The sequence below is a fragment of the Chenopodium quinoa genome, unplaced genomic scaffold (assembly GCF_001683475.1).
Source record: "Chenopodium quinoa cultivar QQ74 unplaced genomic scaffold, ASM168347v1, whole genome shotgun sequence".
Lineage (NCBI taxonomy): Eukaryota > Viridiplantae > Streptophyta > Magnoliopsida > Caryophyllales > Amaranthaceae > Chenopodium > Chenopodium quinoa.
The window spans coordinates 265,760-337,848 of NW_018744895.1; the positions used below are offsets into that span (position 1 = coordinate 265,760).

General features: G+C 40.4%; 1 protein-coding gene across 1 annotated transcript; it reads right to left on the bottom strand.

Annotated features, from left to right (window-relative positions):
* Positions 1 to 12,205: 12,205 nt before the first annotated feature.
* Positions 12,206 to 15,972, bottom strand: LOC110705994 (pectinesterase 1-like). Its single transcript, XM_021883913.1, is given in 6 exon segments — positions 12,206 to 12,800; positions 13,385 to 13,626; positions 13,746 to 13,952; positions 15,243 to 15,454; positions 15,457 to 15,590; positions 15,819 to 15,972. Coding segments are annotated over 6 exon segments (1,092 nt in total). The 5' UTR covers positions 15,956 to 15,972; the 3' UTR covers positions 12,206 to 12,640.
* Between the last annotated feature and the right edge of the window lie 56,117 nt (positions 15,973 to 72,089).

Here is a 72,089-nt window from a genome sequence, read left to right on the forward strand (position 1 = left end):
CGGCGACGATAAGGCGATGAAGAACGTCCCCTTCAATCTTCTATTGCTTTGAATTCCATGTTGCTAGCCAAAAATCCTTTCTCGCTGCATTTAATTCTATGTTGTCGCCATTTACATTGCCGTCTTGCCAACCCACAATTTGTAAGTTGAGAAATCCTCCAATCTACAAAATATGCATATATCTTCTCAATTTCATCTCTCCTCGTCGTTTGTTGTTATTGTTCTTTGTTGTTGTTATGTTACTGTTCTGTGGAGGTTTAATTTCTAAGTTTCAGTTTAATTTTCTGGGTTTTTTGTCAGTTTAGTATAAATAATTAGAGTTGCCATAAATGAAAATTGTTAATTTGTGGCTCGTGATGATGATTTTGAGAATTTTTGGCTATTATTGATTTTATTTATTCAGAGATTAGACAATTTGGGGGTTTTGGGAAACCGCTAGAAAAAGAAAAATAGAATGGGTTCATCTTATTTAATTTTATGGATATTAAAATATAATGGGGTTTTTATTTATAATTTTGATTAACTGAGTTTAATTCGTGTTTAGAAAAACATAATCGACTTGGGATTTTTCCCAATTATTGGAACTGCTAAATCTTAGTTTTGTGTTTCACTCTTTGACTAATTTCAACTTAAATTGAGTTAAAATTTCAATTTGTGAGTTTTTCCAAGAAGATTAGGCTTCACTCTGGTAAGTCATTATCTCCTTATTCATTGCATTTACTTGGATCAATGAATGAATGGGAAATATTATGCCTTTGGTTTGTGCTTATGCTTATGGAATTTTTTTTGCTAATTTGGGTTTTGGTTTCTATTAATTTACGCAAAAAAGAACGATAACATATGTTTTGGTTTAGTGTTAGATAAATTATTGAGGTGAATTTGGAGTACTCCAAATACACCTAAGCACAAAGCATTGGTGATTTCATATGTTGTTGCATTAGACCTACTGCAACGCCAGCAGATGCCACGGTACATGGTCGTTGCATTAGGCCTAATGTCACGGATTTTGACACCCAATGCAACGAATTTGGGGGTTGCAATAGGTAAAAAATGTAGTAGTGAGGAAAAGTGTTTGGTCTATTGAAAAAGCTAAAAAGGATTATGATATGATAAAAATGGAATGACTTCTTGGATTTCTAAGTAAGACTCAAATGTTCCTTTGATCCAAAACACAACTCGGACCAAAAAATTTTAATCAAAATTTTTTATTCAATGTGATTTCATATCAACTAACGTTTAAATTATATTTTTGCCATCTCTGTTAAATATCCCTTTAAATTTATGTGATGCCAAAATATGTTAGATACTTACTATTATCATCATGGTAAAAATCTTCATGTTATAAAATAGAAACTGCCATAAAATCATATGAATACAATTTATATTGCATATTATCTCAACTCATTGTCATACACTTTTAAATTAATAAATTTATGATTTATGATGTTATATGTGTCGTTTACTGTACAAAAGTAAAAACCTATATTCAACATGCAAAAATAACAATAACTAGTAAAAGGGTAAGAAAGGGTCGATCCCACAAGGAAACTAATTAACTTCCGAAATTCAAAGTTGGGAAAGTATACTTGGTAACATCCAATTTTCTCTTTTTCTCTTTGGTAAAATGAGAAAAAAGTAATTATTTTTTATAACATTGTGTTATTGGTTACCAATTATTATAACTATTTTACTAAAAATTCTTAACCATGGTTACTTTTTAAATTTTTAAATAATTAAATTATTACAAAAATTAAAAATAAACCTAAAACCCCTTCCCCACCCACCTAGTCACTACACCCCGTCGCCTGCCGGCGCCCAACCACCCCCACCCCTGGCCGGTGGTCGTCCCAGCCTCCCCCACCCCCCCGCCGGCAACCCCTATCCCCACCCCGATTTACATTACCACACTAAGCACAATCTTTCACCATACTACTCTCCTCATCACCTCCCTGCCACCACACACCAATTCCCTTGTAGCCTCCCCTCCAATTTCATGCCAACACCGCCCAGCAAAGAATGCAAACCACAACCCCTCAAGCACTAAACCAGCCTACAACAGTCGCTTCACACATCAAACTATCACCACCAATCGCACCGTCATCATCCCTGTTCCTCTCGCGCACTACCGGCAGCAACTCAATCTCCACCGTCATCATCCCAGCAAAAAAAGCAGCAGCTCACTTGGCAACACCCAACCTCCCAACCGCCGCATACAACAACAATACTCGCCAAGCACCACCACCGAACCGCCGACAACCTCAATTGAAAAAATCGACAGTAATTTATGCTCAAATTCAGAGTAAATTAGGAGCAAGCGCTTCGATTGTATCTGAAGAATAAACTGTCGAATTGATGAAATTTCCCGATGATATTGGCGATTAGATTATAGGAGGTGTCAACAATGGCTGAAGGGTGTGGTGATGGGATTGATGGGTTTATTGTTGAAGATGAAGATAAAGAGATTGAGTAGGAAGAGCAAGAAATGACAGGAAGATGTCGCCGACCAAGGGTGGGGAAGGCTGGGTGTCGCCGGCAGAGGATAGGGCGCCTAGCCGCCGGCAGGGGGAGGGGAGGGGCTGCTGGTGGCTAGGTGGGGTGGGGGAGGGGTTTGGGTTTTTTTTTTAAATAATTTTATTTTATTATTAAAAAATAATTAATTAAATTAACCAAACACTTAAGTTAAAATTTCAATAAAAAATCATTAATATTAGGAAATTGGCTTAAAATAATATCAACTATTAACGGTGTGTGCAACTAATACAACCTCAACTATTTGCTATCAACGGTACAATCTTTTGTACTATATGTGCAAAATAATGGTACGCCAACCACCAAAGAAGTCATTTTAAGGAATATTCCGTTTATATTCATTATTATTATTATTATTATTATTATTATTATTATTATTATTAAGGTATTTGTTTTAAAAAATACATTTTATGTTAATAATTTCATCCTACCCAAATTAATAATGCTCCGCCCCTTTGTTAGTCTAGTAAATTAATTTCTCTAAAGATAAAAATTTCTATTATCAAACAAAAGTAAATAGGGTATTTAAATGCATATTATATTGATATAATTAGTTTCAAAAAATGTATTAAAAAACTGGAATTAACATAATATTTCTTTTGTTTTTTATACTTGCTAAGCTATTTGAAAAAATGATTAGACTATGTAAGAGGACAAATTATGCTACAAGTTTTAATCGTAGCAACTTAACACTTTTTTCTTCATTTTTTAAACATAAAACTTTCTTCTTATTGATGGTAAAATTTTGTTGATTAATTTGTCCAAATATCTAGTCTAATATCTCTCTTAAAGTGTGTGTCATGTCAAAATAGTGTGTTATTGTAAATAAAAATATAGAAATTATGTATTTTGGAAAAAAATTTAATAATTAATAGTATAAAAATAATATAATAATAAATATGGATGAAATATTCCTCGAGATACATTTTCCAATAGCTGGCGTACTATTTTGTACATATATTACAAAAGGTGGTACCGTTGAAAGCAAATAATTGAGGTCTTATTATTTTTCACCCACCGCTAATAGTTGAGATTATTTTAAGCCAATTTTTCTTAATAGTATAAGCAATAAAAATTAATTATACAAGATTACCTAAGAGAATTGAAATTTTTGCAATTTACCAAAGAGAAAAAGAGAAATTTGGGTGCTACCAAAGAAAATTTTCCTATAAAGTTTAACTAATAACAGATAAAATACAACTATATACCTATTTACATAGGATGGGGGGGGGATTGTTTAAGGATCATAAACAATAAACCAAACGAACTAAACTATAACTAGTATTTACAAGCGACAAACAAGTAACCAACATAGTTGAAGTTCGATCATTGATAAATTAGACACAACTTAACCTCTTATTGCCACTCCTTTAGTCTCATTCAATACTCGATTTAGCAATTAGATTGTCGAATTTTCGTCGCAGGTTATCCGTTATTTTGCTCACTAAAACTAATGGAATCTTGCTAAAATATTACCAACCCAATAAGCAACTTTAATCTGTCAAATCATACACTTAATAGAATTAATATGAGCCGCTTACACTATAAAAATTAAGTTGTTCCCTCAAAATTACCATCAAACGCCGTGTCTAACAATAATCTAGCTTAGTTTAATTACTGTATAGATGTAATCGTGCACTGTCACAAATACAAAGATTAAACCTTCAAATTAAACACATGATCATATGAATTGAATAAACACGCCAAACTCAATATTAAAATACGAATAAACTCAGCGTTCAATCGTTGAGACCAAAACCAGAAAAAGTAAATAAAGACAAAATTACATCCAATCAAACAAGTATAATAGCATAAGTTTAATCTAACAAAGATAATTAAGAATTAAAGTAGCGAGAAACTTATGAATTAGAAGTACACCAAGGTAGCCGCTACACTCGATCCTCAACCGATTTCAAACACCCGCCTCTAATAATCCTCAATACCGTAGCTCTTCGATTACCCTTATACCATACACTCGATCTCATAACCCTCAATTTTGCTGCTATGCTTGTGTGTCTAATTGGGTAGAAGGAGTTCCAATTTATACAATTGGTACTATAATACTGTGGGAATTTCCTTCCCAAAAATGATCTGATTTCTTTTCCTTAATTGATGCATCTATCTTGCTCGGCACGAATCAAATATTGCAATTGTTAGATAATATGAAACTCCTTCGGTTGGAGCGTATTTCATTGATTCATATATATAGGGTTACAACTTTGAGTTCTAATCACATTATGAAATCTCAAAAGATATTTACAGAATATTCACAAAACTATATCCTTCTATACAAAATAATATCTAGAATATTTATCATATTCTATCACACCCCCGCAGTCATAGCGGGAGGAGGACGTATGCTGAGATTGGATTTGAATTCCAAAAATAGTTTTCGAGGTAGGCCTTTCGTGAAAATGTCCGCAAATTGATAACGTGATGGAACGTTCAAGACCCGTATATGCCCCAACGCCACCTATTCTCGAACGAAATGAATATGCATTTCGAAGTGCTTGGTGCGTTGGTGTTGTACGGGATTATGAGATATATAGATTGCACTGGCATTATCACAATAAACAATAGTGGCTTGTCGAGGAGGACAATGTAACTCCAAAAGTAGATTAAGAGGCCAACATGCCTCGGCAACAACATTTGCGACGCCCTTGTATTCTGCCTCTACACTTGATTTTGAAAGAGTAGGCTGACGCTTAGAAGACCAGGAAATGAGATTGTCCCCTAGAAAGCAACAATAACCCGAGATTCACCAACGAGTTCCGGGCACCTGCCCTAATCTGCATCAGTATAAGTAATCAAGTTTGTAGGAGATGAAGGATATAAATGTAACCCGTGATCAATAGTGCCCTGAATATATCGCAGGATGCGTTTCAATGCATCATAATGAGTCTCTCTGGGATCCTGCATGAATAAACAGACCTGCTGAACTGCATAAGCTATATCAGGGCGAGTAAAAGTTAGGTACTGTAATGCACCTGCGAGACTGCGATAAAGTGTTGGGTCATGAAATTTAGGACCGGACTCTGCACCGAGCTTGGATTGAGTATCCACTAGAGTCACTGCTGGCTTCCAACTGACCATGCTTGCACGCTCTCAATTTCTTGAGTATACTTCTGCTGAGACAAAACCATATATGAAGGAGTACGAGTGACAGCAATACCTAGAAAAAAAAATTCAAAGGACCTAAATCAGTCATAGGAGATCCAGTACGTAAGTGAGAGATGATGCGGTCACGTAACAGATCTGAAGATGTAACCAACACATTATCATCAACATATAATAACAAATATGCCATATCATTCCCATGTCGGAAAACGAATAATGAATTTTCCATCTTCGCAACGATAAACCCCATCTGCAAAAGATAGTTAGCAAACCGCTGATACCAAGCTCTCGGAGCTTGTTTTAGACCATATAAAGCCTTGTAGAGCCTGCAAACATGACCTGGGGACCTCTTGTCAACAAATCCAGGGGGTTGATTCATATACACACACTCATTTTAAATCACCATGCAGAAAAGCATTCTTCACATCAAGTTGGTGAATGTACCCCTTGCGAGCCATAACCAAGCTCAAAACTGTGCGAATAGTGGCCGGTTTTACAATCGGACTGAAAGTTTCATCACAGTCAACACCTTCAACCTGAGATCTATCATCACAAACTAAACGAGCTTTGTGTCTTTCAAGATTATCATTAGCATTCAATTTATGACGAAAAAGCCACATGCAATTGACAATATGCACCCCCGTTGGTCTAGGAACCAATTCCCAAGTCCCCGTTTCAATTAAAGCACTATATTCATCACCCATCGTAGCATTCCAATTTGTGTTGGAAAGGGCTTGTTTGTGATTCTTTAGAAGTGGGGATTGGGTCAAGGCATGACTGGGTGAGGTGACGGCTAGGCCGTACTTCGGGTTTGGTTTAACAATGCCATGCTTCGACCTTATTTCCATTTGTGGAAATAGTGGAGGAGGCCAGGTAGGAGTAATAGAGTTTTTGACTCGGAGAGGGGGTGGGGTGTTAAGGTTAATGTGTGGCTGTGCAGGTGAGGATGGTGATGTGCGAGGTTGTGTGGGGCAGCCGAGTATGAAGGAGAGCCAGTGCTCACTAGTGTGTGCGAGGAGGGGGGGTCTGTTGGTCTGTGCTGCCCGCTGCATTCCCAGCGTGCAGGGAAGGCAAGGGAGACCGCAGCCCTCCTACGGCTGGCTGGGTTGTGCCGCAGCTCCCTTGCGGAGTCTGCTGCCGTGAGTTTAGTGTATGTGGGGGGTTGGGTATTGTAGTAGGTGCACTCACAATATTTCGAAAATTTAAAATAGGTGATGGATCATCAGATGCTAGAAAATCATAGTCACTCAATTTATAGTTGTTAAGGTTACGAAAAGGTAGAGTGTGTTCATCAAAGGTGACATGCCGGGAAATGATGATTTTATTTGTGGTGAGATCCATGCATCTATAGCCTTGGTGTTCGGAAGGGAAACCTAAAAACACATAAGGTGTAGATCGAGGTTCTAATTTGTGAGTTGCAGTCGCAGATAGGTTTGGAAAACATAAACACCCAAAGACATGGAGATGAGTTTAGGAAGGAACAATCCCAAAAAGTGCTTGAGCCGGAGTGACTTGATTGAGAGCTTTGGTTGGTAAAATAATGATAAGATAGGTTGCCATTTCAAGGGCATAAAACCAAAACGATGGGGGAAGAGAAGTATGAAACAATAATGTACGTTTAACGTTGTTAATCGTACGTATCATGCGTTCGGCTTTGCCATTTTGAGATGATGTGTGTGGACATGAAAAACGAAAAACCAAACTATTTTTGAAATAGAATGATTTGAACGGATCATTGTCAAACTCGCGACCGTGATCCCTTTGAAATGATTTTATGGGTCGTTCAAATTGAGTGAGCACATATTGTCGAAAATTGAGAAAGGTTTGAAAGGCTTGAGACTTGTAAACTAGAGGTATGGCCCACACATAATGAGTATAATCATCTGATAAAACCATATAGTACTTATGACCTTTTTCACTTCGAATAGGAGAAGTAAATAAATTAGCATGAATAATATCAAAAGCAGAAACAATAGTACTATTAGAGGTATGAAACGGAAAACGAATATGTTTTCCCAATTGACAACCTACAAAAAAACTATTGGAGTCATGCTCCTTATTACAATCAATTAAATTTTTACTTTAAGAAAATGAAAAGTGGGTGCCCCGGGATGTCTTAAGCGGTTGTGCCAAGTGGTTGGAGACAAAGCTGTGAGAGAAGTGGCTAGGCAAGTTGACGGTGAGTTGGTCACTGGATAAAGATCCCCCGTACTATTGCATTTGGTTATTAGTTTCCCCGTTCGTAGTTCCTTCACAGAAAAACCACTAGGATCAAACTCTATAGAGACGGAATTATCAGAAGTAAATTTTCTAATGGAAATTAATATTTGATAATTTGGGGAGCTAAATAAACATCACGTAAAGCAAGGGATTTGTTAGCAATAGTAGAATGACCATAACCCGTAATTGGAATGCGATGACCATTTCCCACCTGAATATAATTATGTGTGCTTAAATTAAAAAGGGTAAGAGATTACCGGTATTGTTTGTCATGTGGGAAGTGGCGCCGGAATCTATGTACCAAGCCGGATCATAATTCTAAAATCCCATAGTTGCGAAAGCGTTGCCAAGGTCGGTAGGAGTATACTCCGTGCCTTGATTGAAATATGCTTGGGACGGCTGTTGTTGGTACGCATATGGCTGCTGACTCGGTGCGGCATAGTGTGCTGTTGGGGGCTCAGGGTGCTGGCGCGACCACATAACCAGGTCACGGGGTTGACCATTGCGGTGGATGCGGGTAGGGCACTGACCCCACTGCAGGGGGCCTGTTGTGCCTGCGAATGTGCGGCCTGGCCTGACCATCCCGGTTGCCCCCATTGAGGTGCGGCTTGCTGCTGCTGTTGGGCCTACTACTGCTGCCCAGGACCGCGGCCTCAGCCTCTACCGCGGCCACGACCGCGACCCTTCATCCTCGACCACCAGGGGCTCCACCTCTGCCCGTTTGCTGAGGTTGTTGTTGTTGTTGTGCTGGTGCCGTAGAGTCAGGGGCAGCGTTGGTCGAAGTCTGAGCCACAAAGGACGACCGAGCAACACTAGAATCATTCGCACGCCTAGACTCTTCGAGTAAGAGACGAGATCTCGCAATTTTAAAGGTTGGAAGAGGATCCGTATGTTGAATCATAGTTGCTACTATGTCAAAATCGGTATTCACAAGACCCGAGACTAAGCGAATTACCAATTTTTGTTCCGATACGATTTGATCAACATTGGCTAGTTGATCTTTGAGATTCTTCAGCTCTCGACAATAGGCTGAAATATCAGAAAAATTCGAGAGATGCAAGGAATTAAATTGATTTTCAAGATAAACCGCCCTAGTGGTTTTGTTATCTTGAAAAATTGCCTTGAGTTTATCCCAATTTGTTGTGCAGTATCCCCTTTGCAAAGAATGGTCTCTAGCAAATCAGTCGAGATTGTACCATAAATCCAATTTTTGCCATCTGAATCGAGCCTCTTCCACATATCATCAAAGAGATCCGTAGTTTTCTTGGTTTTTGTATCGATGTGATCAAGAACATTAAAGGCATGACAGTGACATTCAAATAACTCAACCCAATTTGAATATTGAACCTTCTCGCGGTCAAGAATAAGGGGGATTGCGTTTTTGATGTTGTTAACCCCGAGAGTAGGATGAAACTCAGAGGAAGAAGACGAGGTGTCTCCGTCCTTGGTCATGTTGGCTGGATTTTGGGATGACTACGGGAAGAAGAGGGTGGCGGCTAGGGCTGTGGGGATGGTTAAAAAAAATTAATTAAAAAATGCGGAAGCAAAGGTTGGATCAAAACTTAAGCTGTGATACCATGTTAGATAATATGAAACTCTTTCGGTTGGAGCGTATTCCATTGATTCATATATATAGGGTTACAACGATGAGTCCTAATCACGTTAGAAAATCTCAAAAGATATTTACAGAATATTCACAAAACTATATCCTTCTATACAAAATAATATCTAGAATATTTATCATATTCTATCAGCAATTAGTGCAAGAATTACATATTTTGCTGTGAAGAGGAGACAAAATGGTATGATCGGGTTTGCTTCCATTTTTTTAAAGAGTTGCCACAATGTGAAAGGGAAGGGAGGAAGAATTCCCTTCTTTCTTTTGTGCGTGGAGGACGGAATTTTGGTGGAGTAAAGGGTGAGTGGTTCCTTCTTTCATTTCCTTAATTTGCACATTATTATTGGAAAGAACTTGCTCCAATTCTCCCAACGTAGCCCATGTCACCTATTAAGATTAAAATATATAAATTAAGTTTAATTATCAATAAAAATATATTGTTACTAAATATAACTCATAAAATCGTAACAGACAATAACTCAATATAAATAAATAAAAGACAACTAGAATAATAAAAACACAAATTCTTATATGTGGCTTGCTACACGGCGTGGCCGGCTATTATAGGAGTTACCTTGTTTGTGTAATAGGGGTTACTTCATCAGTGTTATAGGGTTACTCGTTCAATGTTATAGGGATTACTCGATACATTTACAAGGGTTACTTAACAGTGTTATAGGGGTTACTTTGTTTTTTTACAAGTGGCCACATGGTGTGACCAACCGCACAAAAAACGGGCTGAATAATAATAGGGATAAAATATACGAACAAATATGCAGTTATATATCATGATGTGAGATGAGTATGTATGTAAAAGAATTAAATATTTGTATAAATATGCAAATTATTGTACCAAAAGAATTGACAATGCCTAGAGGGGGTAGGGGGATGGAATTTGTGCATGATGAGAATCGAACCTCGCACCTCAAGGATGCAAGGTAACCTCTGGGCCACTGGTCCAAGAGATCATTCTCAATAAATAATACTTGTATATAGTTACAAATTACAAATAGATTTAATTTAGTGTATTAAATACTATGTCAATCACCCTACTACTTCTATTTTCTTGATCGTGGTCTCTTTCATTCCCCAACGTCAGTTCCAAATTAAATAGCTTGTTTCTTTTATCAAGTTTAACTATGTAAAAACTTAATAAAAAAATATCTTTAATTATTATTCTACTAGATGGAAACTCGTGCGATGCACGGTTTTTTCATCTAAATTTTTTAATTATTTGATTTATTGTATTTAATAATTTCAGACAAAATTACAAAAGTTTAATATTTTTTTTTACTATAATTTATAATGAATTTATTAAATATAAATAAATTGTAAATATGATATTTTTTCCGTTATATAAAATTTTTAATGTAAAATGATAAATTATTAATAATTTAAATTTACCATTTTTTTTTATTTTGATAGAACCACCAACCTTGTCCACAACCAACCTACTACATCAATGGATAAATTGAACCGTGAAATGTTAGCCAAACTGAAATTGATATAAATTAAATTTTTACATTTATATAAAATAAATCAATATATTACCAATAGATGAAAAATTGTTGCGATATAAAATCAAATCTATGCATTGGAATACTTTCATCATCTCCAAAAATAACCAAAGCCATCCATATATTAAGTATACAACATCTAATCGTATGTCATTACATAAAAAAATAATCGTTAAGTATCCTAAATAAATACAATGTAACTAATAATTACAAATATAAATTTAAACATAAGATTTTAAAAATTACCCGGACATTGATGACCTAAAACTAACACAAAATTACCAACACAAAATTCTCTTGATGGGGATTTTATATTGATACAAAATTTTATTTGTGTCGTATGATGTGTTACATCTGCATGTAAAAAAACATTTAGTACATAAAACATAAACATATAATCGTTGAGTATCCCAAATTAATACAATGTAAGTAATAATTAGAAATACTAATTTAATCATAGAATTTTAAAAATTAAGCTAAAAATTACCCAACCATTGATGACAAAAAATTAACACAAAATTACTAACACAAAATTCGCTTGATGGGGTTTTTGTATTGATACGAAATTTTGTTTGTGTCGTATGATGTGTTAATTTATAATTAACAAAATTTTAATTTAATTATAATTAACGAACAATTTGTATTTCTTATCATAAATACTATCAAAATTTATCTTATAATGATAGGTATCAAACTTTATTATAAGCGTTTATCATTTAAATATTTTTTAGTATTTTTTTTTTAGATTTCTTATACTCGTAGTATTGAATTAATAAATTTATCTTTTCCTATATTTTTACTTTATTTTTTTCATTAAAATAATTTAATTCGTGGATTATAATCTACGTGGCATTAAAATTTTAGATATATCAAATCTAATTCGTTACTTTTATCTAGGTGGCGACATAATTTTATAATTCAAAAATAAAATACAAATTTTTCTTCTTATTGGTCGAAATAAATATATTTCTTAAGTGGCACTCCAAATGCTTTCCAAAAATGCCTACTTTATTTATATATATTAGATTGTAAGAAAAAAAAACTAAATTATTTAATCAAATACACATTGAACGAATCTAACAAGATCCCACATGATTGCCTTTTTTTTTTATATCTAAAATCACAAATGTTAGTAAAAGCCAACAAATTTATAAATATTGTCAAAAGTCAAAAGTATCATCTAAATTGAAACGGAGGAAGTATATGTCTCAATAATCCAAATATATTATTGATGTAACTTATTCATCTTTATTAAATCAAAATGGATTGCAATTCATGTGGCGTTTTAGTACAACGCTATCCACTCTTTATATCTTTTGCATTGTGACTTTAAAATTTTTGTTAGCTGAGGGAAAATAAGAGGAACGGAGTGGCTTTTTACCTCTATAGGTTATTAGCTAAAAGCGCAAAACATAAAATGAAGTAAAAGTATAAATATAATTAAAAGTCATTGTTGTATTAAACAAAACCTTTCCTTGTTGAAAGTCATAATTAGGGAAATAATAAGTAACTCCACAATTAAGATCACCCTACTACTATATCGAAATAGACTAACATATTAATAATCCAAAGATATTATTGATGTACCCTATTTATCTTTTTTGTCGTTTTTCAATTTTGGCTTATAAGCTAACTTATTTCACACTTTAGGAGGCGGAAGTAGCCATTTCGCCGCATCAATATATTCCAAACTGATGAATGTTTTTGCTTCCGCTTCTGTTAATTTCTTGGTATACGGAACTCGTTTTGCAAGTGATGCACCAGGACCTTTGTTGTTATACTCTCCAAAGAACACAGTCCTACAAACATTCAATTAAATGACATTAATATTTTTATAGTATCATGTATTATAATCTAGGGAGAATGGATATTATTAATAAAACTCACTTTATTTCTTTTGTACTATTTTGAAAGAAAAAGTGAGCTATTATTAAGACAATGGCTAGATTGAATTATTTAAAAAATTTATAAAAAAATAATTATATATATATATATATTTATTTTTTTTGGTGACGGGAGTATTTAGATGTATTTAAAGTCATATATATCTTCAAAATAGGAGTGTATAGAAAAACAACAATATAATTTGGCAGATGACTTAAAATTTAATGATTTTTTTTTTTTTTTTTATCTATTTCATGTATGATTCATAACTTCTTTTTTTGTAGTATTTTTCATATTGAGGGTAACTTCAAATAATATCACTTTTAAATTTCATAAATTTTCTCCCATGTATGATAGATCAGAGAATTATTTTTTTATTTTTTATTTTCTTTTTTGTGAATAATTGCAAAGATGTACTAGACTACTAGGTGATAGTTTTGTGAAACCTTTAGATGATATAAAAATTTAATTCCCATCATATAAAATAAGAGATACTTACTTTTGTACTTCGGGCTTATTATTGTCAGACCATCCCTCAGGATTGACAACGTCACTCATGGGACAATAGGAGAATACAGCTCGAGCAGCCTCAAACCATGCTCTACCTAAGACAGCATGACCACCTGTTCCAGTCACTGGACAATGGACAAATGAGTACCCACCTTCTCCATTTGGATTTTTTCTTGCATGTGCAACAATCATTGCCATTTGATCACCCGATAGAACATGAAGCTCAGTATTCTGCCAATCAAAGTTATTAAATCAACTTTTTAGTGAGAATAAGACGGCTAATGATTTTCTGTCGAATTGAATTGACATTATTGTCCATATGAATCAAAGAGGAAGATAAATTGTTTTACCAAGTATAAAGATCTTGCTTCACCAAATATAAAATCAACAGTCCCTTCAATATAACAATCCTTGAAAAAATGTTTTCCTTTATCATCACAAACAGTGTCTTGAAATCCCACAAATTTACAGTTATAAAATGCAGCTTTATCACCGGATATTCTCATTGCAACAGCTTGAGCTCCCTTTCGTTTTCCATCAGGTCTTGGAGCAGAATTCTGTAATTAGACAAATTTATCGATATAGTTTGATTTTCCATCTAAAAGCAGCCACTTTCAATCAAAAGTCATATTATCAACAAATTTGTTTAGTTTAATTATTTTATAATTATTCAACATAATCGTTTAACTTAATTAGTAAAATGATTCAAAACAATTAACATTATAATATTTTTACTAATGATTTCCTTCCCATTCTGTTCTACCTTTCAACCTAAAGAAAGTTTCATTCAACAAATATTGTCAAAGTCAAAAAATCATAATCTCTTTATACTTGGAATAATATTGTGGTTGCATTATCCAATAACACGTACTTCCTCCGTTTTTCGTTTTTTTTTACGCCGTTTGATTTTTACACTGCTTACCAATTACAATTTGAAAAGCTTTATGATTTATAGCTATGATAAAACATAGATAGGCAAGTGGGATCTTGTTTAAATCGTCTCAATGTATATTTTATTGATATCCACTAATTTTATGAATTTACAATGTCGGAAATTAGAGATATTAATCGTTAAAAAAGTGTGTTGGCAAGCCTGATAATATATAGAACGGTGTCAACTAAATAAAAACAGAGGTTGTAGTATTTTAAAATCTTTAATTTTTTTTATTCTACCTTTGTTCTTAAATATGTTCCCATTTCTCATTTTGCAGAAGTTCAAATAATGAAAACTTCTATCAATATCGTTAATTTGTACTACAAAATTAAAAATGGCTTTCCTCAAAAAAAAAAAAAAATAAACATGGCATTATAAATTAGACATTAAGACGAAAAACCCTCACGAGTACTTTTAATTTTGTATTATTATCTAGAGAAATAAGAATCTATATTATTTCCAAATGGGAGAAACATAAAGAAACGAAGGAGTAGAACTATGTAATTGAGATTTTTTTTTTTAATCTAAATCACTAAATTTATAGTTGTAAGGCACTTTAGATTGTATATAGCTTAAAATTAAATTAAGCTTATACAATAATTTGGATATTAGATTGATTGAAATTAGGGTATAATACATGAAATTCTTATACTTAACTATTAATTATATCATGAATTCTCCCATGTGAAATAATATATGCTTTGATTGTTAATAAAACTCTTTGTACCATTTGATTTCAGTTTACTACTTGTGTTATTGCTTGAAATTATTTATTATCCCATTAGAACCATAAAATTGGAAAATAACTATGTAATAAACTAGTATGTGCATATAAATTTACGAGCATATGAAATTAAAATGTTATATAAGAAAATTTCAAAATAATTAGTAATAAGAAGAATGAGTTGTATACCGAAACAATTATGTTGGAAGCGACAAAGTAATCTGACTCCACAATCAATGTTGCACTATCTACAGTCACATATTCAGCAGCAGTACCAGCAAATGTTATAGTTGGCCTATTTTTAGGATCTGTTCCATAAAAAGTGACATAGGATTTAAATCTATCAACTTTAACTTTTTCCTTGTACTCTCCAGGACCAATTGTTATAATTACACGTTTGTGTTTCCTATTTTAACATGTTTCACAGCATCTGATATTGTCTTAAATTTTCCACTTCCATCTTGTCTTACGTCGATAGTTTCTACCCCACCACTTTCAGCTTCTACTACACTGGGTTCTAATGTTCCTCTTTGTGCACTGCAAAGTGAGAAAATTTGTTTTGAGCACATGTTATATAAATTAATGTACAAGTATAATAATTAGTATAATTTGAATATTCTAAAATAATTATGAAAAGTAGCACATAAGTTTACATCTGGCTACTTTCTACCCATCACTAATGACTATGACTAGTGTACATTAGTCGTTTATAAATGATATGTGATAATATATGAATAAAAAAAAAATATATATATATTTGAATACCTAATAGGTTTTATTGCAGCTTGAAACCAAGTATTAACTTCAGCATCGTTTTCCGGAATTAGAGTTTGTGCATTTATTGTTAAGGTACTATTTACAAAAAGAAAACTTGCAAAAGCAAATATAAGAAACTTCCCCATTTCTTTTTTTTTTTTTTTTTTTTTTTCCTAGCTCCTCAACTTATAAATTGTTATGTTTGTAATGTGCAAAACGGTACCTTATATATAATATAAACAGAGAGAAGAAAAACAAAAAATATTCAGAGGCAAAACAGAAACATTCCCAAGTAACAATGGTTCTGAATAAAAGACTATCAATCAAATGGTATAGCACTAAAAATAAATTCTTTTTCCAATATTAGGAAAAACTAATATCATGATTGTTGGGCAAACACGACAAATGACAACAAAGTTCATCTCATATTTTTTCTTTTTCTAAAATTTTGTGCTTTTCAAATTTTTGATGGTCTATTTATTAATATGGACAATAAAAAATTTTAACGTTAATTAAATTTAAAATAAATGTTGATAAGCGCAAAATATTATTATTTGGGTCATTTTTGTGTTTTTGATGTGTCGTGTTGATATACACTATACATAAAAACAATTTACTATATTTTATTTTCCATTTAGGTGTTTTGACTTTTTTCTTTTAAGAAAATTGATTTAAATAATTCAATTTTTAGTCCGTTTAAATCTATTAGTCCAACCTTTTGATTATTCTAAAATAATTTAAATTTTGAAGGGTCTTCAATTTTATTGGTTAGGCCACATTGACCTGCTACCTATTGTTCACATAATTTTTCAATTGAACAAAACAAATTAAAAAAAAAAAACCTTTTTTTATTTCTCACTCCTTCTCCTTCCCTCTTGCCCCAGCAACCCAACCCTTTGGAGCCCAGCAACCTCCAGCCACCAAACCACCTAAGAAACCCTACCTCCTCCTAACCCCTAGAACTCAGCCACCTCCAACCACCCAACCAAACCCATAAAAACCCCAGCCACCCAGCGCAGCCACCTTCCCAAAACCGTGAAACCTAGTCACCCAACCCATTTAACCCAAAATCCATCCACCCAACCCATGAAACTCAGCCACCTCCGAAATCCCGAAACCCCTCTACAACCCCAAACACAAGCATAATTATCAACCCAGAAGCGGAGGGAGATTGTAGGAGAAGAGGGCTTTTGGGGTTGGTGGTTTCGGGATTTTGGAGGTTGGTGGTGGATTTGGAGTTTTGAGGGTGGTCGGGGTTTCGGCATTTCATAGTGGTCAGGGTTTTGGTGGTGTTGTTGGTTTCGGGGTTATGAGATTGGTGGTTGCTAGGTTTTCGAGGTTTTTGGGTTGGTAGTGGCAGGGGTCTCGAGATTTCGCTGGTTTTAGGTGGGTGGTAGGGGAATGGAGGGGAAGGGGTGGTCAGAAAAGCAAAGGAAAGGGGTTGTTACCGGAATTAATGGAGGTGGAGGGATAGGGGCTGATTTAACAGAAGGGGAGGGGAGAGGGAAACAGAGAAAAAAAAAAAAAAAAGAAAGAAAAAAAAATTAAAAAAAATTTAAATATATAGGACGAATCAAAATGTGACATGTGGCAAGATAACTTGATATTGTAGATTGGTGACCAAACTATCTGTTTCGGGGTTTTCTGATGTCCTGCGGGAGAGTTACAATTCCGAGACTGGAACCGGACGCCTGTACCTGCAAAACAACGGAGACTCCTGGTGGTGGGAGCTCCGCCTCCAACGGTCAAGTTACTACCTGATTAATGAGTAATTAATGCAGAAATTAAAGTGATTGGGTCTCTCTAGGTGAGAGTGTTTAATGTAGGTAATCTGTTTTTTTAGCGTGATCAGCCTGTAATCCCCCTTAATGAGGATTAAGGGAGGTATTTATAACCTCGGGAAACGTGCCAATCTAGGTTTAGGTTAACCTTGGGCTGATTGGGCATCCCTCGGAAGTTGGGCCTAGGTGACCGGTTATCCCAGGTGTCATGGGAAGGACACGTGTCGTGTCGTAATTGGTCCAAGGTGGACGGATCATTGCTTGACACGTGGCAGGCTCCTATTGGCCCATGTGATGGACACATGGCGGAACCTGATTGGTCCACTTGTCAGATGGTGATTGGTGGGAGCAAAATCCCCTAATCATTTGCCCCTCACAGGTGGCACGTGACTGATCACGTGTTACCTGTGACAGGTGTCGCACTGTAACAGGCGACGGCCTGCTACAGGTGTCACTCGGCGAAAGGCCGAGAGATTCTCCCGCCCAAATTATGAATTCTGGAAGTGACCCTTCACCTTCTCACTTCGCCTATATAAAGGAGTGTTGACTTCGGTCATTTTCACACTTGAGAACTTTGTGAGAGAACATTCGGACCCCTGAACTTGCTCTGACATTTTGGTCCCTTTCTGCCTACCGCCTGTTCTGACAAGCCGACTGCACAGGATTTTCAGAACTCCATCAACGTCACTCGTTCAGGTAACCGTCGGTTCTCTTACTCTTAATTTTATTCTTTTTTGAAATGGCACCACGGAAGCACACGACACGACCTAGGTTAGTGATCAGCCGGTCACCGGGGATGGGTGAATCTAGGACTAGGAGTGCCGCCTGCCCTTTTCCGGACCCATCTTTGCCCTTTATACAAAGTCCGACTGTATCTGTGTCTATGCAGAGCATGATGGCCAGAACAAAAAAAGACTGTCAGGATCTCAAACTCAGACGGCTCCTCCCACAGGGTGCCGATTAGTGAAACATCTGACCAGGCGCCAGATGTGGAAGTGAAACAAAGCGCCTTGAAAGCCGGCAGTTCTGAGAGAGGAGTCAAAGTGACCCCTTCCCATTTTATAGTTGACAATTCTACATTCTCTCCTGCTCCTTTTAAAGGAGAGGAGGCGGGCCCCTCTGGGAGAGGGGAGGAGTCGTCCTCTTCGAACTCGTCAGAGGACGATTCCGAGTCTAGCTCTTATGGCCATGCTTCTCTTGACACAGAAGAGAAAAACAGTCGACTGCAAGAGGCGAGGCTTTCTCACGCAGTTGAGAAGGGGGACGATTGGGTGGAGCCATCCGCCTCTCACCGAGAGCAAAATACCCCCTACTACTGCACGGTACCTCGGGGCCGGATCACGGCCATGCAAGAGAAAGTGGAGAGCTTTATCGCAAACCACACAATGGGCCCCGGCTTTTTAGTGTTTGTGCCGGATCCAGAAGACGCAGTCGTCTGGCCGGCTGGTACCAGTTATGATAGCGCCTGCTTTGGCTGCTACGAGGCGGCCATCAAGGCTGGGCTGCGCTTCCCACCACATCCGGCTGTTCAGCGGATCTTGGATGGGTATGAGTTGGGGTTATGGCAGTTAGCCCCGAACTCCTAGGTCAACGTACTCGGCTATGTGGCCGGGTGCGAGTTGCACGGGGTGGAGCCGAGCTTCGAGGCTTTCGCCCACATGAACTACCTCAGCCGGACCCCTAAGGCAGGCGGTACCGGCTGGTATCAATTGACGAGCCACAGGGGCTACCTCATGACGAGAGGTAAAGCAAACAAATGGAAGGACTGGCGGAGCACTTTCCTCATCATTGAGAGTTCAGACACAGAGCTGAACAAGCGCTTCAACAGGTGGAACAGGAATCCGCCCCTTCTTGCAGGCGGCCGCAACATGCCGCCTGTTCCCCCCAAGGCTAAGAAAGAGATCCTAGATAAAGGACTCTTCAAAGTAGAGTCGAAGGTGAACTCTACTTCAGGGGTACGAGAGCAAGTACCCCTGCACTGCGTCCCGAGCTTCAAATGGCTCTACGACGAGTACTTTTTGGCCGCCTGTGGCCTCAGCAGTCGGTGCTCAAGAGGTAGCCGGCCTGTCGAATACTCTGTTGTTCCATGCATTTCTTGTTATGACTTTTATTAACTTTGCTATTTGTTTTTGCAGCGGACGCCATGAGCAAAATTACCGCCTCCAAGACTGCGGCGGCCATGTTGCGGGCCTCCATCATGCAACAAGCTTCAACCGACTCCCCCAACAAGGGGGCACCCTTGGTGGGCTTCGAACCTTTCACCCTCTTTTTGGAGTTGTGTTTATGCATATACTGACTTCTTCTTTTTTAGACGGGCGCTCCAAGAGCTTCTTCTTCCCAACAGCCGGACCCCAAGGCCCGGAGGACGACTGTTGCGAGCTCTCCTGGTTCTGCCAGGAAACATGCGGCGGCTGAGAAACAGCCGGCCACTTCTTCTAAAACTCCAGCTGGGCCACCTAGAAGTATGAAATTGTCCTTGTAAATTTTAGACTTGCTCCCTTCTTTACTAGGTCTAATCCGTTTGTTTATGCTTGATGCAGCCGGCCCTCAGGAGCCTGACTTGGTCGAGGTGGCCAAGTCTATGATCAAGGCCGTTCCTCCAGCTGAAAGAGAGGTGGTCAGGGGTGTCGGCACCCTTGACCTAGACGGGATTGCAGGGGTCCTTGCTGAGGTATACTTAGCATATTTTTGAGTATTTTAATTCCAGGACGCCTGTTTTCTTTTTGTTTGGAAACTGACGCATGTTCCCCTTTTTATTAGGCCCTGCTCCGAGTGAACGGCCTTCGCAAGCCGCTTGACCGGAAGAACAAAGAGGTAAAGGCTGCAAAAGCTATGGCCGCCTCTGACTGTGATAAGGCAATGTTTCAAATTGCCCAAAATGTAGTTCTGACCATTGATATTCTTTATTATCAGGCGCAGGCTACCGCCGCTATCCGGGCTCAGTTAGAGGCAGCCCAGAAGAGGAATAGCGAGCTGGAGGCGACCATCAACAACCTCAAGGCCGAGCTGAAACCTCTTCGCCAAAAGATGTCCTCATACGAAACCTTGGAGAAATCCTTGGCGAGCGTAAAGGTACGCCTGGTGACCCAGGAGAAGAGTCTTACTTAGGAGCTCTCGGAAAAGGCCGAGCAAGAAAAGAAAGAGCTGGTCCGGGAGATAATGGAAGACTCTGCTCAAATCCAGCGCATGACTTGGGGCCACCTCTTCCCTAATGCCGACTTTGCCTCATCTGAAAAAACGTACCGCCAGTGTTCTGATACATATAATCAAGAGATCCTGGCGGCTGCTGAGGAAGAGGCGTTGGAGGAAGCGTTGGAGGAGGAGGAGCAGCCGGTAGTGGCGCTTGTGCCGCTTGGGGGTAATGCATCAAAGAAGGATGCAGCTGAAGCCGAGTCCAGCAAGAAGAGTGCTGACCAGGCGGCAACTGCTAATATTGAAGATCTGCCCCCTTCTTAAGCTTTATGTCTTCTTGTCACGGCCTGCGTGCCGTTTGTTTTGTATTTACCCGGCCAGGGGGCCGGGGCTCTGAATATTTTGCCGGTCTTTGATGACCGGCTTCTTTTTAATGAATTTTTTGTTTTGCTTCAAATTTGTTCAAGTATTGAATATTCTGATATCCAATTGTACACTATACCGACTGTTTTACATGGCCGATAGTTGTAGACAGGTACAGATAGTTAGTCACGCCGCCTATGCCCCTGGACGACTGGTTGTCTGTTTCCAGGCTAGACGATCAGTCGGCCATTTATCCAATCGGTATTCGAACCATTTTAAAGACTGGATCCCCTTTAGGCAGGCGATCCTGTTATTTGTAAAATTAACCAAGTAGGAAAGTGGTTTGACCAAGTAAACATGATTGTTACCTAGTCGCCAAGTAACTGAGTAGTAGAGGTATCAAGCGGTGGGTACCGATTGTTCCCCTTTATTCGCCAATGTTTGTTGGCTTTTAACTCATAGGTTGTTAACCTAGCAGGAGTAGTGGTTGAGAGCCCCTGTTTGCTAAAAACAGGCGGACGACTCATACCTTTTAGGCTCCATACTAAGTTTGAGAGAGTGACTATGAGTTAACTTTGGTGTTACTCAGTCGCCGTCACTCCTGCTTGAGTAGTAAAGGTACCAGGCGGCGGAGGCCGACTGAACCTTTTGATTTGTCAATGTTTGTTGGCTATTAACTCAAGAGGTACCCCCTGCATTTATCCCAAGTAATACAGGCGGTCATCTGACTCAGATGTCAACTGCTACCACTGGTTTGGTTAGTGATAGAGTTATCCTTGTCTCAAAAACGGCTACGTGGTTGCCCTTGGGGACAGTCGTATAGGTGCCGTGTAATTAGTTTATAGAGCAATGTTCCACCCAAAAGGGAGCTGCTCTTTGCGACGAATTTCATCCGGAGGGATGCCGCCAGACGCCTGCTATGATGTTGGGACAGGTCGTATTAGTTTTGAAGATTTGATCAGTTGGCTTGGCGCCTGGTTTGATCATTCGGCCTGTGGCCTTGGTTAGTTCTTGGTGAACGTAGGTGCTAAGTAAAAGGAGGGTAGCCGCCTGTTAGGCACAGGGTCGGCCAGACCCTGATCATTTTTAATTAAGTATAAGGGGGGTGGCCGTGTGTTTGGAACCAGTCGGCCCTCTTTTATGGAGAGTAGCCGACTATATGTCCAGACGGCATGCCCCTATGGTGAGAGTAAAATACTCAATGGAGAGTAGCCGACTGTAAAGGTACAGACGGCATGCCCCTCTGAAGTAAGAATACAATACTCAATGGAGAGTAGTCGACTGTAAAGGTACAGACGGCATGCCCCTCTGAAAGAGTAAAACTCAATGGAGAGTAGCCGACTGTAAAGGTACAGACGGCATGCCCCTCTGAAGATAGAGTAAAATACTCAATGGAGAGTAGCCGACTGTAAAGGTACAGACGGCATGCCCCTCTGAAGATAGAGTAAAATACTCAATGGAGAGTAGCCGACTGTAAAGGTACATGCGGCATGCCCCTCTGAAGATAGAATTAAACATGGAGAGTAGCCGACTGGTTGTTAGTAGGCGTGCCCCTCTTAGTACAAAATTAAATATTAAGTACGCAAACTTTTATTAAGTAGCCCTTGACTATTTACATCATTCAAAAGAAATATTTCTTAAGATTATCTACATTCCAAGTTCGAGGCAACGGTTGTCCGTCTGGTGTTCCCAGATGGTAGGTACCGTCCCTGACCACTTCACAGATTCGGTAGGGTCCTTCCTAGTTGGGAGTTAGTTTGCCAGACTCATTAGCCCTACCAACTGCTTCCATTTTTCTAAGTACAAAGTCCCCCACTTTGAGTGGACGCCTATGTACTTTTTTGTTGTATGATCTAGTCATTCTCAGGCGGTAAATTTCATGGCGCAAGACAGCATTTCCCCTCCTTTCAGGAAGTGAGTCTAATGCCAGGCGCATGGCTTCCCAGTTTGCCTCTTCGTCATATAGCATTACTCGAAGAGTCGGCTCGTAGTGTTCTATTGGAAGAACAGCTTCCGCACCATAAGTTAGGAGGAATGGAGTTTCTCCAGTCGCCCCTTTTTCAGTCGTCCTAATGGCCCAGAGAACATGTGGTAATTCATCCGCCCATAGGCCGCCTGCACGTTCAATCTTTTTCTTGAGACCGTCTGAGATAATTTTATTAAAGGCTTCTACCTGGCCGTTTGCTTGTGGACGGCCGACAGATGCAAAGTAGTGTGCAATTCCTTGGTCACCCAACCAGCTTTTGAGAACAGGCGTCTCAAATTGGGGACCATTATAAAAAACCATAGACATGGGAACCCCGAACCGAGTGATGACATTTTTCCAAATGAATGAAATTACATCCTTCGTCTTGATTCCCTTTACAGCCTCCGCCTCTACCCATTTAGTGAAGTAGTCGACGGCAACAAGTATGTACCTCCTTCCGCCTGTAGCAGGCGCATATGGACCCAGAATATCCATGCCCCACTTAGCAAACGGTAGTGGGCTATGAATGGTAGTGAGGTCAGTAGCCGGACGGTGAATTAGCTTGCCAAACCTTTGGCACTTGTCACATTTTTTCACCATCTCCATTGCATCTGCTTCTAAAGTAGGCCAAAAGTAGCCCTGCCGCCTTGCCCGTTGAGCAAGCGTCCTACCGCCTATATGGGAAGCACAGTAACCAGAGTGAAGATCGTTTAGAATCTCTCGCCCCTTTTCTGGAGTAACACACTTTAAGAAGGGTTGAAGGTACCCCCTTTTGTGAAGTTCTCCTTTTATTATTTCAAAACCGGTTGCTCGTTTTTTCAGTGCTGCCGCCTGTTGATGATCATCCGGCAGGGTACCGTTTGTCAGATATGCCCTGATTGGATCCATCCAGGTTGAGCTTCTGTCTAGGATTCCAATAGGGTCTTCCTCGATGCTTCTCTTCTCCATTACTTCCCAAAAAACAGTTCGAGGAGTATCACAGGAGGCGGATGATGCTAATTTTGACAGTGCATCCGCCTGGTTGTTTTCTGATCTCGGCACTTGGGTCAGATGGAAATCCTCAAGGGAGCCGACTGCTTGTCGGACCGCCTGTAAATACTTGATCATGGCCGGATGGGTTGCTTCGTATTCGCCATTGTACTGACTCACTATCAATTGTGAATCGGAACAGGCGTCTATTTTTCTTGCCCCTGCCGCCTTGCACATGCGGATTTCGGCTAGTAAAGCTTCATATTCTGCCTCATTGTTTGAGGCCTGAAAACTGAAGCGTAGAGCATACTCGTACCTGTCGCCCTCTGGCGACTGACATATGACGCCTGCTCCATAACCATTTGAAGTAGAGCTTCCGTCCACATATACCTTCCAGACTTGGTCTGTAACTTGAGAGTCCGGAGGACGAGTCATCTCAACAATAAAGTCAGCAAAGGCTTGCCCCTTCACTGCTTTTCTAGGCTCGAAAGTAACTTCGAGGCTCTGAATTTCTATGGCCCATTTGATCATTCGGCCTGACGACTCCATGATGGTCAGTGGCCGCTTGATAGGTTGATCTGTATACACGACGACTGCATGTGCCAAAAAGTAGGGCTTCAATTTTTTAACAGCCATGAAGAGTGCAAGACCAAATTTCTCCACTAAGGGATACCTCAACTCGGCATTTTTCAGTACGTGACTGACAAAGTAGACCAGGAGCTGACAGCCGTCTCTTTCAGCAAGGAGAACAGCGCTTAACGCATGATTAGAGACGGCCAGGTACATGTAGAGTACTTCTTTGGGCAAAGGGCTGACCAGCCTCGGCAAGGAATGCAAGTGAACTTTCAATTTCTGGAAGGCCGCCTCAGCATCCGGCCCCCATTCAAACCTTGCCTTTTTCTTAATTGCCTGGAAAAAGTATAGGCATTTGTCGCCTGATCGGCTTAGAAATCTTCCCAAGGCCGCCAGACAACCTGTTTACTTCTGAACCTCTCGGATGGTACGAGGCGACTGCATGTCAATGACCGCCTGCACCTTCTCAGGGTTCGCCTCTATTCCTCTCTGATTGATAAGGAATTCGAGAAATTTCCCAGACTCAACTCCAAAGACACATTTCTTGGGATTGAGCATGACATGGTGCCGCCTGAGTGTGGCGAAAGTTTCTCGGAGGTCCGTTAGATGATCTTTCTGAAGTTTAGACTTGACAATCATATCATCAATATATGCCTCGACATTTCTCCCAATTTGATCAAAGAACACAGTGTTTATCATTCGCTGGAAAGTGGCCGGGGCATTCTTAAGACCAAACGGCATGACCGTGTAACAATATAACCCCTGATCAGTGACGAAGGCCGTCTTCTCCTGATCTTTCTCCCATAAAGGAATTTGATGGAAACCAGAGTAGGCGTCCATAAAGCTCATCAAAGCATGGCCGGCTGTTGAGTCGACCAGGTTATCAATTTTAGGCAGAGGGTAACTGTCTTTGGGGCACGCCTTGTTTAAGTCTGTGTAGTCTACACACATTCGCTAGGTGCCATTCGGCTTTTTAACAAGCACCACATTTGCAACCCAGTCTGGGAAGTAGCATTGCCGAATGAACCCTGCATCAAGTAATTTTTTAACTTCGGCGGCTGCCGCCTGACTTCTTTCTTCGCCATGGTTCCGCTTCTTCTGCCGTACCGGCTTCTTTTTCGGATCCACGGCCAGTTTATGTACCGCCAGATCAGGACTAATGCCTGGCATTTCATGGACTTCGAATGCAAAGAGGTCCTTGTATTCTTTCAATAGTGTGTGAAAGTCGTCACCCAGGACTCCCAGAGCAGTCGTCCCAACTTTGACTGTTCGCTCAGGACGTGAATCGTCTAAGATCAAGTCCGTATGCTCACCAGCCGGCTGAGGGCGCAATTCATCCGACCGCTCCTCTGCCAATGATTGCTATTTTCTGTCTTTTCTTGCGGCCCCTGTCTGGGATGCCTTTCTCTTCTTGCCGCCTGCTTCTTGAACAGGCGCACTCTCCTTGACATTGTCAAGGTCTATTTTTCCACCACTCGACCCAGTGGCCATAACAGTGGGCTTGACATCCGAGAGATAGCACTCTCGGGCCATCCTCTGATCTCCCCTTAGGGACCCGACTGTTCCATTATCCCTCTCAAACTTGAGCAACATAAGAGATGAGATTATAACAGCCTTGGAATTATTCAGGGTTGATCGTCCCAGAATCATGTTGTAGGCCGAGAGTTCTTTTACTACCAGGAACCGGACTACCATGTGTCGTCCTTCCCCTTTTTCGCCCAGGCGGATGGGTAAATCCACTCGTCCCACTGGGTGGACGACTCCTCCTCCAAACCCTACTAAAGGGTGGGATGCCGGATGTATGCAATCAGTCTGATATTTTAGTTTCGACAGACATTTGCTACTGATGTGATCTGAGGAGCTTCCGGTATCTATGAGGATTCGGCCAACTCTCTGGTTGGCCACTTTACATTCAATAACGATAGGGTCGTCATGCGGCCCACTTACCCCTCCTAGATCTTCTTCAGTGATGACAATCTCAGGAAATGAATATTTGGAGGGCCGTTCTTGGTGAACGGAATTTACATCTAACCGCCTGATATTGTCTTTGTTGCCCCTAATAGTGGGGCCGCCTCCTGAGAAGCCGCCTGCAATGGTGTAGACGACTGCATCATCTGTATCGGAGCTTTCGGCCTGTTGATTCTTTTTGGCCGACTGCTTTTTCGAGGAAGTGTTCCCCGTAGATTTCTTGACATAAGTGTCAAGATCACCGTGCTCAGCCAGGCGGTCCAGATACCGCATGAGACTGATGCATTCATTGGTGTGATGACCAACATCTTCATGATAATCACAGAATTTTTCTTGGTTCCGGTTGTTTGCAGAACCCTTCATGGGGACCGGCTTCTCAATTGAGATCCGTCCCTTGATTTCCTTTAGGATAAACCGGCTATCCTTGTTAAACGCATACTTTGGGGAGTATGGTTTGAATTCTTTTTTCTTTTTCTGGGCTGGCTGTTTAGAGGAATCAGCCGCCCAGACCTCATTTCTCTTCTCGTCTTTGTTTGACGACTGTTTCTGTCGTCCTTCTCTTTTGTCGGACCTTCTCCCGTCTGACTATTTTACCGTACTACAAAGATCAGTCGCCTGTATATAGGCTTCCGCTTCAATCAAGGCCTCTTGAAGAGTCGCCACCCTCTTTCGGACCAAATCAAATTTGAAGGTCGACCCGTCTTTGAGACCTCTGAAAAAGTCAGTATAGGCTACTTCATCCGGTAACCCTTGAATCTGTATTCTCATCAGGTTAAACCGCCTGATGTAAGAACGAAGACCCTCCTTCTCGCCCTGCTGAATTGTTCCTAAATCAAGGGTCGTCTTCTTCGCAGGGATGTTCATGGCGAAGTTGGAGGTGAATAAGTAAGCAAGCGTCCTGAAGTTATTTACACAACCACTCGGCAGGTTACCGAACCATTGTTGTGCGATTCCTTTGAGAGTCGCTGGGAAACACTTGCACCAAGTGGGATCATCCAACCCTTGAAGGTACATCAGGTTGGTGAATGCCATCAGATGGTCTTCTGGGTTAGTAGTGTCATCATAGGCGCCTACTAATACATTTTTCACTTTGGCCGGCTGAGCGGCTTCAGTAATTTCCTTGGAGAAAGCCGACGGCTGTTCGCCAAGTCTAAGCAACCGTAGCTGCCAGTCCATAGGTTAAACGTTTTTTGCTGCATGTCCACCAAACGGAGGTGGCTGTAAGAAATACTGTTGTTGCGGTACAAACGGTAAGTTTGGTACCGCCTGGTCGTTATGAAAGCCGGACTGACGGGAGGTGCCGCCTGACTAACTCTCATGATACGACTGAGTATGCCTCATCGAGGTATTTCGCAGACTGTCTTGGAAGTTTGAAGTAGAGGCCGACTCTGACAATCGGACACTCTTCTTCTGTTCTAGCAGTAGCCGAGCGTCTGTGTATGTTTTCCTCGACCCGTCCGCCTGAATATGACGAACAGGTTTCCTAATTCCTGGAGTAGGAAAACGGTATTTTGTGAAATCAAGGGCAGGTGGCTCCCACTTCCTAGATTTAGGATGAGGGGTCGCCTCTCGCCCTTGAACTGGTTTCCTCTTCAGTGAAGTGGAGGGTTTCTTAGCCGACTGCTCCTTGTCCAGAGCAGGCGACTTCTTGTTGATCAACTCTTGAATTTCTCCCTTGAAGTCCCTCATGAAGGTCATGAGTTCACTCCTTGTGATGGGAGCAGACCCATCAGTCGGCTGTTGCCGAACAGGCGGTGCGCCTGCTGGCTCGCTTCCTGTATGAAGATGTTCCCGTTCCCTCCTTTCGGTATGACGGGTACGTCGGGCCCTTAGGTCCCGTCTGAAGCTGTGTGAGCTTCAACTTCAAATTCATTCTCAGTATCGTGGTCCGACTGAACTTGAGGGTCGTCTAGGGGACGCCTCTCTTCAGGAGTCGGTACAGACGTGGATGCCATCTTAGAAGTACTCTCCCCACAGACGGCGCCAAATGTTTTGGGGTTTTCTGATGTCCTGCGGGAGAGTTACAATTCCGAGACTGGAACCGGACGCCTGTACCTGCAAAACAACGGAGACTCCTGGTGGTGGGAGCTCCGCCTCCAACGGTCAAGTTAGTACCTGATTAAGGAGTAATTAATGCGGAAATTAAAGTGATTGGGTCTCTCTAGGTGAGAGTGTTTAATGTAGGTAATCTGCTTTTTTAGCGTGATCAGCCTGTAATCCCCCTTAATGAGGATTAAGGGAGGTATTTATAACCTCGGGAAACGTGCCAATCTAGGTTTAGGTTAACCTTGGGCTGATTGGCCATCCCTCGGAAGTTGGGCCTAGGTGACCGGTTATCCCAGGTGTCATGGGAAGGACACGTGTCGTGTCGTAATTGGTCCAAGGTGGACGGATCATTGCTTGACACGTGGTAGGCTCCTATTGGCCCATGTGATGGACACATGGCGGAACCTGATTGGTCCACTTGTCAGATGGTGATTGGTGGGAGCGAAATCCCCTAATCACTATCTATTAACTATTATTAAAACAAAATACTGCTGGCATCATCTCTCCTTAAAACTCTATACGTGTCGCTTTCTTATGAAATTTTTTCCCGCCTAAAACCATTTATGATGTCATTTTTTTGTGATATTTTGTTTTTTAAAGGATTTTTTTTTTTTTTTTTTTTTTTTGGTGATACTTTGTAAACAAGTTAAGTAAATTCTTTCAACAAATTTAATCTAGAAAATTGAAGTATAGTAAATTGAATACCAACTATATTCCTTTATTTTGTTTTAAAGATTTATCATCCCCTCTCCTCAATTTCTTAACACTAATATTCAAACGTATAGAAATTTTCTGAAATATTCAAACTGTATTCCTTTCAAAAAAATCCCCTTTTAATAAATTTATGCCAAAATTAAAAAGATTCATTGTATTATTAATTAATTAAATGAGTGAAGTCAAATCTAAATAAGGCCCTTTACTAAGGCCTTATTTTTTGTTTGATAAACTTGAGAATTTTATATAACTTCAATAAATGTATAGTTATCTTCCTATGTATTTATGCTTAATAATTACATAAAAGTGAGTCTTAGCTCCATTAATAACGTTTTTTTTTCATGTTATGTTATGAAAAAATAATCTTTTCTTTTTGCTATCTTCCTGCATGCATGCATAACACACTATTTATAGCTTAACACATTTTATTTTGAGAGGGAAATAAGCAATTGTAATATAATGGAAACAAACAACATAACTTTACAATAATGTTATGGCACAGCTGCTGAGTATGGCACCGTAGACAGTGCAACATTGATTGTGGAGTCTGATTACTTTGTTGCTAAAAACATTATTGTTTCGGTATGCAACTCTTATTCTTCATTCCTTTTATATTTTTATTTGTTTATAATATTTTATAGTACTTTATTTATTTATTATATTTTATTGTAGTCTCTAACTAATATTATAAAAATTAAAGTTATATATAGAGATTTAATTTAATTTTGATTAAATTAAACATCCGTACATTACTCATAAAATAATACATTATATGGAATATATGGGAAGTAATTTTATAATTACTAGATGGAAGCCCGTGCGATGCACGGTTTTTTCATCTAAGATTTTTTATTATTTGATTTATTGTATTTAATAATTTCAGACAAAATTACAAAAGTTTAATATTTTTTTTTACTATAGTTTATAATGAATTTATTAAATATAAATAAATTGTAAATATGATATGTTTTCCGTTATATAATCTTTAATGTGAAATGATAAATTTTTAATAATTTAAATCCTAAATCATTATTCATTATTTTACCATATCTTTTTAATTCGATAGAATCACCAACCTCGTCCACAACCAACCTGTTACATCAATTGATAAAAATTTTAGCCAAATTGAAACTGATATAAATTAACTCTTTACATTTATATAAAATAAATCAATATATTTACCAATAAATGAAAATTTGTTGCGATATAAAATCAAATCTAAGCATTGGAATTTTTTCATCATCTCTAAAAATAATCAAAGCCATCCATATATTAAGTATACAATATCTAATCGTATGTCATTACATAAACAAATAATTGTTAAGTATCCTAAATAAATACAATGTAGCTGAAATAACAAATATAAATTTAAACATAATATTTTAAAAATTACCCGACATTGATGACCTAAAACTAACACAAAATTAGCTTGATGGGGTATTGACGTATTGTATTGAATTGATACGAAATTTTATTTGTGTCGTATGATGTGTTAGATCTGCATGTAAAAAAACATTTAGTAAATAAAACATAAACATCTAATCGTTGAGTATCCCAAATTAATACAATGTAAGTAATAATTAGAAATACTAATTTAAACATAGGATTTTAAAAATTAAGCTAAGAAAATCCCGACCATTGATTACCAAAAATTAACACAAAATTACTAACACAAAATTCGCTTGATGGGGTTTTTTTATTGATACGAAATTTTGATTGTGTCATATGATGTGTCAATTTATAATGGTAGATATCACAAATTTTAATTTAATTATAATTAACGAACAATTTGTATTTCTTATCATAAATACTATCAAAATTTATCTTAAATGATAGGTTTCAAACTTTATTATAAGCGTTTATCATTTAAATATTTTTTAGTATATTTTTTTTGGATTTCTTATACCCGTAGTATTGAATTAATAAATTTATCTTTTTCTATATTTTTACTTTATTTTTTTCATTAAAATAATTTAATTCATGGATTATAATCTACGTGGCATTAAAATTTTATATATATCAAATTTAATTCATTACTTTTATCTAGGTGGCGATGCACGATTTTTTTTTTCATACATAAATCTCAAGAAAAGATATTTTCCTATAGACTCTAAGTTTATATATATATATACATGCATATATATATATATATATATATATATATATATATATATATATACATGCATATATATATATATATATATATATATATATATATATATATATATATATATATATATATATATAATTATTTGATTTATTTTACTATTTAATAATTTTAGACGAAAAAAATCATAATAATTTAATTAAAATGTTATTGCCTATTACAAAAGTATAATTTTATTTTTTTAATGTAATTTATTATGCGACTTTATTTATTTTTGTTTTGTATTTTATCGTTGTTGTTAGTTATATGACAACTGAATTTAATAATATGAATAAATTGTAAATATGATATCTTTCAAAAAAATAATTGTAAATATGATATTTTATCGATTACACATTAGGTTGAAAATAATTTTTTTTTTTTTAGTTTTTGAATAATTTAAATACTAAATCATTATTAGTTGTTTTTTAAAAAATAAAAATAAAAAAAAACATGTATACTATTTATCTTCTATTTCAATAGAATCACCTACTTCGTTCACACTTATATTTCTTCCATCCAATAAAAGTGGATAAATAAAACATGTTAGCAAAAAAGAGAATTATATAAAATTAACCGTTATAGTCTTATAAAATAAATCAATATATTTACTAGGAAGTGAAAAATTGTTGTGAAATTGATCTAAAAATTTTAATTGTACAAAGCCAAATCTATGCATTGGAATTTTTTCATCGTCCTTAATCGCCCGAACAATAGTATTTTGGAAAATTGAATCATTATTTTGTTGTCACTGACAATGCGTGCAATATTGCTTTTTATTTGTAACGAATGAAAAGTATTTAATTGAGTAAACTTTTCTTTGAATTAATTATGGATAAATTGTACAAAGATGGCTTTAATTGAGGTATGAACGTAATCAAAATTAAGTTAATTTGATGACTTGATTAAGATACCTAAATCACAAAAAATTTGTTCTAATCATAAAATTAATTAATATAAACTACAAAGGTTTATAAAATAATTTAATAAATGTAAACAATTTATAAAGATATAATACCTTTTCATCCAATAGGACCATTAGATTTTCTAATCATTTTTGCTCGAATCTAATTCTCTGATTAAATCAGATCTGCGTGTAAAAACAAAATTCAGTAAACAAAACATAAATATATAATCGTTAAGTATTCCAATTGAACACAATGTAAGCAATAATAACAAATATACATTTATATATGGATTTTAAAAATTAAGCTAAGAATTACTCAGCCATTGATGACTAAAACTGACACAAAATTCGCTTGATTTGGTTTTGTATTGATACTGTTTGGGGGTAAAAATACCCCTAACAAATGGACCACTGTTAATACAACACGTGTCCCAATAGCCTGCTGACACGTGTCAGCCTTAGAGAGGCCCAAAGGGATCCAACCCTCTACTGACATGTGTCACCTAAACCCTAGAAGGGGAACTGATCCCCTTCACTATAAATAGAGGAACCATCCTCACTTATTAAAAATTCACATTGAATACACATTCAATCCATACAAAAACCGAGCAATATTCATTGCAAAATTCTCTCTGAACGTTCTAACACAAGGCGAAAACACATAATCCGCACCGGTTCAAACCCCCCATTTAGCACCGGTTTTGAACCAGTCCTTATTTAGGGGGTGCTAAAACCCCATACATTTCGCACCGGTTCAAAACCGGTGTGAAATCAGACTTTTCGCAACCGGTTCTGGTTGAGAATTGGTGCGAAAAACCACACTTTTTGCATCGGTTTTGACTTAGAACCGGTGCCGAAAGTCCCCAATAAAAATTAAAAAAAAAACTTTTAGCACCAGTTCTTTTCCAAAACCGGTGCCAAAAATGCCCAAAAAACATAAAAAATAATTTTATTTTATTTTTTTTTTTTTTTTTTTTTTTGCAATTTTTTCACTTAAATTGATAAATAAACACCAACATATATATAAAGTTACAGAAATTTACTTCTAATACTCCAAAAACCTATTCTAATGAAGCATATAAACAGCAAACATCGAACTAAGCAGCCCAAAATAAGCAGCTTAACAGGCTACAAAAATAACAAAACACAGCGCCAACACCAAAGCAGCAGAGCAAGCACATCAACTCAGCATCACAGCACCCCAGAAACCAGCAACACAGCACTGCAAAAGGAAGCAGACAGCAACACAACAACACTAACACAACAGCGCATCACATCAACACAGGAAAACTCGACATCACAACATAGCAGACACAACACTGTAGCAGAAACAACAGCTCATAGCAACACAGACAGGAAAACCAAGCCTGCAGTAATCAAGATAAAAGAACCAGCATCTAATAGCTGAAGAGGACAACCAGCTGAGCAGACACAACCTGCAGCTAACATCAATAGAACAGAAATAGCTACACAGGAGCATTGATCTTCAGCTGATACAACCATTTGCAATGATCCCTCTTCCACGAATTATCCATGGTGCTCCTATCCCTACAATGGCATAACCTGCCTACATGAAAGGAAAAAAAAATTTAGCTAACAAATCATATCCCTTATGATTAGGAAATTTGTAAACATATTCATTCTGAAACAAAAAAAATTAAATTGTGTACATTACTTATTGAAACTACATAATTCTAGACTCGGCAAACAACCCTCCCTATAAAACACCAGCAGCCTTCCCTTTGATTAGTCAACTATGTAACATGCATCAGTATGACTTTATCCAGACACAATAGAGAATAAATAACAACGGTCAACAACATAGAACTTAAATTTATCTCATACTTCACAACAAAAGCAAGATTGATGGATTATAAGAATACTGATAAACTCTACATCTATTTTATACAATAGATCTTATACCTTGCAATAAATAAAATACTATGAACAACTCCATGCAAGAAGAGCTCAAAAGTTAAAGAACCCAACATCAACCATCTTAAAAAATTACATGCAAATAATACTTTCATGCATTTTCAGCACAATTTCATATATTTAAATGACATAATAAACCAACAAAAAAAAAAAAAAAAACATTTAAAACTCCATAACATCTTCAAGGTTTATTTGGTGGGTGGGTTATAGGGAGACTCAGATCTGCATTTCATCGAACAATTTGGCGGCACATTCTCGAAGTAGGAAAACCTCAACCATGGCGACAACTCAACCGAATCCCACAAACCAAACGCCCCCTAATACTGCAAATAATACTTTCATGCATTTTCAGCACAATTTCATATATTTAAATGACATAATAAACCAACAAAAAAAAAAAAGAAAAATTAAAACTCCATACCATCTTCAAGGTTTATTTGGTGGGTGGGTTATAGGGAGACTCAGATCTGCATTTCATCGAACAATTTGGCGGCACATTCTCGAAGTGGGAAAACCTCAACCATGGCGGCAACTCAACCAAATCCCACAAACCAAACGCCCCCTAATAAGAATTAGGGAATACAATTTCGTATGCTGCCAAGCCAAATGATCAAAACTTATACCAAATTCGTAAAACATTCCAAAACCAAACCATCGATTACTTTGAATTGACTCATCACAGCCTCATTAATTAGTATAATTGTTTATGTGTGTATATACATATATATATATATATATACATATATACATATATATACATATATATATATATAGTATGGATCATGTAAAAACAAATGTTAGGGTGAAAACTGAAAACGATTCATCCTAGCCGTAGATTATAATCTAGCGGATGACGTCTAACGTTTATATACTAATTTTTTCTCTCCTCCCGTGAAAATAATTTCTCTCTCCTCCGTTATTTTCATCCTCCTCTTCCTCCTCTCTCCTAATTTCTCGACATTTTTTCCCCAATTTTCACGCTATTTTTTCAAATTCAACCTCAATTACTTTGATTTTCAGCAATTTTTCAGTTCTACGATCTATTATCAGGTGATTTCTTTGTGTTAATTTCGCCATTTTTTTCATGATTTGAGGTTGTAAGGTTTCTGAAATTTTCATCAATTTTGTTCGATTTTGTTTGATTTTGCGATTTTCTGTTCGATTTTGTTCAATTTAGTTCGATTTCCTGATTTACTAATCGATTAACTTTAGTTTCTTCCTTAATTTCATTGATTTGTTCGGTTCAGTCGAGTTTTTCCACCATTGTTAACTAATTTGAAGTTCAACTTGTTGATTTGATTGATTTTTGCAGTGGAAGAAGAAGCGTATGAGGAGATTGAAGAGGAAGCGCTGAAAGATGAGACAGAGATCTAAGTAGAAGAAGCTAAGATCTACAACTTTCACGATTTTTCACTCGTCAAACAGTTTAACCCTAATTCTTTCAAATTCTTTCTTCAAATACTCCAATGTTGCTCGCATTTGTATGTTTTTCTTTCTTATTTTTTGTCAATTATTGGTATATTATGATTGCGAATTCAAGTTTTAACGATATTTGATGCTTTTGGTTGATATAGAGTGTAGTTGTTGGAAATTAATGATATTAGGTGATTAACTATATTTATTTTTTTCCATGATTTTGATGCGAAATGCTGCTCGTTTCGCTCGATCTAACTTAGTCATGCTTTAGATTTGTTTGTTCGTCAATATTGTTATTTTGTTGCTGTGTTCTTTGTTCTGATTAACTTGGATTTTGGTTTTTTTAGTGTACTCTTGTGTTTAAACCAGCACTTTTGGAGCTTCTTTTGATGTCCACTCTGACTTTCTTGAGGTTGTTGCAGGCGTTGGTGACACTTAGCACCATATCATTTTCTTTCTAGTTTCTCTTATAGTAAACTTATGCAGTCCAGTGAACTGACATGTTTTAGTTGCTAGGGAATTGGCTTACAGGAAGGCTTGTATATTTGACTGTGGTCTCTAATCTTTTTGTTCATTGATTCCAATTGGAAGATAAAAATTATGATTTTTTTCGCTTGGTTGCTTTAGTGATGCAAACTTTGGATGTCCTTTTCCCCTTTTAATCCTCATTGTTTGATTTATTTGGATGTTTGATTGTTTGGTTTATCTTCACTCATTGGAGCAGTTGACTGTGGTTTGTTAAAAGAATGTGTTATGTTATTACTGGAATGATCTTTCTGGATTTATGCCCAGGGGATAAACATTAATTTTGTAAAGGATTGTGCCACCATCGCGGATTCCTTATGGCTGTGTCAGCTACTGGATCTTCTAAGGGAGGAGTATTAGACAGACCTGTAATTGAGGAAACCACCCCTGGACGTGAATCTGAGTTTGATTTGAGGTGCTAATACTAATAATACCTTCCTTTTATCTTTGATAACATTAGAAATGCTTCTAACACATAAATGAAGTTTATCTGCAAGTTTCACATCTTTATTCTTAGCATCAATTTAACTGATATTGAGGCACCAACTGTGTAGAAGTTAGATAGGTGAGCCTGGAACTACTTTCGCACCATATCATTTTCTGTCGCTAGACCTACAATTACTGCTGTTATGGATTTTATGTGTGGTATCAAATGTTGAAGAAGCAAGATATGAAAGTGTCAGTGACAGTAAATCAATAGAAAATCATCAACATGAAATTCCTGTTGACGGTGTTGATCCATCAACTTCTGTTGCACTGTCTGTTTGCCAAAGGTCTCTTAAAAAGGGGGTAGTTTAGAGTAATTTTGAGCTTGGTCTTGAATATGGCATGCGTACAAATAGTTCTTGTGATGGAGGATAAAACTAAGCTCACCACTTTGTCGGAAGATAATCTTCTTACTGATGTTGAGCTTCACCTGATCTTACCTCTTACTTTGATATTTAATTATGCTGTGTATGTTGCTTTCGTTCTTTTGAAATTTAGTTTAGCTGATCTGAAGTTGTTCTGCTTAGGTGTTTCCTTCCTCGTTGAGTGTCAAGGCTGCCATAGGTAATCTGAGTATACATGATGACAATATTTCTCCGGAGCTCCTATAATCTTAGGGCCTGTGTCATGAGAACCTGGGAGGAGTTCATTTGTAAAGGTACTTGACTTTGGTGAATATGTTTATGAATCTAAAATCTGTGTTGGTTTTAAGCCTCTACGTTTTTGGCATGTTAAAAGCCTATTAGCTCAATTGGTCGAGCACCGTGTAATCACGGGATGTAGGTTCGAATCCTACATAGACTTTTTTTAATACTTATTTTATATTTATTGACCTCTGGGTAAATAGTGTCAAATTGATATAATTACCCGAAGTTTATATATAGTTACCTTATTTTCGATATAATGACCTTAGAATTATGGAAATGTTGTAAATTTTGTTTCAGTCACCTTATTTTATATATAGTGACCTTTATTTTTGTATATAGTGACCTTTATGTAAATGGTGTCAAAAACTCAGTCGATATAGTTACTTTATTTTTGTTGTAAAAATTGTTATAGTTACCCTATTTTTGTATATAGTGACCTCTATGTAAATATGGTCAAAATTGAAATAGTTACCCTATTTTTGTATATAGTGACCTTAATGTAAATATTGTAAAAGTTGATATAGCTACCCTATTTTTGAATATAGTTACGTTATTTTTATATATAGTGAATCTATGTAAATATCGTCAATTTAGATAAAGTTACCTTGAGTGAGTAAGTTCAAAAAAAAAGAAGGCCCTTTTTCTTCATTTTTTCTTTCTATCAATAACTCAATCAAAATGCAATAAAAAAAAATGTCTGTTATGCTTAATATCTTTAGTTTGATCTGTCTTAATTCTGCCCTTTATTCGAGTAGTTTATTTTAGCATGTAGTGACCTTTAAAACGTTGCGTTTGTAAAAAAAAAATAAAAAAAAAATAAAAAAAAAGGACCTTTAAAACGGTTGAATTGATTATATGTAAGGTTGGAATGATCTTAGGGCTTTAGAACCGTCTGATCTTTTGTGCTAGTAATGAATGGCTAAGATTCCTTGTTTTTAGTTTTCACCATAAGCTCTGTTTTAAGCGGAACCTCCCCGTATATATATATATATATATATTTATATATATATATATAGAGTACGTAGCTCTTTTTGGGGGTTGATTATGGTATATGGTGAAAAACAGAACCAGAGATCAGAGATTCGGAGTAGCCAAAAAAAAAAAAAAAAGGTGAGAGAAAGAGAGCAAAATTGTGGAAATTAAGCTCTTTGATTTCTCAGAGGGCCGTTTTTATGGTGGTTGGAGAAATCACTGGCTAAAGATGATCGCCGTTGACGGAGGTTATCACGGAAGTGGGGCAAAACGGTCCTCAGCAAACTCCCATTTAAAGTTTCTTTGAATTAAAACTCATAACTCACATTATTAAGAAAATCCTTGCTATAATTGAGTCTCTAATAAGTCCAACTTTGCCCCCACTAATTGCTTCTTTGTAATTGAAATTTGATTGCAGAACATAAAACCATAGGAAATAGCTTGGTAATTTTCATAGATTAAAATGATCATAAATATTATTGTATAAGAGGATGTCACATGCTCCTAATCTCTTTCTTTAAAATCTATTGAGATGTAAGAAAGGACTTATCTGTAATTATATATATATATATATATAAAAGGACTTAATACAGAACCTTAGAGCTCAGTTTATTCCAAATAGACGAAAATAGAAAAGGTCTTTCAATAAACAATAGACCCAAGAAATCTAATTTTTCATTTTAAAAATCTCGGAACTCAACTCACAAATAAAAACCCATACGAACAACATGAAGCTTAATCGACTGATAACAAACAAAGAAATTTCGCCTAAACAAATGGCAGAAAAAATCAGCAAATTAATTTAAATTCAAAAACATATATTCAATTATTCATACCTGAATTCATAAGCACCATTAAAGTGCTTTTCAGAGTACCTCAAAAACAAATCCCTCCTCCTCCGGCCCGTTATCTATGCGATGATGGTTCTGAAGAATCCAAATTTGGAAACTATAATATCAATAATTGCTTCAATTGCAACTTTAATTCATCAACAACATAAAAAATCAACCCAAAAAAAGATAAATCACTCAAATTCAACAAAAAAAAAATAAAAAATAAAATAAACCAAAAAAACAAATAAACCCCAAAAAATTGCAAAATTGCAACCAAAAAAACAAAAAATAAATAGAACAAAGAAACCCTAAAAAAAATCAAAAACCAATCGGACAAATAAACCCAAAAAATCAAACACAAATCGATCAAATAAACCCCATTAAAAACGAAACGATTTCGCACAAATACACCCACAAATATTCAACCCAAAAATTTCGAAAACACATCAAACATATCGAAAACAACATAAACGTATATGCAAAAATCCACGACAATCAAACAATTAAACCGCAAAAGTTTGAAGCTAAATCGAGAAAACAAAAAAATCGAAAACCAATCGAACAAATAAACCGAAAAAATCGAACTCAAATCGATCAAATAAACCCAAAAAATCAAACTCAAATCGATCAAATAAACCCCATTAAAAACGAAACGATTTCGCACAAAAATACACCCGCAAAGATTCAACCCAAAAATATCGAAAACACATCGAAAATATTGAAAACAACAGGAACATAAAACTGCTTCAACCAAAAGAAATTGAAAAAATAAATTTCAAATTAAACAAAACCCTAAAAGCCCAACTAAAAAAAATTAAGAGCGTACCTCAAAAGCTGCTTCATGGAGGAGGAGAGAGAGCTAAGAAGGCACTTCAATGGAGGATTTAGATCGCACTTCAATCGTTCACCACTTGCTTTAACTCGAACAAGATTCGAACAAAAATCGAAGACCTCACACGAGAGATGAGAGCAAAACGAGATGGGAACGAAAGAGGAAGGAGAGATGCGAGCAGAACGAAAGATGAGAGAGAATGAGAGATGAGAGCCAAACGAGAGATGAGAGAGAACAAGAGCAGGGCAGAACCAGAGATGAGAGAGAAGGAGAGCAGAACCAGAGAGGGAGAGAATGAAATAAAGAGGCGGATTAGAGAGATATAACAGCCCGATTTTTTTTTTAAATTTCGCACCGGTTTGAACCAGTACTAAAACACTATTTCGCACCGATTTGGACTGAACCGGTGCGAAATCCCTTTCTCCCTTTTTTTTATTTTTTTTTCTCTTTTGTAATTCGCACCGGTTTGAACCGGTGCGAAAAAGATGATTTCGCACCGGTTTAATAGGAACCGGTGCGAAAAGTATTTTCCCCAATCCCGCCCATTTCTTTTACCACCGGTTTTCAAGAACCGGTGCGAAAAGTGCAGTGCCTAATTCATTTTTTCTACTAACTTGATCGTCGGAGGCGGAACTCCCTTCCTTGGGAGTCTCCGTTGTTTTGCAGGTACAGGCAGCCGGAGGTCAGTCTCGGTGTTGTAACTCTCCCGCAGAACACATCAAAAAACCCCGAAACATTTGGCGCTGTCTGTGGGGAGAGTACTACCGAGATGGCTTCACAGCAGTCTGTACCGCCTGCTGATAGGAGGCGGCCTACGGTCGAATTCAAAGACCGAGTGCCTCCTCCCTATCCTAAATGTCTGAACCGCTTAAACGTCGACATACCCAGACAGCTTTCAGAATACCTCAATGGGGTATTCACGTTCTAACCGAGAGGGTCAGTTAGGCGGCATGTCCGTTTAAACTGACTCAGATTATTCACCCGGCCCGTATGTGCCTCAGCAGCCATACATGCCGTGTGGACAACCACGCATACAGCCGGCCCCTTTTCAGGGGTCAGGCGGCAAAAATGTCCATTAGAACTAGCAGCCTCGCCTGCAAATACCTCGGGGAACAGACTTTTGCGTTCTCAAATGCGAAAGCGATAGAACGCCAAGTAATACAGGCGTCGTGAGGCCAATTGTCAAGCACATGACGCGTCGTGAGGCCGAATGCCAAGAACTACAAGCGTCGTGCGGCCAATTGTCAAGCACAACATGCACTATGAGGCCTAAGGTCGAGTGCCACATGCATCATGAGGTCATGCTTGTCCCATGCTTAGACAGGCGGCATCATGCCTCCAAGCCTCTCAGTCAGCCAGCATGCTTAGGCATGTTGGCATACAAGCGGTAGCTAAAGCCGACTAAAGGAAGTTCATATACTTTCAAGTCCAGCTATATGCAAGTGGCCTTAATGCTGAGTCCAACGGATCCGTCCGTGCAAGTGAGCAGGGGCTATTTAAAACACAATCGTCCACAAGCTCCCTTGTATGCATAACATACAGCCGGCATAATCCGTGAGTCTATACAAGCTACAGGCGGTATCATAAGCATCCGGCCAGTATAAGCAAATGGGTCTTGAATGCGTGAGCTGAATGGCTTGCTTCGAACACATACAGGCGGCACTATAGAAGAGCCTCCTGATTAAGTTTGCAGATTAGAAGATTAGCACTCAACAAGCCCTGCCGACCTTAGGCAATAGCCAGCCCTATAGCGCATGGATAATGCCTTGCAAGAGCAGCCAACAAGCCTGCACTCCCATACATGCAAGCGGCCATTGGAGTCTGGACGCCTGAGTGACATCCAGCATAGCAGCTGGCATGGGTAATGTACCATAGTGAGGCATGGGAAATGCCGACATTCGGATGTAAGGGAGGCTGTGGATACAAGCATCTCAGTGGTAGCAGCCGGCTGGATATAGGCAGCTCCATGAAAGGAGACAGCCGGTTCTCATGAGTGAGCTCCTGCTACTCGTTGACAATTTGCTGACAAGGGCACAGCCGGCATTCTCGCCTCCAAAAGCGTAGCTGGCAAGCGGTTGTGATTCCAGCCGATATTAAGTGGAGACAGGCGGCAACCTTCTCAATTCCAGCCACGTAGCAGCCAGTCGGCTCTAAACTACCTCCTGCTGTGTATAAGACCGGCTGTGGGTGTAAGTATCAACGCTAGTCGCCTAACAAGCCAAGAATACGACCAACTCAAGCATAATCATGATAATCATTATTATGATTGATATAATGGCTTGATTATAATAATGATTTATCAATCAAATCATTATTAAAAAAAAATAAAAAAATAAAAAAAATAAAAAAAAATCATTGGTAGTGGAAAGCCCGCCTAACTGCAATTTTGGTGAGCAAGATACATGCAGCACTGTTGTAGGTGCATTGGTAGTGATGTGGCGCTCCTAGCACAAGCATCCTAGTGGTAGCAGCCGGCTCTCATGTGCTGCTACTGTTCTTTGTTGACAAGGATGCATCCGACATGTTGTGGCTGGATAACCGTAGTTAATCAGCGAAGCCGGCTGTGGTAGCATGGGACAACGCAACGCTCACCTCTAACCATGCATCCGGCACGAAGAGGCACGACTATGAGTGCTAGAGCTGCTGCTACGCTATGCTCTTATCACTGGGGTCAGCTGGCAATCACTCCGGATGTGCGTATCCAAGTCAAGCCAAGCTTCAGCCAGCTCTATACAACGCAACCGGCATTCTCACTGGCTGTAAGTATGCGAGGCTGTGTGTGTAACAATGCCATGGTCAGCTTTAGCAAGTCAAGAGTCCCACATATACAAGCGGTTGTTGAGTTTAAAGAGCCAGCTGGCGTTGGGTGGCAGCAGCCGCATAAAAAAAAAAAAAAAAAAAAAAAAAAACGCAGCAAGGTGGTGATACAACCGGTTCAATCCCAAGCTTCCGGCTGTGTATATCGGCCATGAGTGGGTTTTTTTTAGCTCTTAATGGCAAAGGGGTCAGCCGCATTAGCACGCATGAGTCGTGCCATTTAAACCGGCTGATTATGAGCAAAGTGAATGCACCCAAGCCAAGCATCCAGCCGGCACTAGGCACCACAACCCGGCTGTGTGCACTTGCGTAGAAGGCCGGTTGGGGCTCATGCAAATGGGCATCATCAAGCATGAACATCACACCCCGGATGTGTGTGCAGCTCGTGATCACGTGTTGCTGCTGCTATGCGATTTCGATGGTGTCAGTCGGCACCTTATATGCAAGCAGCATCTAGCCAGGCTGTTAATCAAGAAAAGGCGGCTGTAATGATGAAGGCTGGAAGATTGTTCATTGCAATCGACTCAACAGGCGGCAAAAGCTCAATAAAATCAGTGAGCAGCCGTATGGAGGTGGAGCAAGCTCTCACCTTGTGAGTAGCCAAGCGGTATACGGCCGGATGACCATGAAGGCTATCCCATTCACCCACCATCCTTGTGTCTCCATCCTTGCGTGTCCAGCCCCTTTATGCAAAGAAGATGCCAAGCTCAAACTCCATTGTTGCTGGCCACATATGCTCGGTTTCCAGCCGGTTTAAAGCAAAGAAAGCATGATTACGAGCTGCATTTTAGCTTGGTTATCATGAGTATTTAGGAGATGTTTATCATGAGTATCATTATAACATTTTGATAATACTTAGTGGGTGGCACTTAGTGGGCACACATTTTAATCATTGATCAAATCATTATTTAGGAAAAATGATTAATCATTATTATGATTATTAAAAAAAAAAGGATCGGCTGTATATATGCGAGATGAGCCTTGAGATTTCCGGAATGGTGCATGTATGCATTACGCCATTGACGCCGGTTGTAGGTACAGTCTTGCTAAGTCGCCTATATGTATGTGGTTTGATCCATGAGCTGTCCGGTTGGGTGATACTTTTGGTACATTATTGAAACCGGCTGTGGTGCAAAGCTATCAAGCAAATCCATGTGATTGTAACAAGAGGCATCCTCATGAGCAAAGCCTTATGATTGTAGCAAGTGTTTCGGGGTTTTCTGATGTCCTGCGGGAGAGTTACAATTCCGAGACTGGAACCGGACGCCTGTACCTGCAAAATAACGGAGACTCCTGGGAGCTCCGCCTCCAACGGTCAAGTTAGTACTTGATTAAGGAGTAATTAATGCGGAAATTAAAGTGATTAGGTCTCTCTAGGTGAGAGTGATTAACGTAGGTAATCTGCTTTGTTAGCGAGATCAGCCGTTATTACTGTGTGTAATTAATGTGTTTTTCCCGTAATGTTTCTGTGTTTTTTTTGTAATTCCCCTTAATGAGGATTAAGGGAGGTATTTATAACCTTGGGAAACGTGCCCATCCTAGGTTTAGGTAAACCTAGGGCTGATTGGGCTTCCCTCGGAAGTTGGGCCTGGGTGGCCGGTTTCTCCATTAGGCATGGAGTATGCCACATGTCGTGACATAACAGGTCCAAGGTGGACGAATAAGCGCGTGCCACGTGGCAAGCCCTGACAGTTCCAACTAGGGGACACTTGGCAGGTCCTGATTGGCCCACGTGGCGCATTCCGATTGGTGAGAGCAAAATCCCCTAATCATTTGCCCCTCACAGGTGGCACGTGATTGGTCACGTGTTACCTGTGACAGGTGTCGCACTGTAACGGGCGACGGCCTGCTACAGGTGTCAGTCGGCGAAAGGACGAGAGATTTTCCCGCCCAAATTTTGAATTCTGAAAGTGACCCTTCGCCTTCTCACTTCGCCTATATAAGGGAGAGTTGTCTTGAGTCATTTTCACACTTTGAGAACTGTTTGAGAACATTCGGACCCCTGAACTTGCTCTGACATTTTGGACCTTTTCTGCCTACCGCCTGTTCTGACAAGCCGACTGCACCGGATTTCCAGAACTTCATCAACCGTCACTCGTTCAGGTAACTCAGTTCTCTTACTCTTAATTTTCTTTTTATTTTCTGAAATGGCACCACGGAAGCACACGACACGACCTAGGTTAGTGATCACCCGGTCACCGGGGACGGCTGAATCTAGGACTAGGAGTGCCGCCTGCCCTTTTCCGGACCCATCTTTGCCCTTTATACAAAGTCCGACTGTATCTGTGTCTATGCAGAGCAGGATGGCCAGAACGAAAAAGACAGCTAGGATCTCAAATTCAGACGGCTCCTCCCACAGGGTGCCGATTAGTGAAACATCTGACCAGGCGCCAGATGTGGAAGTGAAACAAGGCGGCCTGGATGCCGGCAATTCTGTGGGGGGAGTCATAGTGACCCCTTCCCATTTAACAGTTAACAAATCTGCTCCTTTTCAAAGAGAGGAGGCGGGCCCCTCCGGGAGAGGGGAGGAGTCGTCCTCTTCAGACTCGTCGGAGGACGATTCCGAGTCAAGCTCTTCTGGCCATGCTTCTTTGGGTACAGAAGAGAAAAACAGCCGCCTGCAAGAGGCGAGACTTTCTCACGCAGTTGAGAAGGGGGACAATTGGGCGGAACCATCCGCCTCTTACCGAGAGCTAAATACCCCCTACTACTGCACGGTACCTCGGGGCCGAATCACAGCCATGCAAGAGAAAGTGGAGAGCTTTATTGCAAACCACACCATGGGCCCCGACTTTCTAGTGTTTGTGTCGGATCCAGAAGACACAGTCGTCTGGCCGGCTGGTTCCAGTTATGAAAGCTCCTGCTTTGGCTGCTACGAGGCGGCCATCAAGGCAGGGCTTCGCTTTCCATTACATCCGGCTGTTCAGCGGATTTTGGATGGGTATGAGTTGGGGTTATGGCAGTTAGCCCCAAACTCCTGGGTCAACGTACTCGGCTATGTGGCCGGGTGCGAACTGCACGGGGTGGAGCCGAGCTTCGAGGCTTTCGCCCATATGAACTATCTCAGCCGGACCCCTAAGACAGGCGGTACCGGCTGGTATCAATTGACAAGCCACAGGAGCTACCTCATGACAAGAGGTAAAGCAAACAAGTGGAAGGACTGGCGGAGCACCTTCCTCATCATTGAGAGTTCTGACATTGAGCAGAACAAGCGCTTCAATAGGTGGAACAGGAATCCGCCCCTTCTTGCAGGCGGCCGCAGCATGCCGCCTGTTCCCCCCAAGGCTAAGAAAGAGATCCTTGATAAAGGACTCTTTAAAGTAGAGTCGAGGGTCGACTCTACTTCAGGGGTACGAGAGCAAGTACCCCTGCACTGCGTCCCGAGCTTCAAGTGGCTCTATGACGAGTACTTTTTGGCCGCCTGCGGCCTCAGCAGTCGGTGCTCAAGAGGTAGTCGGCCTGTCGAATACTCTGTTGTTCCATACATTTGTTGTTTATCTTTTATTAACTTTGCTGTTTGTTTTTGCAGCTGACGCCATGAGCAAAATCACCGCCTCCAAGACTGCGGCGGCCATGTTGCGGGCCTCTATTATGCAACAAGCTTCAACCGACTCCCCCAAGAAGGGGGCACCCTTGGTGAGCTCCGAACTTTTCACCCTCTTTTTGGAGTGTTTATGCATATACTGACTTTTTTCTTCTTTTTTAGACGAGTGCTCCAAGAGCTTCATCTTCCCAACAGCCGGACCCCAAGGCCCGGAAGACGACTGTTGGGAGCTCTCCTGGTTCTGCCAGGAAACAGGTGGCGGCTGAGAAACAGCCGGCCACTTCTTCTAAAACTCCAACTGGGCCGCCTAGAGGTATGAAGTTGTCCTTGTAAATTTTAGACTTGCTCCCTTTGTTACTAAGTCTAATCCGTTTGTTTATGCTTGATACAGCCGGCCCCCAGGAGCCTGACTTGGTAGAGATGGCCAAGTCTATGATCAGGGCAGTTCCTCCAGCTGAAAGGGAGGCGGTCAGGGGTGTCGGCACCCTTGACCTTGACGGGATTGCAGGGGTCCTTGCTGAGGTATACTTAGCATATTTTTGAGTATTTGAATTTCTGGACGCCTGTTTTTTTTGTACTTAGGCCCTGCTCCGAGTTAACGGCCTTCGCAAGCCGCTTGATCGGAAGAACAAAGAGGTAAAGGCTGCAAAAGCTATGGCCGCCTCTGACTGTGATAAGGCAATATTTCAAATTGCCCAAAATGAAGTACTGACCATTGATATTCTTTATTATCAGGCGTAGGCTACCACCGCTGTTCGGGCTCAGTTAGAGGCGGCCCAGAAGAAGAATGACGAGCTGGAGGCGACCATCACAAATCTCAAGGTCGAGCTGAAACCTCTTTGCCTGAAAATGTACTCTTACGAAGCCATGGAGAAATCCTTGGCCAGCGTAAAGGAACGCCTGGTGACCGAGGAGAAGAGTCTTACCCAAGAGCTCTCGGAAAAGGCCGAGCAAGAGAAGAAAGAGCTGGTCCGAGAGATGATGGAAGACTCCGCTCAAATCCAGCGCATGACCTGGGGCCGCCTCTTCCCCAGTGCCGACTTTGCCTCTTGGGAAAGAACGTACCGCCAGTGTTCGGAAACATATAATCAAGAGATCCTGGCGGCTGCTGAAGAAGAGGCATTGGGGGAAGCGTTAGAGGAGGAGGAGGAGCCGGTAGTGGCGCTTGTGCCGCTTAGGGGTAAGGCTTCAAAAAAGGATGCAGCTGAAGCCGAGTCCAGCAAGAAGAGTGCTGACCAGGCGGCAGCTGTTAATACTGAACTGCCCCCTTCTTAAGCTTTATGTATTCTTTCCACGGCCTGCGTGCCGTTTGCTTTGTATTTACCCGGCCAGGGGGCCGGGGCTTTGAATATTTTGCTGGTCTTTAATGACCGGCTTATTTTTAATGAATTTTTGTTTTGCTTCAAATTTGTCTAAGTATTCCATATCTAATATCCAATTGTTTACTAGACCGACTTTTTTACATGGCCGAACGTTGCAGACAGGTACGGATAGTTAGTACGCCGCCTATGCCCCTGGACGACTGGTTGTCTGTTTCCAGGATAGACGATCAGTCGGCCATTTATCCAATCAGTATTCGAACTATTTTGTCTGGATCCTTTTTAGGCAGGCGGTCCTGTCATTTGTAAATTTAACCAAGTAGGAAAGTGGTCTGACCAAGTAAATAGAGTATTACCTAGTCGCCAAGGAATTGAGTAGTAGAGATAACAAGCGGCGGGTACCGGTTGTTTCCCTTTATTGCCAATGTTGCTTTTAACTCATAATTTGTTAACCTAGGAAGAGTAGTGGTTGAGAGCCCCTGTTTGTTAAAAACAGGCGGACGACTCATACCTTTTAGGCTCCATACTAAGTTTGAGTGACTATTAAGTTAACATAGGAGTTACTTAGTCTTCGTCACAATCTAGATTGAGTAGTAGAGGTACCAGGCGGCGGAGGCCGGCTGATCCCCTTGATTTGCCAATGTTTGTTGGCTATTAACTCAATAGGTTACCTAGTAGGAATAGGGGTTTGAGTGCCCCTATTTGTTAAAAACAGGCGGACGACTCAAACCTTTTAAGTTCCATACCAAATTTGAGGGAGTGACTATGAGTTAACGTTGGAGTTACTCAATCGCCGTCACTTTTGTTTGAGAAGTAGAGGTACCAGGCGGCGTAGGCCGGCTAGACCCCTTGATTCGCCAATGTTTGTTGGCTATTAACTCAATAGGTACCCCCTGCATTTATCCCAAGTAATACAGGCGGTCATCTGACTCAGATGTCAACTGCTACCACTGGTTTGGTTAGTGATAGAGTTATCCTTGTCTCAAAAACGGCTACGTGGTTGCCCTTGGGGACAGTCGTATAGGTGCCGTGTAATTAGTTTATAGAACAATGTTCCACCCAAAAGGGAGCTGCTCTCTGCGACGAATTTCATCCGGAGGGATGCCGTCGGACGCCTGCTATGATGTTGGGACAGGTCGTATTAGTTTTGTAGATTTGATCAGTTGGCTTGGCGCCTGGTCTGATCATTCGGCCTGTGGCCTTGGTAAGTTCTTGGTGAACGTAGGTGCTAAGTAAAAGGAGGGTAGCCGCCTGTTAGGCACAGGGTCGGCCAGGCCCTAATCTTTTTAGCTAAGTATTAGGGGGGTGGCTATGTGTTTGGAACCAGTCGGCCATCTTCTTATGGAGAGTAGCCGACTATATGCCCAGACGACATGCCCCTATTGTGAGTGAAAAACTCAATGGAGAGTAGCCGACTGTAAAGGTACAGACGGCATGCCCCTCTGAAGATAGAGTGAAAAACTCAATGGAGATGAGCCGACTGTAAAGGTACAGACGGCATGCCCCTCTGAAGATAGAGTGAAAAACTCAATGGAGAGTAGCCGACTGTAAAGGTACAGACGGCATGCCCCTCGTAGTACAAAATTGAATAGTAAGTGCAAACTTTTATTAAGTAGCTCTTTACTTTACATCATTCAAAAGAAATATTTCTTAAGATTATCTATATTCCAAGTTCGAGGCAACAGTTGTCCGTCTGGTGTTTCCAGACGGTAGGTACCGTCCCTGACTTCCTCATAGATTCGGTAGGGTCCTTCCCAGTTGGGAGTTAGTTTTCCAAACTCATTAGCCCTACCAACTGCTTCCATTTTTCTAAGTACAAAGTCCCCTACTTTGAGTGAACGCCTGTGTACTTTTTTGTTGTATGATCTAGTCATTCTCAGGCGATAGATCTCATGGCGCAAGACAGCATTGCCCCTCTTTTCAGGAAGTGAGTCTAATGCCAGGCGCATGGCTTCCGAGTTTGCCTCTTCGTCATATAGCATTACTCGAAGAGTCGACTCGTAGTGTTCTATTGGAAGAACAGCTTCCGCACCATAAGTTAGGAGGAATAGAGTTTCTCCAGTTGCCCCTTTTTCAGTCGTCCTAATGGCCCAGAGAACATGTGGTAGTTCATCCGCCCATAGGCCGCCTGCTCGTTCAATCTTTTTCTTGAGACCGTCTGAGATGATTTTATTAAAGGCTTCTACCTGGCCGTTTTCTTGTGGACGGCCGACAGATGCAAAGTAGTTTGCAATTCCTTGGTCACCCAACCAGCTTTTGAGAACAGGCGTCTCAAATTAGGGACCATTATCAAAAACCATAGACATGGGAACCCCGAACCGAGTGATGACATTTCTCCAAATGAATGAGATTACATCTTTCGTCTTGATTCCCTTTACCGCCTCCGCCTCTACCCATTTAGTGAAGTAGTCAACGGCAACAAGTATGTACCTCCTGCCGCCTGTAGCAGGCGTATATGGACCCAGAATGTCCATGCCCCACTTAGCAAACGGTAGTGGGCTGTGAATGGTAGTGAGGTCAGTAGCCGGACGGTGAATTAGTTTGCCAAACCTTTGGCACTTGTCACATTTTTTCACCATCTCCATTGCATCTGCTTCCAAAGTAGGCCAAAAGTAGCCCTGCCGCCTTGCCTTTTGAGCACAATAACCAGAGTGAAGATCGTCCCTTTTCTGGAGTAACACACTTTAAGAAGGGTTGAAGGTACCCCCTCTTGTGAAGTTCTCCCTTTATCATTTCAAAACAGGTGGCTCGTTTTTTCAGTGCTGCCGCCTGTAGAGGATCATCCGGCAGTGTACCGTTTGTCAGATATGCCCTGATTGAATCCATCCAGGTTGAGCTTCTGTCTAGGATTCCAATAGGGTTTTCCTCGATGCTTCTCTTCTCCATTACTTCCCAAAAAATAGTTCGAGGAGTATCAGAGGAGGCGGATGATGCTAATTTTGACAGTGCATCCGCTTGGTTGTTTTCTGATCTCGGCACTTGGATTAGATGGAAATCCTCAAGGGAGCCGACTGCTTGTCGGACCGCCTGTAAATACTTGATCATGGTCGGATGGGTTGCTTCGTATTCGCTATTGTACTGACTCACTATCAATTGTGAATCGGAACAGGCGTCTATTTTTCTTGCCCCTGTCGCCTTGCACATGCGGATCCCGGCTAGTAAAGCTTCATATTCTGCCTCATTGTTTGAAGCCTGAAAACTGAAGCGTAGAGCATACTCGTACCTGTCGCCCTCTGGCGACTGACATATGACGCCTGCTCCACAACCATTTGAAGTAGAGCTTCCGTCCACATATACCTTCCATACTTGGTCTGGAACTTGAGAGTCAGGAGGACGAGTCATCTCTACAATAAAATCAGCAAAGGCTTGCCCCTTCACTGCTTTTCTAGGCTCGAATGTAACTTCGAGGCTCTGTATTTCTATGGCCCATTTGATCATTCGGCCTGACGACTCCATGATGGTCAGTGGCCGCTTGATAGGTTGGTCTGTATACACGACGACTGCATGTGCCAAAAAGTAGGGCTTCAATTTTTTAACAGCCATGAAGAGTGCAAGACCAAATTTCTCCACTAGGGGATACCTCAACTCGGCATTTTTCAGTACGTGACTGACAAAGTAGACCGGGAGCTGACAGCCGTCCCTTTCAGCAAGGAGAACAGCGCTTAACGCATGATCAGAGACGGCCAGGTACATGTAGAGAACCTCTTTGGGCAAAGGGCTGACCAGCCTCGGCAAGGAATGCAAGTGAACTTTTAATTTCTGGAAGGCGGCCTCAGCATCTGGCCCCCATTCAAACCTTGCCTTTTTCTTAATTGCCTGGAAAAAGTATAGGCATTTGTTGCCTGATCGGCTTAGAAATCTTCCCAAGGCCGCCAGACAACCTGTTAACTTCTGAACCTCTCGGATGGTACGAGGCGACTGCATGTCAATGATCGCCTGCACCTTCTCAGGGTTCGCCTCTATTCCTCTCTGATTGATAAGGAATCCGAGAAATTTCCCAGACTCAACTCCAAATACACATTTCTTGGGATTGAGCATGACATGGTGCCGCCTGAGTGTGGCGAAAGTTTCTCGGAGGTCCGACAGATGATCTTTCTGAAGTTTAGTCTTGACAATCATATCATCAATGTATGCCTCGACGTTTCTCCCAATCTGATCAAAGAACACAGTGTTTATCATTCGTTGGAAGGTAGCCGGGGCATTCTTAAGACCAAACGGCATGACCGTGTAACAGTATAACCCCTGATCAGTGACGAAGGCCGTCTTCTCCTGATCTTTCTTCCATAAAAGAATTTGATGGAAACCAGAATAGGCGTCCATAAAACTCATCAAAGCATGGCCGGCTGTTGAGTCGACCAGGTTATCAATTTTAGGCAGAGGGTAACTGTCTTTGGGGCATGCCTTGTTTAAGTCTGTGTAGTCTACACACATTCACCAGGTGCCATTCGGCTTTTTAACAAGCACCACATTTGCAACCCAGTCTGGGAAGTAACATTGCCGAATGAACCCTGCATCAAGTAATTTTTTAACTTCGGCGGCTGCCGCCTGACTTCTTTCTTCGCCATGGTTCCGCTTCTTTTGCCGTACCGGCTTCTTTTTCGGATCCACGGCCAGTTTATGTACCGCCAGATCAGGACTAATGCCTGACATTTCATGGACTTCGAATGCAAAGATGTCCTTGTATTCTTTCAATAGTTTGTGAAAGTTGTCACCAAGGTTTCTCAGAGCAGTCGTCCCAACTTTGACTGTTCGGTCAGGACGTGAGTCGTCTAAGATCAGGTCCGCATGCTCACCAGCCGGCTGAGGGCGGAACTCATCCGACCGCTCCTCTGCTAATGATTGTTATTTTCTTGCTTTTCTTGCGGCCCCTGTCTGGGATGCCTTTCTGTTTTTGCTGCCTGCTTCTTGAACAGGCGCACTCTCCTTGACATTGTCAAGGTCTGTTTTTTCACCGCTTGACCCAGTGGCCATAACAGTGGGCTTGACATCCGAGAGATAGCACTCTCGGGCCATCCTCTGATCTCCCCTTAGGGAGCCGACTGTTCCATTATCCCTCTCAAACTTGAGCAACATAAGAGATGGGATTATAACAGCCTTGGAATTATTTAGGGTAGGTCGACCCAGAATCATGTTGTAGGCCGAGAGTTCCTCTACTACCAGGAACCGGACTACCATGTGTCGTCCTTCCCCTTTTTCGCCCAGGCGGATGGGTAAATCTATTCGTCCCAGTGGGTGGACGACTCCTCCTCCAAACCCTACTAAAGGGTGGGAGGCCGGATGTATGCAATCAGTATGATATTTTAGTTTCGACAGACATTTGCTACTGATGAGATCTAAGGAGCTTCCGGTATCTATGAGGATTCGGCCAACTCTCTGGTTGACCACTTTACATTCAATAACGAGAGGGTCGTCATGCGGCCCCCTTACCCCTCCTAGGTCTTCTTCAGTGATGACAATCTCAGGAAATGAATATTTGGACGACCGTTCTTGGTGAACGGAATTTATATCTAACCGCCTGATATTGTCTTTGTTGCCCCTAATAGTGGGGCCGCCTCCTGAGAAGCCGCCTGCAATGGTGTAGACGACTGCATCATCTGTATCAGAGCTGTCGGCCTGCTGATTCTTTTTGGCCGACTGCTTTTTTGAGGAAGTGTTCCCCGTAGATTTCTTGACATAAGTGTCAAGATCACCTTGCTCAGCCAGGCGGTCTAGGTACCGCATGAGACTGATGCAGTCATTGGTGTGATGACCAACATCATCATGATAAGCACAAAATTTATCTTGGTTCCGGTTGTTTGCAAAACCCTTCATGGGGACCGGCTTCTCAATTGAGATCCGTCCCTTGATTTCTTTTAGGATAAACTGGTTATCCTTGTTAAACGCATACTTTGGGGAGTATGGTTTGAATTCTTTTTTCTTTTTCTAGGCCGGCTGTTTAGAGGAATCAGCCGCCCAGACCTCTTTTCTTTTCTCATCTTTGTTAGACGACTGTTTCTGTCGTCCTTCTCTTTTGTCTAACCTTTTCCCATCCGACTGTTTTATCGTACAAAGATCAGTCGCCTGTATATAGGCTTCTGCTTCAATCAAGGCCTCTTGAAGAGTCGCCACCCTTTTTCGAACCAAATCAAATTTGAAGGTAGACCCGTCTTTGAGACCTCTGAAAAAGTCAGTATAAGCTACCTCATCCGGTAACCCTTGAATCTGTATTCTCATCAGGTTAAACCGCCTGATGTAAGAACGAAGCCCCTCCTTCTCGTCCTGCTGAATTGTTCCCAAATCAAGGGTCGTTTTCTTCGCAGGGATGTTCATGGCGAAGTTGGAGGCAAATAAGTAAGCAAGCGTCCTGAAGCTATTTACACAACCAGTCGGCAGGTTGCCGAACCATTATTGTGCGATTCCTTTGAGAGTCGCTGGGAAACACTTGCACCAAGTGGGATCATCCAACCCTTGAAGGTACATCAGGTTGGTGAATGCCATCAGATGGTCTTCTGGGTTAGTAGTGCCATCATAGGCGCCTACTAGTACATTTTTCACTTTGGCCGGCTGAGCGGCTTCAGTAATTTCCTTGGAGAAGGCTGACGGCTGTTCACCAAGTCTAAGCAACCGTAGCTGCCAGTCCATAGGTTGGACGTTTTTTGCTGCAGGTCCACCAAACGGAGGTGGCTGCAAAAAATACTGTTGTTGCGGCACAAATGGTAAGTTTGGTACCGCCTGGTCGCTATGAAAGCCGGACTGACGGGAGGTGCCGCCTGACTGACTCTCATGATACGACTGAGTATGCCTCATCGAGGCATTTCGCAAACTGTCTTGAAAGTTTGAAGTAGAGGCCGACTCTGACAATCGGTCACTCTTCTTCTGCTCTAGCAGTAGCCGAGAATCTGTGAATGTTTGCTTCGACCCGTCCGCCTGAATATGACGAACAGGTTTCCTATTTCCTGTAGGATAACGGAATTTTGTGAAATCAAGGGCAGGTGGCTCCCGCTTCCTAGATTTAGGATGAGGAGTCGCCTCTCGCCCTTGAACTGGCTTCCTCTTCAGTGAAGTGGAGGGTTTCTTGGCCGACTGCTCCTTGACTGGAGCAGGCGGCTTCTTGTTGATCAACTCTTGAATCTCTCCCTTGAAGTCCCTCATGAAGGTCATGAGTTCGTTCCTTGTGATGGGAGCAGACCCATCAGTCGGCTGTTGCCGAACAGGCGGTGCGCCTGCTGGCTCGCTTCCTGTTTGAAGATGCTCCCGTTCCCTCCTTTCGGTATGACGGGTACGTCGGGCCCTTAGGGTCCCGTCTGAAGCTGTATGAGCTTCAATTTCGAATTCACTTTCGGTATCATGGTCCGACTGAACTTGAGGGTCGTCTAGGGTACGCCTCTCTTCAGGAGTCGGTACAGACTTGGATGCCATCTCAGAAGTACTCTCCCCACAGACGGCGCCAAATGTTTCGGGGTTTTCTGATGTCCTGCGGGAGAGTTACAATTCGGAGACTGGAACCGGACGCCTGTACCTGCAAAATAACGGAGACTCCTTGGAGCTCCGCCTCCAACGGTCAAGTTAGTACTTGATTAAGGAGTAATTAATGCAGAAATTAAAGTGATTAGGTCTCTCTAGGTGAGAGTGATTAACGTAGGTAATCTGCTTTGTTAGCGAGATCAGCCGTTATTACTGTGTGTAATTAATGTGTTTTTCCCGTAATGTTTCTGTGTTTTTTTTTTGTAATTCCCCTTAATGAGGATTAAGGGAGGTATTTATAACCTTGGGAAACGTGCCCATCCTAGGTTTAGGTAAACCTAGGGCCGATTGGGCTTCCCTCGGAAGTTGGGCCTGGGTGGCCGGTTTCTCCATTAGGCATGGAGTATGCCACATGTCGTGACATAACAGGTCCAAGGTGGACGAATAAGCGCGTGCCACGTGGCAAGCCCTGACAGTTCCAACTAGGGGACACTTGGCAGGTCCTGATTGGCCCACGTGGCGCATTCCGATTGGTGGGAGCAAAATCCCCTAATCAGCAAGGGTTGTTCATCATTATTATGATTAAAAAAAAAAATTCCATGTATATATCAAGTTGAGCCATGGAAAAGCCGGATGAGTATCGCAGGTTTTGCACCATTGCAACCGCTTGTGGTTGCATATTCTAAAGTGTCATGATCAGCTCTGATCGGGCATATTTTACTCCATTAAAGTCGAATGTATGTATATGGGTTGAAGCCTAGCCAAATTGGGTTAAGGCATTGTCACCTGAATCAACCGTCTAGGGTATCGTCAAGCAAGGCTTCAGGGAAATGCCTAGGTACTTAGCAAGCAACTGATTGACTTCTACCTGCTGATGCGGCTAGGAAACCTCTTTCATTTCTAAAGTATCTTCAAGAAAAAGGTTTAGAGATGGTGCCTCTTGGGTACCTTAACAATTTCTTGTTTTCTTGCTGCTTGCTTTTTCACGAATTTTGCAAAAAGTTTCTAAGTGTTGAGCTTTGGCCTGGAATTACTTCGCATTATCTTGCTGAAGAAATAAGACTGGGCTGGGCGCTTCTTGCCCCAGAAATCTGAAGTTGTAATCTTCGGATTTCTAAGGTATTTTCTTGGAATTTCCAGTGCAGACGAAGCCTTGCCTTAGCAAAATTTCTAAGGTCTTAGCGAAATTTTTGAAGTTTCTAATCTTTTCTTTTCTCTGTTTTTTTTAAGAATCTATGAGTTCATTACTTAGAAGTCTTAGACTCCGAGAGCAGTATTCTCTCGATTCTTAAAATTTATCCGAGGGAATAACTATCCGAAGCACAAGGCCATTGTTTTGGCTTTAGCCTTCGGATGGTTGTCCTTTTGTCTTACCAGTCCTAGTTTGAGATTGGAATTGGTTTTGTTCCACTCTTCGGCTCGGATGTACTTATCCGAAGCTTCCAGAGCTTCTTCCAGGGTTTGTGGGGTGTGCTCAACCATAAAGTCAAGGAACTTTCCCGCCTGTAGCCCATTCCGCAAAGCAAAAACGGCTAGCCCTTGGTCCAGACTTGTAATTCTGGACGACTCGTTGCTGAAGCGAGTCAGATAGTCTCGGAGGCTTTCGTCCTCCCCTTGCTGTAGGCTCATCAGCTCTGCAGTTGTCTTCTCTCGGCGATTTGCTGTAGAAAACTTGCTCTTGAACTTTTTGGAAAGGTCTTTCCAACCGGTTATTGAGCCTTCCTTTACTCCCTTGGTGAACCACGCTTGTGCAACACCCTTGAGAGTGGTCGGGAAATATTTGCATCAGGTCGCTTCGGACCTGGGGTTCAGATACATGTGCCCCTCGTAGGAGGCGATGTGGTCCTTCAGATACCGTCGGAACATGCTTTTCCAGAATCCAGCTTTGGAAGGGTGAAGTGGTGGGTACTATGAAAGCTTTTCCCTTGTACCAAGCCGACGGGACCTCGCTTCGCCCATTCAGAGAGGTAGAAGTGGTTTTTGTCCTCGGCTGGGACAGTGTGGGGTACGGTGCAGTTCCTTCGGGGTAGGTAAGGCGACTGTGCACGCTCACCTCTCTTGAGCCAATACGTTCGTGAACATTTTGGCGAGCAGGTTCCTGCCGTACATAGGTGGTGTTACTGCTTTTGAAGCTTCGGGTTTTGGATTCCTCGAAGAACTAGGGGTTTCTTTTTCATTCTCATTCAGTTTTCTAAGTATCCTCTTCTCTTTCTCTCTGAGCTCCCTGAAAGATGGGGCTCGCCCGCCATCCTCTTGGCCGGTCCTCCTTCTAAGGTTTCTCGGCTGCTGAGGGGTGTTGGCGTGGACTGAGTGGCTAGGAGGTGGTGGAAAATTTCTTGCTTGGGCTTGCAGAGGTTCATGAAGACCGCGAAGGCTTTCGCCACCTCCTCTGAGGTGGGACCCATTTGAGGTGTGTGTCCTCTAGGGTGAGATCGTGTGTAAGCTAGGAGTGGGACTCTTAGCATTTGACTGGCTCGGCCGACGAGAGCCTGACGGCCGCGCAGTTTGATGAGATGGTGACTTCTCCGATACAGCTCTCTCAGACGAGGCAGCCTCCGAAGAAGATGACGAAGAAGGAGCCTTCTTCGAGGAAAAAGGGTTAGCTTTCTTCGTGCTTTTCCCGCTCTTAGTCATGTTACTAAGATGTTTTAAATTTTGGCTTGTTTTTTAATGTCTTCCCCGCAAACGGCGCCAAATTAATCCGGGTGAAAACAATAGGTCCTTCGTTTGGACCTTACTTGTGGGCTTAGACTGAACTCGGCCCAAGTGATGACTGGGACGAGGGTTTCCTACACAACAAACACAAGGCCTCGGGGGTTGTGCCGAGAAAGGCCCCTCCGGTGCCGAAGTTAGTACAATGTTTCTAGAGAGAGAAAGCTATGCAAGATTATTAATTGCTTGAGGCATAATGTGAATGAATGTAGAGAGAGGAGAGTGAAGGCTTTTATACCTTGCTCAATAGATAAATGGGCCTTGAGGTCAAATGGGCTTACCATGTTGACTGGGCCTTTGACTGACTTGGCATGTCTTTGATGGTTGAACCTTCTTTGGGCTTTTGTAATTACCGGCCCAATTGGAGTGAATCGAACCCAAACATTAAGAAAACAATAAGCTTTTGTTTTTTTTATTTTTATTTTATTGCCATGCGGAGACATCATCAAATGGCTGTAAAGCCATGCATACCAGACGACCTGAATGTTTATTTGTCTTGGTTCAAGTGCTCATAAGAGCAAGGACGGATCTAGATATTAAATATGGACCGGACCAAATTATCAAAGTATATTTATAAGTTAATCTAGTTTTAGATTTCTACCACCAAAAAAAAGAAAGATTATTACTCCATAACTTTATAAGTACATATTATAATCCTTATGCCAAAAAGTCAAAAAAAAAAAAAAAAAAAAAAAAGGCTGAGCATGTAGCAGTAAATGTAGTAGATAGCAATACCAAATCAAAAATTGGAAAAATAAATATAAATAAAAAACCACTGTCAATAGGTTTCGAACACTAACACACAAGAGTTACACGGATAATAATCCAACCAACTCAGCCAAATTAATTTCAACTATATATGCAAGTTAAAATAATTATACTTATTTTGGATTATGGTGAGGGCCATGGCCTGGGCTGACAACCCCCTGAATCCGTCATTGCATAAGAGATAATCACTATATTAATATAATCAAGATATCTTGATTATATTACATATATTAATATAATCAAGTGAATGCATTTCCTTCACTCAATTCATTGCCGCACGGATATTTGCCGCTTACTTTTCAGTGTTGGCTTCCCTCTTATGACAAGCTCGGCAATCTTGATTGCAAAGTTGCTATATTGCAGCAAAGCCCTATCCAACGAAAATGAAACGGCATAATAAAGCCGCCTAGCAAGCTGGTATCTCGGCACAAGGGGTACTCGGCACAAACGTGTAAATGCTCGAAGGTGGGTTTTGTTCTCACAGGTGCCGAGCTGCGATACTAATGAGGGTGAGCTTCGACTTTTTACTCGGCATGAGGGGCTCGGCACAGCATTCATGCCTAGCAGCCATACTCTGAGCTTGTAGGTTGTAGCCAAGATCGGCATTCAAGCTTGTAAGTTTAAAACAAATTATGCCGAATTGCTATGCTCTAAGCAACCATGGTTTGCATTTTCATCCGGCGTCGATGTCGTCTCAATGTACAACGCTAGCTTGCTCTTGTTGCTGTCTTAGTAGCCAATTTAAAAAAGATGACTTCCATGCCTTTATATGCCGAGTAGTTATGCTCATGATAGTGAACTCTCCACATGAGCTCGGCTTTCACACCGTTTAGAAACATGGGGTTAAGCTGGCCCTCAAATGTATCTCTTAATTCATTCTGCGCTGGTACCGTCTTGAATTATAAGGTAAGCTAACTCCCTTCGGAGTTCGGCCATCACATACCGTATAAGTTTGCTCAACTATGGAGCCGTTCAGGTGTTGACATACAAGTGATGAGCCTTGTTGTAAACTGAACTGCAGAAATAAAACAGTAAGAATAATGTTACCGGGAATGAGACTGGGTCGCGGACTATGTCGCTCTCTTTAGAACATTCACGGTACTGCCTCGAAGGTGTGCAAGCAGCTCGTACGTGACCGGATGTCCCCCAGGATAAAAACAGCCTCTCAAAACAAGGAAGTACCGGTGGATTTGCACAGAACCACCGGGCAACAGAACACCAAAAATAAAGAACACTGCTCGAATATTTGAAGAGAAAGAGAGATTAAAAAATTCTGTGAATTTTTTTTCGTATGAAAACAGTGAACATAACACGGTGTTTTTATAGGCAAAGCAATGGTATAACGGTAGCAAAAACCGTTCCAAAACCAGCGTGATTTAACGCCAAAAACGATCAATTTAAAACGTTAATTTACCCAGTCAAAACAGGTAATTAACACGGCTAATCAAAACGGCCAAATTTTAATTAACACAAAATCTGGATATAAACTTTACAGAGATAATCGGTCAAAACCTTTTAGCAAAAAACAAGGCACTAATTACGTGATTAAGCCTTGTTCAAAAACTGCAAAAATTAAGTTTACTTAATAAACCCGACCCGACCCAGCCCGGCCCGGTTCGGTTCGGCGCGCGTGTGTGTGATAAGTGGTTTGGTAGGTAAGTCCTCCCTCTCCACAAAATGTGGGTAGCCCAAGGGCCACACCCAAATTCTCCACATTCTCCACTATAAGGGAGGACAAATTTCCATTTCCCACCAATGTGGGACTTTTTGTTTTCCACAAAATTCACACACCAAAACACACTTGTTCCAACAATCCCCCACTTGAATTTTTGAAAACATTTTCGAGCAGAATCCTTACACATATAGGTTGTGCATAAACAGAAGTGTTTTTCAACTTAAACTTCTGTATAGTCAATACGATTCAGATTTAACAAGGGTAACTCGAAGTTTTGAACCCTATCTCTGACAACGTACCACACACGACCTATTCTTGGTGTTGTTATAGACCCGTGCTATTACGGCCATGCACGTCTATCCCAGTATAGTGAACGCTCTAGAAATGTTGCCACACATTTCATAGGAAGCGGCCTCACTTCCACATTCACATAGGTGAATCTATCAAGAGTACTCTTGTAGTTAGGTACTCCACTCCAAATGGAGTATAGATTTCATTAAGAGTTCCTATTAATTCATCCTTGATCGCTTCAGGAATTTATGTCTTTTGAACATAATCAACTCATATCACTCCATAACTTGTTATTACCCATTGAACCTATTTCTTGGGATCTCCAGTCTATAGGTTGGGTTACCATTATGTGTGACTCATTTTAATGGCAATAGTCCCATTTTCTTAGAAAAATTATGGACTTTCTCTCTAGCCAATCCTTTCGTCAAAGGATCAGCCAAATTATTTTCAGTGCGTACATGATCCACTCTAACAGCTCCAATAGAGAGATATTCTCTTATAATGTTGTGCTTACGACGTATTTGTCGTCTCTTACCGTTGTAATAACGGTTCTGAACTTTTGCAATAGCCGCGGTACTATCGCAATGGATCAAGACAGCCGGTAATGGTTTTTCCCTCAAGGGAATCTCACCTAGCAGGTCTCTTAACCAACCTGCTTCTTCACTAGCTGTAGCTAGTGCTATCATCTCTAACTCCATGGTGGACTGAGCCAAAATAGTCTGTTTCTTAGACTTCCAAGATACAGCTCCACCGGCTATAGAGAAAATATATCCACTAGTAGCTTTAGAGTCATCTGATAAGGTGTTCCAGTCAGCATCACTATAGCCTTCTAATACAACTGGAAACCTTTCATAATGTAATCCTAGGTTCATGGTTCTCTTAAGGTATCTCATGACCCTTTCAATAGCATGCCAATGCTCATTACTAGGACAACTAATAAACCTGCCTAATAATCCCACGACATATGCAATGTCGGGTCTAGTACAATCAGTGGCATACCGAAGGCTGCCAATGATGCTCGCATAATCAGATTGCCTAACGGCTTCACCAGTGTTCTTAAATAATTTTACACTGGGATCATAAGGTGTACTAGCAGGTTTACAGTCAAAGTAACCATATTTCTTTAGGATTTTCTCAATGTAATGAGACTGATCCAAAGAAACTCCATTTTCAGTCCTAGTAATTTTAATCCCAAGGATTACATTAGCCTCTCCTAGATCTTTCATATCAAACTCAGCATTCAAAAATAGCTTTACATTATTCACAGCGTGAATATTCGAGCCAAAAATTAACAAGTCATCCACATACAGACAAATTATAGTGCAAATGTCATTCTCAAATTTTACATATATGCATTTGTCACTACCATTTATCTTAAAACCATGTGAGATGACTAAGTTATCAAAATTTTCATGCCATTGTTTAGGTGCTTGTTTGAGACCATAAAGAGACTTATCTAATTTACATACCAGATGTTCTTTTCCCGGGATGACAAAGCCCTATGGTTGGTCCATGTAGATTTCTTCTTCCAATTCACCATTCAAGAATGCAGTCTTTACATCCATCTGATGTACTACAAGATTAAAAACAGAGGCAAGAGACATTAGCACTCTAATAGAAGTTCTTCTAGTTACAGGTGAATAAGTATCAAAGAAATCAACATTCTCCCTTTGTCTGTAGCCTTTAGCTACCAAACGAGCTTTATACTTATCAACGGTGCCATCAACTTTCAGTTTTCTTTTAAGGACCCATTTGCAGCCCATTGTCTTGCAACCTGGTGGCAACTCAGTTAGGTGCCATGTTCGATTAGACTCAAGTGAGTCCATTTCATCATTTACGGCTTCTTGCCATAAATCTGCATCAACTGATGCTAAGGCTTCTTGAAGGGTAGAAGGATCCTCCTCTACATTGAGAACTTCAAAGTCTAGGCCAAAGTCTTTTGCTACTCTAGCCCGTTTTCTCCTTCTTAGTTCGGGTTCAGCATCCAAGTTTTGTGAGCTAGACCTGACTGCAGGAATAATAGATGAGGACGAACCCCCCACTATTTCTAGATTTAAAAGGAAACCTGTCCTCATAAAAATCATTATCATTAGATTCAATAATGCACGTGCGTTTAAATCAAAGAATCTATATGCTTTACTATTAATAGCATAACCAATGAATAAACATTCATAAGCTCTACTAGCTAACTTAACTCTTTTAGGAACAGGAATCCTAACATATGCTAGACAATCCCAAGTTCTGAAATAAGAAATATTAGGTTGTTTATTACGAAGTAATTCATAAGGAGAAACCTTACTCTTAGTCTTTGGAATACGGTTCAAGACAGAACAAACAGTGAGAAGAATTTCTCCCCACCAATGATCAGCAGCACCAGAATTTAAGGAAATAACAACTACTAACTCAGTAAAAGTTCTATTTTTCCTTTCAGCCTTACCATTCATTTCTGGAGAGTAAGGGGCTGACCTTTCATGTATGATACCGTGTGAATTATAAAAACTCTAGAAAAGCATCAGTATCATACTCAGTTCCACGATCACTTCGTAACCTTTTTATTTTCTTGTTGAACTGATTCTCAAACTCTGTCACAAACAACTTAAACATTTCAAAAGCATCACTTTTATTTTTCATCAAATAAACACGAGTATAATCAGAACAATCATCAATAAACGTGATAAAATATCGTTGTTCATTTCTGGTCAACGTTCTATTAAATTCACAAATATCCGAATGAATTAAATCTAACGGTTCTGAGTTTCTAATAATAGACTGATGAGGTGTTTTTGTAATCTTAGCCTGACTACAAAAATCACATTTATCAAAGTCATTGAGAGAAATACTAGGAATAAGGCCTAAATTGCTCATATTTTTTATGAGTCTTTTGTTCACATGACAAAGTCTAGCATGCCAAATATTAACAGTAGAACACAACATATAAGCAGAATAAGAAATTTTATTAATCTCAACATTCAGTTTAAACATGCCATCAGTAGCATATCCTTTTCCTACAAATATGCCATTCTTAGTTAAAGTAAACAAATCAGAACCTATGGTTTGTGTAAAACCAGCCTTATTAAGAAGAAAACCAGAAACTAAATTCTTTCTCATTTCCGGAGTGTGCAGTACATCCTTCAGAATGAGAGTCCTGCCAGAAGTAAACTTCAACTCAACATTACCAATACCAGCAACATTAGTGGAATGGGAATCACCCAACATCACTTTCTTATCATCGGTCTTTTCAGAATATGTTTTAAACATCCGACGATCATAGCAGACATGACGCGTAGCACCAGTGTCTACCCACCACCCATCTGATCCACCTGTAAGGTTGATCTCAGTAATCATAGCCACAAGAGGCTCTCCAATCATGCTTGCCTGCGCAGTTGCAGGGTTAGGCATGTTCCTGCACTTACGTGCCATATGGCCTGGTTTTCCACACCTATAGCATAGAAATTGACCAGTACCATTCTTAGGGGGTTGAGACTGTTGCTTTCCATTGTTCTTTTGAACATTCTGTTTACTTTTGTTGAAGTTATTCTTACGGTTCTGAGGTTTTGAAATTCTTACCAGCAGGTTTGAGAACTGCAGTAGACCGCTTAGGAGCAGTGACCTGTAAGACTTCTTCCTTCTGGTCCTGTTTTCTGGATTCTTCTTCTATACGGAGCCGAGTAATCAAACTTTCTAAGGAGAATTCCTTAGTCTTGTGCCTGAGATTATTTTTGAAATCTTTCCAAGAAGGAGGCAACTTGTCAATAATAACATCAATTTGAAATTGTTTGTCAAGGGCCATACCTTCGGAAATTATCTCATGGGCAATTTTCTGAAGCTCGTGGGATTGCACTTCCACGGACTTGTCATCAGTCATTTGAAATTTCAAGTACCTGCTGACAACATACTTTTTGGCACCGGCTTCTTCAGTGTCATACTTCTTTTGTAGGGCATCCCACAAATCCTTAGCAGTGTTTTCCAAATTATAATAGTCATACAGGTTATCAGACAGACCATTAAGAATATAATTCTTGCACATGAAATCAGTTTCATTCCAAGTTTTGATTTCACTATTCCAATACACTAGGTCATCTTGTTCAGCATTATCAGGAATAACAGGCCTAGGGACGGTCAACACAAAATGCACTTTTTTAACAGTCAAGAAAAACTGCATTTTCTGTTTCCACCTTTTAAAATGAGCGCCTTCAAAACGGAAGGGCTTGTTAAGTTCATTGGACATAGTCATATCTTCGATAGACATTATGATTATGGAAGGCAGAATTGATTGTTCTAAAATTGTTGTAAACTGAACTGCAGAAATAAAACAGTAAGAACAATGTTACCGGGAATGAGACTGAGTCGCGGACTATATCGCTCTCTTTAGAACATTCACGGTACTCCTTCGAAGGTGTGCAAGCAGCTCATACGTGACCGGATATCCCCCAGGATAAAACAGCCTCTCAAAATAAGGAAGTACCGGTGGATTTGCACAGAACCACCGGGCAACTGAACACCAAAAATATAGAACACTGCTTGAATATTTGAAGAGAAAGAGAGATTAGAAAATTCTGCGAATTTTTTTTCATATGAAAACAGTGAACATAACACGGTGTTTTTATAGGCAAAGCAATGGTATAACGGTAGCAAAAAACCGTTCCAAAACCAGCGTGATTAACGCCAAAAACGGTCAATTTAAAATGTTAATTTACCCAGTCAAAACAGGTATTTAAAATGGCCAAATTTTAATTAACACAAAATCTAGAAATAAACGTTACAGAGATAATCAGTCAAAACCGTTTAGCAAAAAACAAGGCACTAATTACGTGATTAAGCCTTGTTCAAAAACTAAGCAAAAATTAAGTTTACTTAATAAAGCCGACCAGACCCAGCCCGGTTCGGTTCGGCGCGCGTGTGTGTTATAAGTCGACTTGGTAGGTAAGTCCTCCCTCTCCACAAAATGTGGGTAGTCCAAGAGCCACACCCAAATTCTCCACATTCTCCAATATAAGGGAGGACAAACTTCCATTTCCCACCAATGTGGTACCTTTTGTTTTCCACAAAATTCACACATCAAAACTCACTTGTTCCAACAAGCCTTGATCTTGGTTGAGCTACTATTACTATTCGGCCATAGTGATGCTGGGCATTTCATGCCTTTCATATGCATACTCAAGTGCAAGTGTATTCCTTGTTTACGTGAATATGCATGCTCATGGAAATATGTACACATGTATATAATTATACATAGATGTACGTATAAATATAAAAATATATATTAATATAAATATATTCATACATTTGTATATTTTTATGTAAATTATGATGGTGCATTATCATCATAATCCACCAAGTTGCCAAGTGGCAAGTGCCCAACCATTTATCATGCATGCCAGCTGTTCATATATGATATAGCTTTGCCATGCCGACTAGCTTGTCTTCAGTAGAGCTTAATAAATAATTCACTCGGTATGAGTGCCCTCGGGGGTGAGGTTTTTTCTCTTTGAACTCGGCCGTATGAGTGTTATTCATTCTAACATGAATGAACTTCCTTTCAATTCTTATTGCTACCTCCTAGCACGACTTCCATTGCTAATCAACAATGCCATATATACTATGCTTTGTAGCAACTCCGACAGCCATAGAGGGGCCGGCATTTTAGCCGGTTAGATACTTAAGGACTCGCAAAGATCATCCCTTGTGCTAGCTTTGGTGGTGCTCAGCATTTTCCTTTGCAACCGTACAGATAGCAACTCACTCACAACGTTCAGCTGCGTATATATACTAAGTGGCCGGCCAGCTTCTTTTTTTTTTCAATCATAATAATGATGTATGATTTTTCCGCCCAAGTCTTGCATTCAAACAGGAGTTCTTCTCATTCTCTTGAGAACGACGATCTGGGATCATTACGACTTTTCCCTCACATTGGGTTACATTTGAGTAGGTGTTCGATTATGGCTAAGTGTCATTCCAGATGTATCTCCTCACAGACGGCGCCAAATGTTTTAGGAAATTTTGGAATAACCTGAAAGAGGGGTATGAATTATCTCGGGAAACAGATCTGGAATGCAACACCCGTACGGCTTGAACACTTGCAAAACAACGAATCTTCGGTATACCGGAGATCCACCTCCGACGATAAAGGTAGTGATCGGAAACGGAATTTTAGAGAGAGAAAGTAGAGAGAAGTGAGAGCATATTTTTGTTGGGTTTCGTAGCATCCAACACTACGAAAAATGAAACCCGCCAAGACCCGCACACTAATTAAGGTAACTAAACATGCAATCACATAATTTAAACAACAAAGAGAGAGAAAGAGAAAAGACATTCTTACCCTCGACGCGTACTTCGCTCGCTTACGAGCTCTTACTTGAAAGCTCTAGCCTCGCAAGTGCATAGGCCTCCGACGGCTCGCACCCTCGACCCGACCCGAGCGATCTCTACTCCGAAGGTTAGTCGAGGCTAGACCAAAGAAAAACTAGAATATTACGAACTTAAAGGTTTTCTCACTTTCAAGGAGATGTCTTATTGAGTTCAACTCAAGTGCTTTTTCCCAAACCAAAACTTGGGTATTTATCGGGAAGGGAGCCTTGATTTCCCATTCCCCATCAATGTGGGAGAATTGCATTTTTGTTCAATTTAGTTTAATCCAAAAACAAATTAAAGACAAATCAATCAACAAGCTCCAAGTGGCACATGGTGAGCAAGGGTAGTTGAGGACCACCAAGAGGGGGGGGGACCAAAGCCCCCTTGCTCCCCAAGCAATCCCCTTAAAACCGGTCCCCTCCAAAGCCCATGAGCTGGCCACGCACAGCTGGCTGCCAGCTCGCCATGGCTACCAAGGCCGCCCAGCTGGCGCCTGGCACCTTGGCTGGGCTAGCAGGCCAGCTCGCACTCGCATGCGCGCAGCAAGAAAGCCACGCAATGCGGGCTGCTGCAGCTGCTGCTTTGCGATGGCTAGCAATGCCCAGTGGCTGCTTGTGGCTGGTGCTGCTATGCTAGCAAGCACGCACAGCCACAACACATGCACACATAGCACGTTGCTTGCGATGCTTGTGCTGTGCGAGTGCGATGCTGCTGCGAGAGGCTCGGTGCTAGGCCTAGCATGCTAGCACGCTAGCACGCATGGCGCGTCAGCTGCTAGCTTGCTTGCGGCCATGAGCACCAGCCCTGCAAGCATGCTCACCCTAGCACGCAATGCATGCTAAGCATGTGCCATGCCTTGCGATGGGGTTGGCAGCTTAGGCTAGCCTAGCACTCGCATGGCTAGGCCAATGCGAGGCTACGACCTAGCTCGTACTTGTCGCTTGCTTGATTTCTCGTCTCGTCGAATCCTAAATTCGACTCGACTTATGACGCTCGATTTCGACGCTCTAAGCTCGATATCCGACGTCTTTGTTCGTAATACTCTAATGACTCATCTAATCCTTCGGATTGATTCGTCATCTCGGATTCGTTATTTGATTGGGGTGCGACCCAAAGGGTTCATTCAAGATTAAGCCGTAACATCAATTATACATTAATATTACTGATCGGAAGCGGCCTCCACCTAGGCGTTCTGATCACTTGACCTCACTGAAGAATTAGGATTCTAATGATTCCGAACCCTCTATCGGAATAATCCACTTGTTAGAAGGACACCATTCCTTTCAATCTCCCACTAGTCCTTCCAGACAAGTGTGCAGTTAGTGTATAGGCCTTTTCCTATGTTGCTTAATGTCTCTTCATGAACTATAAGGTAAGATTCTTCGTCAGCCTTATTATGTCTAGAAGTGTTTCTCGATTTCCGAGTTTGACTGTCAATAAGCAGATGATTTCTAAAATCCATCTAAGCACGGCCATGCATCTTCACAGTCTCGTTCTTCGAGAGGCCTTGTAAACAACAAAGACATGTTCCCTATTGTTAATAGGGGGACATTCCTAATCTTGTATTGTTAGCTTCCCTTACTAAGAGGACCTAGTCACCCGAGAGTTGCCGTTATAATCCCCATTTGCAGCAGACGCTTGACAACATCAAAACGGACAAGTACTCAAACAAGAACTTACAATACTCATGGTCAAGGAAAAAGCTTCCAACAGCTATAATGAGAAATATACTTATGACGATTTTAAATCTCTTAAAGTATTCTCATAGGTCGATCCGCTATAGTTCTAAACCAATACCCGTGCAAATGATTTATGACAATCATGTCCTCGTAGCACAAGAAACGGTGCTATAAATCATACTACACACTAATCTCAAGTGGTCATTAATCGTCCATCATTTAAATGACCTTGATTAGGGATAATTTTTGATTGAAATATTCAATGTTCACTTAAGAGGGGTTTCTTTATCTAAGACATTGTCTTGATACCCTGTCTTGAATATTCTTCAAATCGAATGGACTCATTATTTAATTCTAAACCACAATTAAATAGAATGGAGTGATAATAATTTTGCAGGAAATTAAATTACTCCAAAACCGAATGGTTTGAACATAGTGTTTTACATTAAGACATCTAGTTTAATTAAAACACATATACTGGGAAATCAAAGCCAATCTCCAACATGCTTGATTCCCATTTCCTCAACGTGCTTGTCGTGCTTCACTTGAGGCAAAGGTTTAGTCAATGGATCGGCTATATTGTCGTCCGTTCCAACCTTACAAATTCTGATTTCACCCTTGGACTTCCATTCTCTTATCATCTGAAATCGCCTCTTGACATGTTTGACCTTTTAATGTTCCCTTGGCTCCCTGGCCTAAGCAATAGCTCCATTGTTATCACAATAGAGGTCTATCGGACCCTTGATGGAGGGTACAACATCAAGTTCACTGATGAACTTACGAATCCAAACTGCCTCCTTAGCTGCTTCCGAAGCTGCCAAGTATTCGGCTTCAGTTGTAGAATCTGCAGTGGTGCTTTGCTTAGCACTCTTCCAATTAAACGCTCCTCCATTTAGGCAGAATATGTACCCTGACTACGACTTGGAGTCGTCTCTGTCAGTCTGGAAGCTCGCGTCGGTATAACCTCTAACAACCAAATCATCACTACCACCATAGACCAGAAACTTATCCTTGTTCCTTTTCAGGTACTTTAGGATATTCTTGGCCGTAGTCCAATGCGCCTCTCCTAGGTCTGATTTGTAACGGCTCGTAGAACTCAAGGCATACGATACATCCAGCCTAGTGCATACATGATCGATCCAATAAGCGGAGCATATGGAATCTGACTCATCCTCTCTCGCTCATCAGGTGTCTGTGGACACTGCTTCTTGCTAAGAGTTATGCCATATGACATGGGTAGGTGCCCTCTGTTGGCCCCTTCCATGTTGAATCATGCCAGTACCTTATCAATACAAGTACTTTGGCTCAATCCAATCATCCTTTTAGATCTATCCCTATAGATCTTGATGCCCAATATGTACTGTGCCTTTCCCAAGTCCTTCATTGAAAAGCACTTTCCAAGCCAGCCCTTCACGGACTCTAACAGTTTAGTGTTGTTTCCAATGGGTACTATGCCATCGACATATAAGACGAGGAATGCAATGTCACTCCCACTGACCTTCTTGTAAACACAAGATTCATCTAGATTCCTTATAAAACCAAACTTGCTAATGGCTTCATCGAATCGTAGATTCCAACTTCTGCTTGCCTACTTTAGTCCATAAATGGACTTCTTAAGCTTTCATACCTTCCCAGCATTGCTTGGATCAACAAAACCTTCCGACTGTGTCATATACACAGTTTCTTCAAAAATCCCATTAAGGAAGGCGGTTTTGACATCCATTTTCCATATGTCATAATCATAATATGCGGCAATCGCTAGGATAATCCGGACAGACTTAAGCATGGCGACTGGCGTCAAGGTTTCATCATAATCAACTCCGTGAATTTGTCTGTAACCTTTTGCCACCAATCTAGCTTTGTATACAAACACATTTCCATCTTTGTCGGTTTTCAACTTGAAAATCCATTTGCAACCGATAGGTGTATAACCTTCGGGCAAATTAACCAAGTCCCAGACTTGATTTTCAAACATGGAGTCCATCTTGAATTTCATGGCCTCTTGCCATTTTGCAGAGTCGAGGCTCGCCATAGCTTGTTTGTATGTCGCTGGCTCATATCCATCCATTATTAGGATGTCTTGATCTTCGGTTAAGACAACACCGAGGTATCTTTCTGGTTGAGATCTTGGCCGTTGCGACCTATATAGGGTAATAGGTTGAGCATTTGCATTTTCGGTTTGACTTTGCACATTGTCTATTTGACTCTTAACAATGTCAACAGCTGCTTCTAAAGCACTTTGATTGTTAGTTTTGTCAGGTTGACTTTGTTGCTCGTCCTCTCGAACTTCATCGAGTTCAACTTTCCTCCTACTTGTCATTTTGGAAAAGTGTTCCTTCTCCAAAAAGACACCATCACGAGCAACAACACTTTGTTCTCGGATTTGTTGTAGAAGTAATACCCTTTGGTTTCTTTTGGGTATCCCACAAAGAAACACTTGTCTGATTTTGGGTGAAGTTTGTCAGAAATTAATCTTTTGACTTATGCTTCGCAACCCCAAATCTTAAGAAAAGACAACCGTGGAGGTTTCTTCGTCCATAATTCATATGGAGTCTTTTCAATAGCTTTTGACGGAGCACAGTTCAGTGTTAGTTTTGTGGTTAGAACATGGACACCTAACTTCATTCGGGTTACTACTTTCGGGATTATCTTTGACGTATTGCATGAATTCATCAACCCCTTTCTCGAACTTTGGATTAACATATGGCCTGACCTTCCTCTCATACATCCAACTACGTTCTGTTCGTTTCATGCTTACAACTTCTACACAACTCACGCATATTAGTCACAAAGCGTACTTCCTAACCATTATCCATCAATCATTCATGAAAATGCAAATGAGATATAAAATGCTTCCATAGGGTCCTTATCACTCCAACCTAACCCATCCTTGTACGTTTAATCCCACTAGTGAATGTAAGCCAGGTTTTCAATTCTACGGAAAATCCGTCAGCATTTCTCTACAGTTCTCCAAGTACACGATGTAGGCAATTAAACACACCTACATATGTACCCAGAGAACACTGTAGAGAAATGAAAAGACACGATTTTCCGTAGAATTAAAAACAAGGCTTACATTCACCACCTAAGTGAGAATAAGCGTACAAAGACAGTCCCAACCGGGGACTATTCAAGACATACTCCTATTGTGTATGCCTTGAATGGGTATCTAGGAAAATGATTATGCAAATGATTCATTTATTATATATATATAAAGTGAAGGTCACATGCATTATACTAAATAGATATTTATTATAATTAAACTAAGCATACACTAACAAACACTACATTAAACTAAATACACTAACAAACACTACATTAAACCAAACTGATGGTGAAATAAACATAACTAAAATAAAATAAAATAAACTAAACTAACACACATTATCATAATGAACTAAACAAAAATATGTTAACATGTTATAATACAACAATTAAAAACTAAACTTAAATAAACTAAATTAAACTAA